This window comes from Lathyrus oleraceus, chromosome 2, assembly GCF_024323335.1.
Source record: "Lathyrus oleraceus cultivar Zhongwan6 chromosome 2, CAAS_Psat_ZW6_1.0, whole genome shotgun sequence".
Taxonomy (NCBI): domain Eukaryota; kingdom Viridiplantae; phylum Streptophyta; class Magnoliopsida; order Fabales; family Fabaceae; genus Lathyrus; species Lathyrus oleraceus.
Window position 1 is genome coordinate 489,414,399 of NC_066580.1, and position 72,089 is coordinate 489,486,487.

At 37.7% G+C, this 72,089-nt stretch overlaps 4 protein-coding genes across 5 annotated transcripts; 2 read left to right on the forward strand and 2 right to left on the reverse strand.

Moving 5' to 3' along the window:
• The first annotated feature begins 23,194 nt into the window (after positions 1–23,194).
• Positions 23,195–25,652, forward strand: LOC127120861 (pentatricopeptide repeat-containing protein At1g71420). The gene has a single exon (XM_051051440.1). It carries the CDS (start codon positions 23,281–23,283, stop codon positions 25,588–25,590), a length of 2,310 nt encoding a protein of 769 aa, XP_050907397.1. The 5' UTR covers positions 23,195–23,280; the 3' UTR covers positions 25,591–25,652.
• A 1,290-nt stretch (positions 25,653–26,942) lies between these two features.
• On the reverse strand, positions 26,943–29,801 carry LOC127120862 (protein PLANT CADMIUM RESISTANCE 10). Of its 2 annotated transcripts, XM_051051442.1 has the most exons (5): positions 29,711–29,801; positions 29,458–29,578; positions 28,942–29,137; positions 27,739–27,965; positions 26,943–27,312 (listed from the first exon to the last, which is right to left on the reverse strand). In XM_051051442.1, the coding sequence occupies exons 3-5, from the start codon at positions 29,111–29,113 to the stop codon at positions 27,157–27,159; spliced, it is 555 nt and encodes a 184-aa protein (XP_050907399.1). In that variant the 5' UTR covers positions 29,114–29,137; positions 29,458–29,578; positions 29,711–29,801; the 3' UTR covers positions 26,943–27,156. The 2 variants fall into 2 exon arrangements, with proteins under 2 accessions (XP_050907399.1, XP_050907398.1); XM_051051441.1 differs by lacking the exon at positions 29,711–29,801 and having other exon boundaries at positions 29,458–29,689.
• Positions 29,802–60,685: 30,884 nt separating this feature from the next.
• On the forward strand, positions 60,686–63,348 carry LOC127120863 (uncharacterized). Its single transcript, XM_051051443.1, has 5 exons — positions 60,686–61,195; positions 61,276–61,355; positions 62,292–62,367; positions 62,635–62,757; positions 62,881–63,348. The coding sequence occupies exons 1-5, from the start codon at positions 60,704–60,706 to the stop codon at positions 63,019–63,021; spliced, it is 912 nt and encodes a 303-aa protein (XP_050907400.1). The 5' UTR covers positions 60,686–60,703; the 3' UTR covers positions 63,022–63,348.
• A 1,192-nt stretch (positions 63,349–64,540) lies between these two features.
• On the reverse strand, positions 64,541–68,193 carry LOC127120865 (late embryogenesis abundant protein At5g17165). Its single transcript, XM_051051444.1, has 2 exons — positions 67,898–68,193; positions 64,541–65,138 (listed from the first exon to the last, which is right to left on the reverse strand). The coding sequence occupies exons 1-2, from the start codon at positions 68,002–68,004 to the stop codon at positions 64,850–64,852; spliced, it is 396 nt and encodes a 131-aa protein (XP_050907401.1). The 5' UTR covers positions 68,005–68,193; the 3' UTR covers positions 64,541–64,849.
• Positions 68,194–72,089: the final 3,896 nt, after the last annotated feature.

The window sequence follows — 72,089 nt, forward strand, 5'->3', positions numbered from 1 at the left end:
CAGCTGGGGATACTTGATCCTTGTCTGATGGTAGCAATATTCGACAGAGCCTGGCTGGGAGTGGAAGAGATGACTAGTCTGTCTGGTGATGTCAACCTCTTCTGAGGAATAGCTGGTTTATGCTGGGGAATAGAATTAGCGACAGATTCATTGGAAATCCTGGTTAGACCTTATCCACGATCCTAAAGTCTTTTAGTAACTGCTATTTCTATTTTATGCACGCATTTTGATAAACATTGATCATATTCAAATGCATATATCAATTCAAGTTAAATCAATGGACGTTTACGCAAACAAAACAGAGAAAGTAAAACAAAAGCATCTTTTTGGAAATGAAATGGTATTGATTTTGAAAGAGGGCCTATACATAGGCAATTTGAGTACAAGGAGACAGAAATCCTAGTAAGAGGAAATTGTCAGAAAAACAAAGAGAAAGCTATGCAGAAAAAGTCCTATCGATTCTAATTCCACCACTGTCATTATGTCTTCAAGCATCTCATCTCCTGCTGTCGGATAGAAGTGATTGGCTGGTTCAGTCCCTTGAACTTGGTTGAAGCAGACAGAGAACGGGGCATAGTCATACGCTTTTAATCCCTAATTTTTGCCTGGACCGCCTTTTCAGGTTTTCAGTCCACCGGGATACCCTTTTTTGCTCAAGCCGCCTTTTCAGGTTTTCGACTTGCCGGGTGTATGTCTTTATATGTTTATCCCTAATTTTTGCCCGAACCCTTTTGGTTCGCCGGGATGCCCTTACTTTTGCCTAGGTACGTCGACCTAGCGGGTCTCTTTTATGCGTAGTATTTTTTAACTATGTCAGCGTTCACAGGATGCGGGAACTCTTCGCCATCCATTGTAGCAAGCATCATGGCTCCACCAGAGAATACCTTCTTAACTACGAATGGCCCTTCGTGTGTGGGAGTCCATTTGCCCCTGGGATCACCTTGTGGTAGAATGATATGCTTGATAACTAAGTCGCCGATTCGGTACACTCGTCTCTTGACCTTTTTGTTGAATGCCTGGGTAATGCGCTTCTGATATATCTGCCCATGACATACAGCCGCAAGTCTCTTTTCATCAATCAGATTTATCGGATAGAGTCGAGTTTGAATCCATTCATCCTCACCTAAGCCTGCATCTTTCACAATTCTTAGAAAGGGAATCTGAACTTCCACTGGTAAAACGGCTTCCATTCCATAGACTAAAGAGAAAGGGGTTGCCCCTGTCGAAGTGCGGTAACCATGAAGAGCAAAAGGTAACATCTCATACCAGTCTTTGTATGTTCTTGATATTGTTAGCAGCCTCCACGGCGTCGTTCGTCTTTGGCCGGTACGGAGAAGAGTTATGGTGTTTTATGCAGAGTTCAGTTTAATACCATTATCAGTGATAACTCTTTCAGGAGACAGCAGGTTTCTCGAATGTATATTTGATAAGATCCATCTTAGAAATCAATAAAGCGGTATGGTTCAACATATACTGTCTTAGTCGGCGAGCAGCCCAAGCCAAAGCGCAGCAAGCTTTCTCGAGCTGTGAGTATCTTGTTTCACGGTCGGTATCTTTTGCTAAGGCAGTGTATGACATGCTCTTTTCGACCAGACTCGTCATGTTGCCCCAGCACACCCTATTGAATTTTCTAACACGGCCAAATACATCGTTAGAGGTCTTCCTTCAACTGGTAGCATCAGAATTGGAGGTTCTTGGAGATATTTCCTGATTTTGTTATTCATCATTCCATACCATCTCTTGATTTTTCCTTTTTAGTAATTTGAAGATGGGTTTGCAAGTAGCAGTCAAGTGTGGAATGAATCGGGCAATGCAATTCAAGTGCCCCAAGAAAACCTCTGACTTCTTTCTTGTCTATTTCAGTACCCAGATTTACAATTTCAATTGATTCCTCATGCGGCTGTATGGTCTTTTCTTCTTGTAGTACCAGTCTGGCAAGTTCTCCAGGGACTTCACAATCTTCCTCACTTCCATCCTAGGCTTGGTAGATCGGATTTTCAAAGTCATAATGAACAGTAGCAGAGTCATTACCAACAGGATCCAGAGTGGATATGGATCGGCAAATTGTTACGTGAGTGTGTGCAAAAAAAACATAGCTTTGTTTAAAAGAAGACAGGAAAGATAAAGAGCGCAATATTTGAATGCAAAAAGTCCATTGATTCATTGAATGTGAATATGCTTATGAAAATGACAAAACCCTTGAAAAATTAGCTATTGTGCCCCGGGCATAGACACAATGCTTTGAAACACTAAAATAGCAATAACAATTACTCCTGACTAAAGGAAATCGGGATAGTGTCTTCAGCCTTCCAATTATTGAGTCCGTCACCAATTGTTGGGTAGACCCAGCTATCCAGGTCGCAATCACTGTCGGCATCCTCTATAGCATTAAGAGTTTTGTCATGATTAGGCAGAGGAGCAGTGATGACCTTAGGAGTCTCAGGCGGATTCAATTCAAATTCTCCGGCGTCGATCATATCCTGAATTTTATTCTTCAACGACCAACAATCGTTCGTATTATGCCCGGGGCTATCGGAGTGATACGCACACCTGGCGTCGGGATTATAACTAGGAGAAGTAGTGTTGGGTTTTGCAGGAGGATCTCTAAGGGTAATTAAATTTGCTTTTAGCATACCCTGCAGTGTTTGTGCTAAAGTCATATTGATCCTCGTAAACTGCCTTCTTCCCGGGTTAATGTGCCTCACAGATTTCTTGTCTTTTTTCTTCTCGAGCAAGAGAGCCTTCAGTTCTTCCTGCCCCTTGGATAAGTTCAAGATCATCTCCTGGAGTTGAGCATTTTGAGTATGGAGATCCTTGACAGTTTGTTCGAGGTCCATTTTTCTGTTTGGAGGAAAACCGTGAGAACACTGATCCCTTAGAATATCTGTTATGCGATGTTATGTTATGCCATGCAATGTATGAAATGTTTTCAATGTTTGAAGTCCTTGAAATGGTTAGTACAATGCCATGATGTTATGATGTTGTGATGTTAAGTAAACAACAAGCACAAACAAGTCACACAACCATCATTCCTAGGTTTTAAGGCTTGCATGAGTTCCATAGGTAAGTACCCTCCCCACTGAAGTTTGGTTGGTTCAACCTGTCCTAGAATAGTAACCGGGTTCTAGAAGGATCTCAAATCATCGACCTTCCTTTAAGTCCACTTCAGTGCAACACCAAGTGGTTGACCGAAGCTTCCCTAAAGTCCAATCTCAAAGAGTGTAGTATCGAGTATCAACCAACCCCAGTCGGAACCGAAGTCAGTTATCTCACTACTTTCTAATGGCTAGGATGAGTCAATTAGGGTTCTAAAGGTCTGGTTAATGCTTTGATGACACCGCGCGGAAGCCAAATTTTTCCTCAAGTGAACATGAGGAACATCAGGACAACCAAAGTGTCACATTAACCGTAGCCATCATTTTAACCATTCCAGTATACGCCGGATAGTCGCGATGATCTATTGCTACTTACCTAAGGTACACTAGATCCGGGTGTAGGATCTTTCACTCAAGAATACCCAAGCAATCCCTTAAAAGTAAATCAGACAATTTTAAATAAGTGATCTTGTTTTTTAAGGTAACCTCTCTTGTAATCGTCCCCAGCAGAGTCGCCAGTTCTGTCATACGGTGAACTGACTTGGGGTGTTTTGCTTTTTATCGCAATGTCGCGGATAGCAAGAGTCGCCACCGACTTTTCTTTTATCCAATAAGGAAAGGAGGAAAAGAACAGGAAAGACCTCAATAGATTTTGGGTTCGGGAGGTACATTATACAAAGGGAAGGTGTTAGCACCCTTTGTATCCATGGTTATCCATGGGCTCTTAATTGCTGGATCACTTATATTTTTGTCTGAAAAGTGTCGGTGAATTGCTTAAAAAATGTTTGAAAGAGAGTTTAACTTTGTAATGATTCTCGTATGAATGTATACAAAGTATTTATCTCATTTGATTTTGAAAATGGTTTAGAAAAATATAACTCGGTAATGATTCTAGTATGAATGTATACCAAGTGGTGATTTTCTAGGATTTGTAAAGTGTAAAGTGTGAGGGGTGGAAAATGTTTTAGGTTATGATCCAGTAATTGAGAGTTATACCTTCCTGAGGTCGTTATGAACGTTTCCTATCCTTATGAGGGTAAAACTGTCCTTACTATTGAGAAGTAAGTAATTTTATCCTTTGGATGTAAAAGGGTCATCGTAGGGTCATCGATAGGTCATTGAAGGCAACAGTTGTAAGGATACCTTAGCATTCGAAGGGACGATCATCATTTAACCGTAGGCTACACCGAAGGGTCATCGAGGGACAAAATCGTATTTTCGAAGGCAACATCCGAGGGACCATGATTTATTTTATGATGATTTAACCGAAGGGTCTTTGCTAAGTGTATCCCCACATTCGCGGGACATGACCGTAACACCGTAATATCGTAAGGCACAAGAGAGGTCCAAGATCACTTATTTAAAGGTCATATTTTAAAGTCAATTAAGTAATTAAGTCCATACTAAAATCAATACATTAAAATTAATACATTAAAATTAATACATTAAAATTAATACATTAAAATTAACACATTAAAATTAATTAGGCCACTTAGGGTGAGTCTCCACAAGGGTATCCCACAAATAAAGTGGAAGACCTAAACGACGATCTTTTTCTAGGACATCTGAACCTTTGCAAAATTCAACAAACGGGTTAGCATACCAAAATCCGGGTGCAATCGAGGATTACACCGCAAAAGAAAGCACAGCAGCATGAATGTCAGGCAAAACAGTGCATAATTAACATAGAATAGATCAGATACGCATAGGACATAACAAACAAAATATTAGCGACTGTCCCGTTCGCCTCTGCCTCGCCTAGCGAGGGCCTAGCGAATACTCGCTACATGCTCGCTTAGCGATGTGCTAGCGAGCGGCTGCGGGTTTTGAATTTCAGAACAGTATGACTTCAACCTGCGGCATGGCTTATGGCATCCAACACATAATTATATGGTTCAGCATTCACAATATTCAGGCACACTTAAATTCACATGCAAAACCTCAAATATGTTTATGAATTCAATTATAATATCACATACAAGTTAAGAACATAAAGCGGTATCACATGCAAATTAAGAAAATAAAGCGATAATAGTAATGCAAACCTGTTTGCAATCGAATTGCAACCTTGAATTGGCGAGCCGGATTGAGTTGGGCAGTGGTAGCTTCGGAGCGGAGGAGCGGCCTTCAGGGTTTCTAAAGTAGCCTCCAGGGTTTTTGTGCCGGGGTTTTCGTCTGTCTCCCTCTGTTTTTCGTCCACTCTCTTCATTACTGAAGTGCTGGTATTTATAATGCTCTTTTTCATGACCTAATGGGCTCAGAATGAAGCCCGAAATTTTTTGTTGTCTGTCAGCTTCGCTAGGCGAGCTGGTAGCGAACGCGTAGCGAACGTTCGCTAGGCGAGCGTGTAGCGAACAGGCCAGTTTGGGCCATTTTCTGGATTGGGCCATTCGTGAGTTGGGCCTTTGTTCCTTTAAGATCAGTGTCATAAAAATGAGTCGGAATGCCTTGAAAAATGTCTTGAAATATTAATGGGCAAATTTTGGGGTATGACAGCTGCCCCTGTTCAATATTCTTGAACCGAGAGAGTTGGGATGGCAAGTATGTCGTTCGTGGTCTGGAGGTGAAAGATTATTGAACACTTAGAATGCCCCAAAAATTTGCACTTGTCAATTTGTCTTGATGGAGATAGGAAGTTTGATGATGAGAGCTTCAGATTGTGTCGTACGTTAGACGATATCTGAAGACATGGGTGTCATACCGGGTCATACGGTAGACCGGATAGTGAGTCATCCATTATGCTATCGACTTTGCTGGGGAGTCAGAGTGTGTTATACGCTGCTGGGGATAAGGGATCAGATGGATCACACGCTAGACCGTATCTGAATACCAGAGTGAGTTGTTCATTGGACGGATGACTTCGCTGAGGATGAAAGATCAGAATGGATCGTACGCTAGATCGTCTCTGAGTTGCGGAACGAAACCTCCATTAAGCGGGCGATTTCGCTGGGGATGGAAGATCAGACCGGATCGTATGCTAGATCGTATCTGAGTTGAAGATCCAAATGGGTCTTATGCTAGACCGTATTGGAGTTGCAGGATGAGTCGTCCGTTAGGCTGTGTCTGATGATGAAAGGGGGTAGTCGTACGCTAGACTACACTTCAGAAATGTACCGTACACTAGGTAGCATCTGAGCAGATGAAGGTCTAACTGGGTCGTACATTAAACCGTATCTGAGCAGAATGAGCCGTCCATTAGGCTGAATTTGATGATAGAAGGGGGTAGTCGTATGCTAGACTACCCTTCAGAAATGTACCGTACACTAGGTAGCATCTGAGGAGATGAAGGTCTAACTTGGTCGTACATTAGACTGTATTCGAGCAGCATCTGGTCTAACTTGGTCGCACATTAGACTGTATTCGAGCAGCATCTGGTCTAACTTGGTCGTACATTAGACTGTATTCGAGCAGCATCTGGTCTAACTTGGTCGCACATTAGACTGTATTCGAGCAGCATCTGGTCTAACTTGGTCGTACATTAGACTGTATTCGAGCAGCATCTGGTCTAACTTGGTCGTACATTAGACTGTATTTGAGCAGCATCTGAGGACTTAACGGTCTAACTTGGTCGTACATTAGACTGTATTTGGGCAGAATCCGAGGACTTAACGGTCTAACTTGGTCGTACATTAGACTGTCACTGAGCAGAATCTAGTCTAACTTGGTCGTACATTAGACTGTATCTGGGCAGAATCCGAGGACTTGACGGTCTAACCTGGTCGTACATTAGACTGTCACTGAGCAGAATCTGGTCTAACTTGGTCGTACATTAGACTGTATCTGGGCAGAATCCGAGGACTTGACGGTCTAACTTGGTCGTACATTAGACTGTCACTGAGCAGAATCTGGTCTAACTTGGTCGTACATTAGACTGTATCTGGGCAGAATCCGAGGACTTGACGGTCTAACTTGGTCGTACATTAGACTGTTACTGAGCAGAATCTGGTCTAACTTGGTCGTACATTAGACTGTATCTGGGCAGAATCCGAGGACTTGACGGTCTAACTTGGTCGTACATTAGACTGTCACTGAGCAGAATCTGGTCTAACTTGGTCGTACATTAGACTGTATCTGGGCAGAATCCGAGGACTTGACGGTCTAACTTGGTCGTACATTAGACTGTTACTGAGCAGAATCTGAGGACTTGAAGGTCTAACTTGGTCGTACATTAGACTGTATTTGCAGAATCTGACTTGAAGGTCTAACTTGGTCGTACATTAGACTGTAGTTGCTGACTGGAACGTCTAACTTGGTCGTACATTAGACTGTATTTGATGACTGGAAGGTCTAACTTGGTCGTACATTAGACTGTAGTTTCTGACTGGAACGTCTAACTTGGTCGTACATTAGACTGTATTTGATGACTGGAAGGTCTAGATGGATCGTACGCTAGATCGTATCTGAGTTGTTGAAGGTCAGAATGGATCGTACGCTAGATCGTATCTGAGTTGTTGAAGGTCAGAATGGATCGTACGCTAGATCGTATCTGAGTTGTTGAAGGTCAGAATGGATCGTACGCTAGATCGTATCTGAGTTATTGAAGGTCAGAATGGATCGTACGCTAGATCGTATCTGAGTTATTGAAGGTCAGAATGGATCGTACGCTAGATCGTATCTGAGTTGTTGAAGGTCAGAATGGATCGTACGTTAGATCGCATCTGAGTTGGAAGAGTCAGAATGGATCGTACGTTAGATCGCATCTGAGTTGGAAGAGTCATATGTTGAGCTGAATCAGAGTGAACCGTACGTTAGGCTGTATCTGATAGTATTTGTATATGTTGTATTTGCGATAAATGTCTGGGATGAACTCATAGACGCCATCGTTATGAGGATGTCAGAATGAATGTTGACATGGAGTTTATCTGAAAGATGTAGTCGAATTCTGGTTGTAATTGATAAAGCTGCCCGTCTGAATGGACCTTTGTTTTGATTGTATCAAGAGGATAATTAACCTGAAAAATAAAGTTAGCTTCATGCCATGTCATGATGCATGAGATGCAAATGTTGTATGCATGCGAACATGGTATGCGTGTGCATGCTATGAAACGATGTAATGTATATGATGCAGAATGAAATAAATGTGAACACTGTATGCAGGTATATGTTATGAAATGAATGAATTATGCGTCGGGGGACTCTACTGGGGGAAATAAATCTCAGTCTTCTGGTCGGGGATATTTGTGTTGATGACCCTGTCTCAGCTGGGGATACTTGATCCTTGTCTGATGGTAGCAATATTCGACAGAGCCTGGCTGGGAGTGGAAGAGATGACTAGTCTGTCTGGTGATGTCAACCTCTTCTGAGGAATAGCTGGTTTATGCTGGGGAATAGAATTAGCGACAGATTCATTGGAAATCCTGGTTAGACCTTATCCACGATCCTAAAGTCTTTTAGTAACTGCTATTTCTATTTTATGCACGCATTTTGATAAACATTGATCATATTCAAATGCATATATCAATTCAAGTTAAATCAATGGACGTTTACGCAAACAAAACAGAGAAAGTAAAACAAAAGCATCTTTTTGGAAATGAAATGGTATTGATTTTGAAAGAGGGCCTATACATAGGCAATTTGAGTACAAGGAGACAGAAATCCTAGTAAGAGGAAATTGTCAGGAAAACAAAGAGAAAGCTATGCAGAAAAAGTCCTATCGATTCTAATTCCACCACTGTCATTATGTCTTCAAGCATCTCATCTCCTGCTGTCGGATAGAAGTGATTGGCTGGTTCAGTCCCTTGAACTTGGTTGAAGCAGACAGAGAACGGGGCATAGTCATACGCTTTTAATCCCTAATTTTTGCCTGGACCGCCTTTTCAGGTTTTCAGTCCACCGGGATACCCTTTTTTTGCTCAAGCCGCCTTTTCAGGTTTTCGACTTGCCGGGTGTATGTCTTTATATGTTTATCCCTAATTTTTGCCCGAACCCTTTTGGTTCGCCGGGATGCCCTTACTTTTGCCTAGGTACGTCGACCTAGCGGGTCTCTTTTATGCGTAGTATTTTTTAACTATGTCAGCGTTCACAGGATGCGGGAACTCTTCGCCATCCATTGTAGCAAGCATCATGGCTCCACCAGAGAATACCTTCTTAACTACGAATGGCCCTTCGTGTGTGGGAGTCCATTTGCCCCTGGGATCACCTTGTGGTAGAATGATATGCTTGATAACTAAGTCGCCGATTCGGTACACTCGTCTCTTGACCTTTTTGTTGAATGCCTGGGTAATGCGCTTCTGATATATCTGCCCATGACATACAGCCGCAAGTCTCTTTTCATCAATCAGATTTATCGGATAGAGTCGAGTTTGAATCCATTCATCCTCACCTAAGCCTGCATCTTTCATAATTCTTAGAAAGGGAATCTGAACTTCCACTGGTAAAACGGCTTCCATTCCATAGACTAAAGAGAAAGGGGTTGCCCCTGTCGAAGTGCGGTAACCATGAAGAGCAAAAGGTAACATCTCATACCAGTCTTTGTATGTTCTTGATATTGTTAGCAGCCTCCACGGCGTCGTTCGTCTTTGGCCGGTACGGAGAAGAGTTATGGTGTTTTATGCAGAGTTCAGTTTAATACCATTATCAGTGATAACTCTTTCAGGAGACAGCAGGTTTCTAGAATGTATATTTGATAAGATCCATCTTAGAAATCAATAAAGCGGTATGGTTCAACATATACTGTCTTAGTCGGCGAGCAGCCCAAGCCAAAGCGCAGCAAGCTTTCTCGAGCTGTGAGTATCTTGTTTCACGGTCGGTACCTTTTGCTAAGGCAGTGTATGACATGCTCTTTTCGACCAGACTCGTCATGTTGCCCCAGCACACCCTATTGAATTTTCTAACACGGCCAAATACATCGTTAGAGGTCTTCCTTCAACTGGTAGCATCAGAATTGGAGGTTCTTGGAGATATTTCCTGATTTTGTTATTCATCATTCCATACCATCTCTTGATTTTTCCTTTTTAGTAATTTGAAGATGGGTTTGCAAGTAGCAGTCAAGTGTGGAATGAATCGGGCAATGCAATTCAAGTGCCCCAAGAAAACCTCTGACTTCTTTCTTGTCTATTTCAGTACCCAGATTTACAATTTCAATTGATTCCTCATGCGGCTGTATGGTCTTTTCTTCTTGTAGTACCAGTCTGGCAAGTTCTCCAGGGACTTCACAATCTTCCTCACTTCCATCCTAGGCTTGGTAGATCGGATTTTCAAAGTCATAATGAACAGTAGCAGAGTCATTACCAACAGGATCCAGAGTGGATATGGATCGGCAAATTGTTACGTGAGTGTGTGCAAAAAAAACATAGCTTTGTTTAAAAGAAGACAGGAAAGATAAAGAGCGCAATATTTGAATGCAAAAAGTCCATTGATTCATTGAATGTGAATATGCTTATGAAAATGACAAAACCCTTGAAAAATTAGCTATTGTGCCCCGGGCATAGACACAATGCTTTGAAACACTAAAATAGCAATAACAATTACTCCTGACTAAAGGAAATCGGGATAGTGTCTTCAGCCTTCCAATTATTGAGTCCGTCACCAATTGTTGGGTAGACCCAGCTATCCAGGTCGCAATCACTGTCGGCATCCTCTATAGCATTAAGAGTTTTGTCATGATTAGGCAGAGGAGCAGTGATGACCTTAGGAGTCTCAGGCGGATTCAATTCAAATTCTCCGGCGTCGATCATATCCTGAATTTTATTCTTCAACGACCAACAATCGTTCGTATTATGCCCGGGGCTATCGGAGTGATACGCACACCTGGCGTCGGGATTATAACTAGGAGAAGTAGTGTTGGGTTTTGCAGGAGGATCTCTAAGGGTAATTAAATTTGCTTTTAGCATACCCTGCAGTGTTTGTGCTAAAGTCATATTGATCCTCGTAAACTGCCTTCTTCCCGGGTTAATGTGCCTCACAGATTTCTTGTCTTTTTTCTTCTCGAGCAAGAGAGCCTTCAGTTCTTCCTGCCCCTTGGATAAGTTCAAGATCATCTCCTGGAGTTGATCATTTTGAGTATGGAGATCCTTGACAGTTTGTTCGAGGTCCATTTTTCTGTTTGGAGGAAAACCGTGAGAACACTGATCCCTTAGAATATCTGTTATGCGATGTTATGTTATGCCATGCAATGTATGAAATGTTTTCAATGTTTGAAGTCCTTGAAATGGTTAGTACAATGCCATGATGTTATGATGTTATGATGTTAAGTAAACAACAAGCACAAACAAGTCACACAACCATCATTCCTAGGTTTTAAGGCTTGCATGAGTTCCATAGGTAAGTACCCTCCCCACTGAAGTTTGGTTGGTTCAACCTGTCCTAGAATAGTAACCGGGTTCTAGAAGGATCTCAAATCATCGACCTTCCTTTAAGTCCACTTCAGTGCAACACCAAGTGGTTGACCGAAGCTTCCCTAAAGTCCAATCTCAAAGAGTGTAGTATCAAGTATCAACCAACCCCAGTCGGAACCGAAGTCAGTTATCTCACTACTTTCTAATGGCTAGGATGAGTCAATTAGGGTTCTAAAGGTCTGGTTAATGCTTTGATGACACCGCGCGGAAGCCAAATTTTTCCTCAAGTGAACATGAGGAACATCAGGACAACCAAAGTGTCACATTAACCGTAGCCATCATTTTAACCATTCCAGTATACGCCGGATAGTCGCGATGATCTATTGCTACTTACCTAAGGTACACTAGATCCGGGTGTAGGATCTTTCACTCAAGAATACCCAAGCAATCCCTTAAAAGTAAATCAGACAATTTTAAATAAGTGATCTTGTTTTTTAAGGTAACCTCTCTTGTAATCGTCCCCAGCAGAGTCGCCAGTTCTGTCATACGGTGAACTGACTTGGGGTGTTTTGCTTTTTATCGCAATGTCGCGGATAGCAAGAGTCGCCACCGACTTTTCTTTTATCCAATAAGGAAAGGAGGAAAAGAACAGGAAAGACCTCAATAGATTTTGGGTTCGGGAGGTACATTATACAAAGGGAAGGTATTAGCACCCTTTGTATCCATGGTTATCCATGGGCTCTTAATTGCTGGATCACTTATATTTTTGTCTGAAAAGTGTCGGTGAATTGCTTAAAAAATGTTTGAAAGAGAGTTTAACTTTGTAATGATTCTCGTATGAATGTATACAAAGTATTTATCTCATTTGATTTTGAAAATGGTTTAGAAAAATATAACTCGGTAATGATTCTAGTATGAATGTATACCAAGTGGTGATTTTCTAGGATTTGTAAAGTGTAAAGTGTGAGGGGTGGAAAATGTTTTAGGTTATGATCCAGTAATTGAGAGTTATACCTTCCTGAGGTCGTTATGAACGTTTCCTATCCTTATGAGGGTAAAACTGTCCTTACTATTGAGAAGTAAGTAATTTTATCCTTTGGATGTAAAAGGGTCATCGTAGGGTCATCGATAGGTCATTGAAGGCAACAGTTGTAAGGATACCTTAGCATTCGAAGGGACGATCATCATTTAACCGTAGGCTACACCGAAGGGTCATCGAGGGACAAAATCGTATTTTCGAAGGCAACATCCGAGGGACCATGATTTATTTTATGATGATTTAACCGAAGGGTCTTTGCTAAGTGTATCCCCACATTCGCGGGACATGACCGTAACACCGTAATATCGTAAGGCACAAGAGAGGTCCAAGATCACTTATTTAAAGGTCATATTTTAAAGTCAATTAAGTAATTAAGTCCATACTAAAATCAATACATTAAAATTAATACATTAAAATTAATACATTAAAATTAATACATTAAAATTAATACATTAAAATTAACACATTAAAATTAATTAGGCCACTTAGGGTGAGTCTCCACAAGGGTATCCCACAAATAAAGTGGAAGACCTAAACGACGATCTTTTTCTAGGACATCTGAACCTTTGCAAAATTCAACAAACGGGTTAGCATACCAAAATCCGGGTGCAATCGAGGATTACACCGCAAAAGAAAGCACAGCAGCATGAATGTCAGGCAAAACAGTGCATAATTAACATAGAATAGATCAGATACGCATAGGACATAACAAACAAAATATTAGCGACTGTCCCGTTCGCCTCTGCCTCGCCTAGCGAGGGCCTAGCGAATACTCGCTACATGCTCGCTTAGCGATGTGCTAGCGAGCGGCTGCGGGTTTTGAATTTCAGAACAGTATGACTTCAACCTGCGGCATGGCTTATGGCATCCAACACATAATTATATGGTTCAGCATTCACAATATTCAGGCACACTTAAATTCACATGCAAAACCTCAAATATGTTTATGAATTCAATTATAATATCACATACAAGTTAAGAACATAAAGCGGTATCACATGCAAATTAAGAAAATAAAGCGATAATAGTAATGCAAACCTGTTTGCAATCGAATTGCAACCTTGAATTGGCGAGCCGGATTGAGTTGGGCAGTGGTAGCTTCGGAGCGGAGGAGCGGCCTTCAGGGTTTCTAAAGTAGCCTCCAGGGTTTTTGTGCCGGGGTTTTCGTCTGTCTCCCTCTGTTTTTCGTCCACTCTCTTCATTACTGAAGTGCTGGTATTTATAATGCTCTTTTTCATGACCTAATGGGCTCAGAATGAAGCCCGAAATTTTTTGTTGTCTGTCAGCTTCGCTAGGCGAGCTGGTAGCGAACGCGTAGCGAACGTTCGCTAGGCGAGCGTGTAGCGAACGTAACGTTCGCTAGGCGAGCGTGTAGCGAACAGGCCAGTTTGGGCCATTTTCTGGATTGGGCCATTCGTGAGCTGGGCCTTTGTTCCTTTAAGATCAGTGTCATAAAAATGAGTCGGAATGCCTTGAAATATGTCTTGAAATATTAATGGGCAAATTTTGGGGTATGACATCGTGTGCTCGCAATGTTATCCCTTTTGAAGTTGCCAGTGGGTCTTTTCACCGTTTGCTAGTGATTTGTTCCCCGGATCATTGATTGTTTATCAATGTATCCCCAGATAGTCCCTGTGAATAATTGTCGGATGCTTGCAATTCATTCCCAGCGGATCGCCTTTCATTTACCCGTTTGCTCGGTAATGATTGTTGCTTCTTTGATTGGTCATCATTATATACCTGGTTGGTATCCCGATGCCTTTCTTTTCGGTCGATTTATCCTTTGTTAACCCTTATACCGGTTGTGGATAATCTTCCATGCGAGTGTGTTATCCACGTTCTGACGGTAATGGATAATATATCTCATGCACTCTTCTGTCGAAGCCTTTTGTGTTTCCCTAGTCGAGTAAGATTCGTTTTTCCCTTTGCGGAGTCGAATATTTGTTGTTGGATGATTGCCGGATGCTTGCAATTTATCCCTTTGAGTTGTCTTTCGGTTACCCGGATGCTTGGTATCGATTGTCCCTCTCTTTGGTTAGTCACCTATTATATACTTCGGTATCTCTGGTGTCTTTTCCTTTTCGAGTATATTGTTCACAGTCTACCGGTAATGAATAATATGTCTCTTTCGCTCTTTGGTTGGAATCATTTGTGGATCTTCCCCGATAGAGTAAGATTCGTATTCTTTGTAGAATCGAATATCCGTCCTTTAACCAGTTTGTGTTTTGGATGATGAGTGTTTTGGCATACATACCAATTCACGTTTTCGGTAGATCACCTATTATATACTTCGGTATCCCTGGTGTGTCTTACCATGCGAGTTTATTATCTACGTTCTGACGGTAATAGATGATATATCTCATGCGAGTATTCTATCCACGTTCTGACGGTAATGGATATTATATCTCATGCGCTCTTTGGGTTTGTGTCCCCATTTGAGTAAGATTCATTTTTCCTGTTGTGGATTCGAACGTCCATCCTGCAAGTCGATTTGCTTTTTCAAGCCCTCCTTTCGGACGTTGAGTGTTTTGGCATATATACCAATTCACGTCTTTGGTAAGTCACCTATTATATACTCCGGTATCTCTGGTGTCTCTTCCTTTTCGAGTATATTATTCACGGTCTGCCGGTAATGAATAATATGTCTCATGCACTCTTGGGTCAATCTTCTGATTGTTTTCTCCGCAGAGTAAGATTCATATTCCTTGTGGAATTGAGTATCCATCCTATAAACAAGTCTGCTTTTCTAGCTTTTCTTCAGGATGATGAGTGTCTTGGCATATATACCAATTCACGTCTTTGGTTAATCACCTATTATATACTTCGGTATCCTTGGTGTTCCCTCCTTTCTGCTCCCTATTATGACCTTGGTCCCCTGCGGAGTCAGATTTTCCTGAGTTGATGTACCTTTTTCAGGTCTTTCTCAGATGTTTGGTTGATTGATATCTCTCACCCTTATGCCGGTCTTAGATATTCATTCTTCCTGAGTTTGTTGCCCTTATACCGGTAACATCTCATCTTTGGTTTCCCCTGGAAAGTTTTTTCCCTAGCGGGGTTGTGTTGCTATTTGTGTTGTTGTATTGGCGTTTTCCCCAGTACATGCATTGTGTGAGTTAGCTTGAGTCATTCCAATGGATTGTGTTCCCTGGAATTTCCTTCTCTCCCCAGTGTGAGTCCTTTCACTTCCTCAGTGAGGTCTCCAGTCTGATTTCTGTTATCCTAATCAGAGTCGTGTCTTGCGCACGTTATGTCAGTTTTGTTCCCCCAACTCGAAGTCGTGTCCTGCTCACGCATTCTTTTTCTTTTATTATCCCCAATAAGAATCCACATAAGAGTCCTGTTAGAGTCTCTGTTCCTGGTGAGTGTACTACTCCGATGGATCGTCTGTTCTTCTGTGTGAACTATATCCCCACAGAGTTTGTGTCTTTTACACGCATACATTTGCATCATGAGGTCTCTTAGGGACCAAAATTCGTCTCATTACTGTTATTTAAGCCCATTCTACCGCGTCGATATGAAGATTTCTAAACTTCACTTCTCCGGCTAGAATGACCTTAAATAGGGGCATCTGTAAGACCCCAATTTTTTCCCTAAGATCCCTCATGGCCTCAAGGCGTCATATCATGTCATATCATTGTCTCAAGGATCATTTGTGCACCTTTGCTTGCCTCCTAGTGGGTGGGTTACCTTGTGAGCGTGGTTTCTTGATCACCAAGCATGTATTGCATTTGTATGTCATTGCTTTTCATTTTGTTTACTAACCAAAGTACAAAAATATTGTCATCTAACCTTGTTTCTTGCAGATGAAGCAAACTAGGTCAAAATCAGTCAAAGGCAAGTCATTGAGCTAAATGGTGACCATTCTTGAAGAATTTGGGCACCATGATCATTCATAAGAGTTCATATGACTGGTGATATCATTTGGAATCAAGATCTCAATTGAAAAAGGCTTGAAATTCATCAGAACATGGCTCAGTCAACCAAAACCCTAGAAAAGTCAACTATGGTCAACTGTGGTCAACTGTGCATTTAATCAGGAATTGGAAGGTGTGAGATGTTTGGAAATGTCTCATTCATGTCCATATAAGCTTCATTTGACATTCCAAAGATCAAGATTGAAGGATTTGAAGTCAGACAAAAAGTTTCCCAAAATGGAAATGACCTGTAATTTTCACCTGCCCAAAATGGAAAGTTATGCTCCTCAAAATTACATCATGAACCAAGCTTCAAATCAAAATTTGTCCAACATGAAAGTTGAAGATCTTGTTCTTGCCTTTCCAAAAAGTCCAAGAACACCCAATTCCCATGTGTGGTTGACAAATTACGGTCAAATCATTTTCAGAAAATGCCTAAATTCAAAGTGCCATAACTTTCACATGGAATGGCCAAATTGGATGGTTCTTCTTTGAGAAAACCACATTTAACATGTAATATCCAAATCCATCATCACATTTTGCCAAAAGCCTTCACATAAAAAGGTCATTTTTCAAGTGTATCAATTAAAAAGCCAAGGGCAAAAAGGTCCAAATTTCAAAGTACAAGGAATTTTGACATGGGACCAATTCCAATAGCTCCCAAATATGATTTATGACTTGCTCAAGGTGGAAAAACACTGTTACATTGGTTCTAGTCATCCAAGGGCAAAAAGGCCAAAGTGCATTAAAAGCTCATTTTCACTAATCATCCAATTTTGTACTAATCATGATTAAAGAGTGGATTAAGGGCAAGTATAAGAGCTTAATTCTAACATAATTGAAAGGATGAATAATCATTTTTTCAGATCAAATCACAAAAAATCACAAATTCTCTCAAAAATTCTCCAAACTTCACATTCACTTTTTTCTTGAATTCATCAATAATTCTCCATTGTTTTGGCAAGTTCTTTGTGGATTCTTCATGTGCAGGTCTTGTATGATTTCTGTTTGAAGCATTTGGAGGAGAAAACCGCGCCAATTCCAACTGTCCAAGCTTTGAACTCCAATGGCAGTTGCAAGATTCACCAGGATCGTGCCTTGTTGAGCTGAATTTTCATCATCAATCATCTTCATAACCAATGTACTCTACCTGTTTCACACAATTGAAGCCAAACAAGCACTGAATCGCGAGCTGCATCATCAAGAGGTGAATTTTCAAACTCCTTAATTCTTGAAATCACCATGCGGTTTAGATAGGCCTTTGAACATAGAGTAGTTTGGCATTTGAATCATGCATTTTCATGGAGTAATCGTGTAGATATCTTGATTCAAAGTTTGTGTGACAAAACAATTCTTGAGTGGATCTCTTTATACATTAACTTATAGACAAAACCATGGCCATATTCGTGATCCTGAGTGAGAGACGGAGAGAATGGTATACGGTTTGTACGATTTGATGCAAAACTGTTCGTGATGAATTCTGGAATCAAGAACCTTGATGAACGTGATGAAGCTCGCGAGTTTTCTGGAAAAAAGGATGTTTGATCCGTTTCTGTGCCTTTCCAATTCGAAAATGAGTTTCCCGCCGGTTTCGTCCATTCACACGCCGCCACCACATTAATAAGACGCAACGTTTTAGGCCAGGCGTTGGATAATTACAAAAATGCCATCCGTAATTAATTAAATCCATTAATTCACTTAAATAAACATTTCAATAATTTAATAAAACTTCAAAAAATCATAGATTAATCATACTTAATCCAAATTGAGTGGGAATTTTTTTGTTGGATCCCAAATTTCCTCTAGTTTTTTTTTGGCATAGTAACTCAAGTTGTGCCTGGCGATTTTTTGGATTTGGCTTATTGATCTTTGTCATGTGTGCATTATATGTATGTTTCACCATATTGATCATAAAATAATCATGCATGCTCCAAATTGAATGAAATTTCACATGCTTGTTCTTGACTCTCTCCTGGAGATTTTGATGTATAGTTTGTAATTTTTGGATCCCTGGTCTGGTAGATATGATATAATCTTTTTGAGTGTGACCATATGTGTCACACTATGCTACGCTGTGTTCATGATTTAATTTTCCATGCTTACCATAGGCCTATGGCTCTGATTTTTTGCATGCGATACCTTGTATATGTCTAGTTTCACCATGATTTTTTGTGGATTTAATTGATCCATTTCCCATTTGATTGGGATTTTTGATTGCTGTTTAGCATTTTTAGGGTTTTGCTTGAGTAGTAAACTTCCATATCTTGTGAAGTGCTCATTTCTTATCATATGGAAGTGAAATTTGGTGGAGTGTTCCTTAACATGTTTAGCTTCAAATTGGCTTTGGTCTCATTCATTTCTCATTTGTTCTCACTGTTTTACAATTGGTTGAAGTTGACATTTGCTTTGTGACCTATTTTAGGTTGATTTGTGCATACCATGATTTGGTGAATTTAATTTCCCTACTTCCACTTGTCCAAATGGCATGAAAATTAATATGTAGCTCATTGAATATGTTCTGTTTAGGATAGAATTTTTGTGGAATTTATTGAGCTGTTTTGATATTTGTTTGGTTGTGATCATGCTGTTGACTCATATGTGGTTCATACTTGACTACTTTGACTTAGATTGTGCATAAAATGAAATTAGTGCATAGTTTTGATGTGAGGTCAATTAGGTTCTCTTTTTAATTGATAAATCTTGGTTATGATCATGTTTCACTTGCTGTTTTAAATTTTTTTCCCTCCTTTTGACCCTAGGCTTGTCCTAGTGGTCTTGTTACTCATGTTTGAGTTTGACTTTGACTTTTCAGGTTAAGAAGCAAAGTGCTTTAAAGGAATTAATGCAAGTTGATTGTTTCATTTGATATTATAAGCTAACTTGTTTTGTCTTGTAGGGTGCTTGGTTCACTTGAGCTTTGTGCTATGCACATTGCATTGTTTGATTGTACATTGTTGTTGGTTCTTATATTGTTGTTTTGATTTTGTGATTGGGATGCTGATTATATTTGATTGATTTCAGGTACCCTTAGTTGCTCAGTTCCTTTGAGAACTTGCATTGCTTTGCTTGTATAGAATTTGCATTGAGGTAGACTCTCTTGTCTCCATGTAGTCTGGAAGACCTGGCTTGTTATTTAGCCAGGCAACTGTCTGAAGTCCTCCTTAAGAGGCGATGTTTGTGATTGTTTACTTTGTCCCCAAGCAGGTAAAGACCTCATATGAGGCAATTGGTAGAATCCAAGAGATATGTAGCCTATCTCCTACTATTCTGTGAGTCTCTCACATTGCTCACACTACTTGTGTTTGATGCATGTTGAGTAAAACCCAAGATCCATCGAGTCTATACTTCGGGGAGAGAGTTCCATCTTTCTGAACTCCCCCACCTTCGGATATTCAATACTCTCCCTGACCAGGGATAAGAGTGATGAGACACACCCCTCATATCCTTTCATTTGCTTCACCTTATCCCCTCAATGGCAAGGTTAAGAGCGCCATTTACCCTATTCCAGTTGACTTTTAAAGTCCAACCTTTGATTGAGCCTAAATTGTGTGGTTATAGTGTGTGCTACTTGAACTTGTTTGATTGATTATTTGATTCATTTGAACATGATTGCTTACTTGCCATGGTGCATTCATCATTATTGATTGTTAATTCTTGTGTGATCATTATTGCATATCCTTGTGATCTATGTTTGTTTGCCCATTGAGGACAATTGTAAGTCCATGTTGATTGGCTTTTGTTCCCATGATATGGAAGGATAGAGTGTAAGACCTCATTGGTCACTCATATCTTCTTTGTTCTTGTTTGTTGTGTGAGAGGATGCAATTGTAAGTCCCTGTGATGTGGCATTTGTATTCCTATGACCATACTTTGGAGGTTGGTATAAGTCCAGATAGATTGGCATCCGACTTCCAAGTTTTGTTTTGTTTTAGGAGATTGGTGTAAACCCATTTATTGGTATCCGATATCCGCTTTTTGCTTTTGTGAGATTGGTATAAGACCATTGATGGCATCCGGTATCATTGTTTTGTTTTAGGAGATTGGTGTAAACCCATTTAGTGGTATCCGACATCCGCTTTTGTTTGTGAGATTGGTATAAGACCATTGATGGCATCCGGTATCACCTTGCTCTTATGTTGCTTACTCGATTTGTTGCCTCATTCCTAAGGACACACTTGAATCATCTTCTATATGATTTCAAGAGGTGAACCTTTCTAAGAAGTTTTACATTCCATCATCCATACCATCTTTGTCCTAAACTTTTCACACTTTGCTTTTCAAAAACTTTGACTTGTTGTGCAAACATTCTCATGTCTTTTCAAATTAGAAACTTGGACCTTAAGTCCTTGACTTTTCAACACTCCATTTCATAACACTTCTTTGAATCAATCTTAATCATACCTTGACCATATTTTTGTGAATAATCATAATCAATTAACTTCACCCATTCAATTGTTTTGGCTTTGTCCATTGTTAATATGTTTTCATACATTAGCCGTAGGTTTTAATTACCATAGTGGTTGATGTAATCCTTACCTTATCCTTAGTGAGTCGATTGTAAGTCTTCCATATTTATTATAGGGTTAACCCCTCACTAGTATGTTGAAGCCGTCCTCGCATGGTGGATTGTTGATATTGGTTGAGTTTTCTCCCATTGGTAATGAAAAGCCTTAGTGCTTGTGTTTTAAAATGAACTCACTAATTTTTGGAAATCTTTTAGCCGAACTACGGCGTTTTGATCCTTACCTTTGATGGAAGGTACGTAGGCAACGGGTTCATCCGTTCGAACACAAAAATAATTAACTTGTACATTCTTTTCTCATCATCCCATTCATGTTTGCACAATGTGTCAAAACAAATAAACATTTTTTATACAACAAGTGTGAAAAGGGCTCCCTAGGAGTACCTAGGACGTGATGGGTGCCTAACACCTTCCCATTGCGTAATTTACCCCTTATCCAGATTCTCTGATCTTTTTATTGGTTTTCTACGTGTAAAACTTCTTAGGTTTTTGTTCGCTTTTTAACCAATCCTTAGGATAAATAAAAGTGCGGTGGCGACTCGATTCATTGTATGCTTTGCTTATGGTTTAACCAATAAATCATATAGTGACGAATACACCGCTACAGCATCCCCAGAATTTTACAGTAGCAAAAGTCAGCAAACTCGCTAGGCGAGCATCCAGCGAAGGTGGTAGCGAGCACGCCCAGACTTGGTCAAAAGAGCAGCCAGCACTTACTCGCTAGGCGAGCCACTATCGAGCTCCCAGCGAACAATTTCAGTAGCAAAACCTCCTAAGCTCGCTGGAGCGAAGGTTGAAGCGTAGGCTTCGCCTAGCGAACATGTGAATTCTGGAGTTAGACATTTTCTGGGCGCAGGTGCCTCTGGTGCCTATTTTGGGGCTCGCTAGGCGAACCATTCTGCTCGCCTAGCGAGCATGACAGCTCAGATAGCAGTAGTATAAGTAGCAGGGGCTACTTTTTGGAACCATACTTTGTACTTTTACTTAGCATTTTCTTAGATATTTTCCAGCATTGCTCTAGAGATATTTTGTAACCTAGAAACCCATTTTTCTTCATCTCTTAACATTATTCTACAAAAAGAAGGTGGATTCCCATCCAATCTCGATTCTTCGACGTGGATGTTGATCAACCTTCAACCGAGACTTGTTGTGCAAGCCACCATGAATATGAGTGGCTAAGTTCTTCATTTTGTCAAGGTTAGATGTAGATGATCATTAACTTTGTGTGTAAATGGGATGATCTTCATTTGTAAACTCTTTAATGATGAATATATGGTGAAAACTTTGTTTTATCGATAACTCTTTGTGTTGGTTTATGATCGAGAGATGTTTACCAACTCTTTACCTAGGTTTTCATCCAATCTTGTTTGTTAGCTAGAGATAGTAATGAATGATTTTGTTCACCATAAAGTTGAACCGAAAAGTTGTCATTTTGATAGATTGTGTTAGAGATAAACAATGGATCAAAATGGGAAAACCCACAATGTGTGTTAGAGATAAACACATTGGGAGGACTTTGTGAAATAGTTTATCATCTAAAGGAGTTTATAAGTTTTGTTGATCGAACATATACATGCAAAGTGATCGTCGAACCCTAACTTTGACAATCTTTCTCAAATAGAAAAACCAAAACTTTTACCGCATTTTCTTACACTTTTATGCAAGCTACCGTGACTAAAACCTAAACCCCTTGTTACTACGAGTTAAGAATTAAAACAACTGTCGAACGACGGTGATATCTCACAATCCCTGTGGAGACGATAACAAAAACCCGACACCAAAACTACACTCAACAATGAGTTAGGCGTTAGCGTAACATAATTAATATATGGATTCAAATGAGATTATAAATATTGACATCCTTTATCTTGCAAATGATTAAATGAAGATTTTGTAAGGATGAGTTATTTGCAATATAAAATCATATTTTCTATTACACAATATTTTATTTCATTTAATCATTTACATGTATTAAAATTAATAACTTTATCTAATTATTTATACTAATTGTTGATGTATTTTCCATAATCATAAATGAAATTAGGTGTAAAAATTGACTTTTAAAAAAACATTTAAAATTTAATCTATAATGTGTCCTTATAAGCTTGATGAAATGTTAAAAGATTTAAAACACAATGTCTTCTATTAATATTCCACAACATAGCTAAACAAACTCTTGAGTAATTTTTCTATACATATTTTTCTTGCATCTATGAATCCTATGTGAATTAAGTTCTGATATATTATTTCTTTTTAATACAACATGCAAATTAAATTTATACAAGTGTGTATAAAGACATTTAGTTGATGTTGATAGTTGAATTTTTTTTTTACATTAACACTTTATAAGAACACAACTAGCATTTCAAAACCAAAACGTTCCATAACTATTAAGGTTTGTATAAACAGAGACAGACCAATAGTTACAAAAAAAATGAACCTATGCTTGAAGCATTTGCTATCTAAAAAGATTGTGCATTATGTATTCCCCAAACCTTGTACCATGTTACAGAATCTTTATTGCACTTCAACTGCACAACCAGAACAAGCACAAACCATAGCCAGAAACATAAACCCACAAATACACGCTCTCTCTTTACAAGGCAATCTTGAAGAAGCACTTTCACTTGTTTACACTCACCCTTCTCTTTCCCTACAAGACTATGCTTTTCTGTTCCATGCTTGTGCTCAGAAAAAATGGATCCAACAAGGCATGGCATTGCACCATTACATATTTAACAAACACCCCACAATTCAAAATGATCTTTTTCTCACTAATAATCTCTTGAACATGTACTGCAAGTGTGGCCATTTAGATTATGCTCACCGCCTGTTTGATCAAATGCCTAGAAGAAATTTTGTTTCTTGGACGGTTCTCATTTCTGGGTATGCTCAGTTTGGGTTGATCAGAGAGTGTTTTGCTTTATTCTCTGGCATGTTGGCTTGTTTTCGACCCAATGAATTTGCTTTTGCAAGTGTGCTTAGTGCTTGTGAGGAGGGCGATGTCAAATATGGTTTGCAGGTACATGCTGTTGCTTTGAAAATTTCGTTGGATTTCAATGTATATGTTGCAAATGCTCTTATTACAATGTATAGCAAGTGCTCTGTTGGTTTTGATGGAGGCTATGATCAAACTTTGGATGATGCGTGGACTGTGTTCAAGTCAATGGAGTATAGAAATCTTATATCTTGGAATTCAATGATTTCAGGTTTTCAGCTTCGCGGGCTTGGGGACAAAGCTATTGGTCTGTTTGCATATATGTACTGCAATGGAATTGGGTTTAACAGTGCCACATTACTTGGTGTTTTCTCTTCTTTAAGTCAATGCAGTAATACTTTAGATGACATCAACAACACACATCTGAGGAACTGTTTTCAATTGCATTGTCTCACTATTAAAAACGGTCTTATTTCAGAAGTTGAAGTGGTAACTGCATTGGTAAAATCTTATGCAAATCTAGGGAGTCACATTTCTGACTGTTATAGGCTCTTCCTCGATAGAAGTGGCCAACATGATATTGTGTCATGGACTGCTATTATTTCTGTGTTTGCAGAGTGCGACCCTGAGCAGGCTTTCCTTCTTCTCTGTCAACTTCACCGAGAGAATATTGTGTTGGACCGGCATACATTCTCAATCGCCTTAAAAGCTTGCGCCTACTTTGTGACTGAGCAAAATGCAACGGCAGTTCACTCACAAGTAATTAAACATGGGTTTCAGGATGACACAGTTGTTTCAAATGCCTTGGTACATGCTTATGGGAGGTCTGGCTCCTTAGCTTTGTGTGAACAAGTATTTGACGAAATGGGTCGTCATGATTTGGTTTCTTGGAATTCAATGCTCAAGTCTTATGCCATGCATGGTCGAGCTAAAGATGCGGTAGAGCTCTTCAAAAGAATGGATGTCCACCCAGATTCTGCAACCTTCGTTGCACTTCTTGCAGCATGCAGTCACGCTGGACTTGTTGAAGAAGGAGTGGAGATTTTCAACTCTATGACTGAAAGTCATGGTATTTCTCCTCAACTAGATCATTATGCCTGCATGGTTGACCTCTACGGACGAGCTGGGAAGATATTGGAGGCAGAGAAGTTGATAAATAAAATGCCAATGAAACCTGATTCTGTAATTTGGAGTTCATTACTTGGATCTTGCCGGAAGCACGGTGAGGCTGGCTTGGCCAAATTGGCAGCTGATAAGTTTAAAGAGTTAGACCCTAAAAACTCGTTGGCATATATACAAATGTCAAACATATACTCCTCTGGAGGTAGTTTTATTGAAGCTGGCCTTATGAGGAAGGAAATGAGAGACTCTAAAGTGAGAAAAAGACCTGGATTAAGCTGGGTTGAGGTTGGGAAGCAGGTTCATGAGTTCACATCTGGTGGCCAACATCATCCGAAAAGAGCAGCCATATTGAGCCGGCTCGAAACATTGATTGGACAGTTGAAAGAAATGGGCTATGCTCCAGAGATTAGCTCTGCATTGCATGACATTGAAGTGGAGCACATAGAAGACCAATTGTTTCATCACAGTGAGAAGATGGCATTGGTATTTGCTATAATGAATGAAGCAAATTTTCCTGGTGCTGGAAACGTCATTAAAATAATGAAGAATATCCGCATTTGTGTTGATTGTCATAACTTTATGAAATTAGCATCAAAACTGTTTCATAAGGAGATTGTTGTAAGAGATTCGAATCGCTTTCACCATTTCAAATATGGAACATGCTCTTGTAATGACTATTGGTAACATGCTCTTCATTTTTATTTTATCATAAAATATAGAATCAATGAAATGATAGTTCTACTCTAGTGTATTTTTCATCTTATCTCATTTCACTATTTCAATTTTAGTTGAATGTATTAACATGCCTTGGATCAAGTTGCTTTAGTTGAGGAAGCACACAAATTGTTAAATGGTGGAACAAAGAAGGATTTAAATTCTCTACCTTTCCATTCTCTAACTTTTGATTACTTTAGACATTTTTTGTAGATAGAGAAGTGAAAAAGAAAAGGATTTGAATATGGATAATCCAAATAATCGGTTAATTTTAACAGAGATGTAAGAGAGAGATAGAAAGTTAGAGTGCATTTTTCTCCACAAAGTCAGGGGATTTTGTTACAGCAAAAACATTGTATTATGATAGGTGCCGCACTTAGTGCCCAACAATGCTTAAACATAGTATGAATTTATGGGAAACTAAAAAATAGTTTTTTTTTTAATTTGAAAAATATTTATAAGATGAAATAGACTATAGTATATGCATATTATGGTTATTCCATATGTATTCCTAACTAAATAATTTCTCTAGTTTGGATTTAAGTGGCCTGTTTGAAGTTAACCCATATAATGATTATGATATTTATAACTTTTAAACCAATAGAATTAAAACTGAAAGTTTGGAATTTATATGTGAGTAGCTTCATTTACTCTATTAATGTTTAAAAGTGACATCAAAAGAGAAAATGATTAATCACAGAGAATGATGAAACGGGCTATGTAGCAAACAAATATGGGTGGAGTAGGTTGAGTATCACAAGACATTGCTTAAATAAGTTTAGTTTTTTAAGAAGTTCAAGGTTTAAAAATGATAAATTACTTGTCATAGATTTATTTTAGACATCATTAGAACCTATTTGATTCCATAATACCTAATATCACCAATTTTATTCATCAACTTAAAGTCTCTTTGCTCTATTTTTTTATAAATTTTTTAGAATCCGGCCTTACTAATGCAAGAGAAGCCATCACATTGTTCACTATCAGAACTCCGTTTAAAGCCAGAACAACCTTAAGAAGAGCACACTCAAGACTCAAGCCTTAGTCTCTCTGCTCTTGTCATTCACAAATTTAGAATTTACCAAAATATACCATGCATGCAAACAACCGCCACTATCGTCCTCCAAGAATGCATTGCAATCATCGATACCCTACCACGAAAGGCATATCTTCCATGTTGTAAAAACATAAATATCTAACATAAAGCCTGCTCCAGGAGAGGCAAAACACAAGGTAAAATTACAAGTTGGAATGACCAAGTAAGAGCAGTGATAAGTAGCTTCATTAGTCTTGAAGAAGGAAAATAGTGGGATAAATGACACTGAAGAAGTAAAATATGATTAGGCATTAAACATACTAAATTTTTATTTACAGCTGAGTGTTTTATATTCTTCTAGTTTATCTCCAAGTGAGAAAATGTGAGGATCAATCGTATAACTACATTGACTTGTAATGTGTAATGAACCACATGCTTCACCTAAGTTTGTAATCCTCAAACCATACAGTGTAAGGGATATGGAGAGCAGGGCTGTGGCATTACTGCATTGAATCTTGTTGCATTGTCTGAACTGTCGGAGCTGTAACTACTGTAGCTTCAGAATCCCCGGCTCTTTCGCGTATTTCACGGTACTCTTGACAAATGGCACACACATGGCAGCAAAAATGGGTAACGAAATCCCCACATGGTGCTTCCTTCATAAGACAAAAGAATATCATTATGCATCACATCATCATAAAGTTTCTTTACGTTGTTGTCATTACTAAAATTACACAAGTGACGTAAAGATTTTTTAGATCAGGTAATTCATACGAAGTGCTAGAATTTCTCTATTAAAGGCAAATACTTTAGGCAAAGGCCTGTTGAGAAGTGTTTCACAGTACCGGGAACGTTTTCAAGAGAAACATGCTTTCTTTCAAAGTCTGAACTTCCCTTGAACTACTTTTAAGGATTCTGATATGTTTATAAAGAGAAAGTCCTACAAGTATATTTCATTTTCCTATTAAAAATAACCCATTCCTATATCTTGAAAGCATGGACAACTATACTTAAAATCTTGAAACCAGCATTATCTAACCATGTTATAAAACTTGAGGTAAAGCTAGGTTGTAATATATTACCGGCAAATTATGCTTTGATCTTAAGGTCCCGCGGTAGCCACAAGCGTAACAAGAAACAAGGCATCCAGGTAATCCCCAAAACAGGCCGTCAGTTATTATGCAGCAGGCTGCATTAATAAGACTCCACAATATAAAATGGGTAACACATGATCCCACAAACGTGCCAGAACCCAGAAATTCTGCATTCTTCCCAAAGAGATAGCAAGGACAAAAACAACCTATACAACCTGCACAGATGCCGAAAGTTTGTAACCAGTCTTTTCAGTTGCAAGTGTATAAAATAATAACAAAACAAACTTGACTTTTTGCAACATATAGAAAAGCAAAAAACAAGTGTTTTTTGTACCATATAGAAAAGCAAGTTTAATAAACTGTCTTGACATAAATAAGTTCAACGAAAAATTCATTCAGTTAATCCGTGTATTGTTTAACAAACACAAGAAAAGGCTACAGTCAATCAAGGCAGTCAAAATATCCATCCTATTCACAAACTTCGAAGTCCACGGGTGATCCTGACCATTTTCCCAAGCTAATCATCCTAAAAATGGTATCTTGAGAGGTGTAACAACAGTATATCTTTCTTGATTTCATTGTCGGTCTATGGCAGCCAGTCCTCCATCCATTTTCAAGAGACTGATTCCATAACTCCAACCCGCAACCCACAACTTTAATTCTATTTTGTTTATGTTACGAAGATAGTTGGGATTCCTTGGGAACTTCAAAAGTAATGGAAGACTGTGTTTATAAGAGAGATAGACACGTAGAGAAGTTTGGTTGGACCGATTTATAGAATTATTTTCAAACACGGCTCCCGCCAAACTCCTCTGTCACTATCTCTCTCTCCCCAAACGAAGCCCTCAACTTCTTTTGAGAAATTGAGAGGATCCCGACCCTGCAATATAAGATTCCAACCAACGAACCTATTCACCCATCTATCTATCAATGCTAAGAAAAGTCTTCTGCTAAGAATTTCACACCTCAACAATAGCAGATACTACAACAACAGCCAAGTCTTATCCCACTAAGTGGGATCGGCTACATGGATCAAATTCTGCCATAATATTCTATTCAACTCGTAAATTTCTAGTAGCAGATACTATCTAACAAAATTAGGATTGAAAGAAGAACAAGTACTCAGACAAACAAGCATACATAGTCAAGAAGCACCTTGGTACTAAATGAGTGGGTAAGGAAGTAGCATACAGCTCTGCATATCATCGCAACAAGCACAGATTCCAGAAGACCATTGAGGCTGCATTTGATTCGACCCGTTGCTACTATCATCACCATGGTGCAGAGATACACTCATTGCATCTGAATCTGATTGCCCCAATGGAATGTAAGCTGGTGGCACATAACCACCTTGGTTCTTCATATTCTTATAATAATGGAATTGTTTCTACAAAACAAAAATCAATTCTTAGTTAAATTAATTCCTCTACAAGCAAGATTATCAAAACACAACAAAATCGTGAAAACCCTTAAAACCTAAAAAAAAATAACAATTTTAGCCAAACCAAGCTGAAACTAAAATCTTCATTATGTTCGTTAAAATCAAGATTATGAAGCACAATCTAGAAACCCTAAAATCTTTTTTAAAAAAAAGATTAAAAATGAAAATTAGGTAAAGCGTGAATTTGAATTATGATAAAAATATGTGAAAACAGATCTGGTAATTGGAGAATTATGATAAAAAAGAAAGAAAGTTAGTTAGTTTACCTTAAGTAATTAAGCTCTGAATGAATTCTTCTTCTTCTTCTTCAAGCGTTGCGTTGCGATAATCACTTTCTGGGTTTCTTGCTCCTTTATGCTTGGTTCTTTCTTTAATCAAATATTTTGCCTTTTCCCAAAAAAAAAAAAAACTATTTTTAGACAAGTTGTACCGACACACGGTTGCAATTTTAATTTTAGAGAGATGTTGTTAGAAGATGGATGAAAACATAATCAATAAATTGTTTACATTGAATAGTACCTTTTTTAAGTTAGATTGCCCCCCAATTTTTTTTAAAGAATTTAGGATCATTATCTTATGCAACACTCTTTACAAGTTTATTATGTAGATGATGGTTAATAGATTGCGTTTTTATTTAAATCAGATAGCTAAATTTTTCTAAAATAGTTTTTTTTTCCTCATAAAGGAACAATTGACAATATCATTATACTTCAAGAAACAATTAATTTTATGCATAAAATTTAAAAAAGAAAAAGAAATTGATAATGGTGTTTAGAATAGATTTTAAAAAGGCCTATGACCATATCAATTGGAATTTATTAGAACTTTGTTTGAAGCGAAACGAATTTCCTTCCATTACTATAAAGTTGATCTGCATTGTGTAACTACTTCTTCTATGTCCATTCTTTGGAATGGGATGAGGCTTTTGTTCCGACTAGAGGATTAAGGTGACCCCCTATATCACATTTATTTTTTGACGTTCTTCTTTTCGCGAAGGTTTTTAACTCCTAAACAGGGATCATTTGTGATATCTTGAATCATTTTGTCATGTTTTTTGACCTTAAAGTGAATGTTGCTAAATCAAATGTGTTCTTCTAAACTACCACTAAGAGGAGTAAAATAAATTTAATTGTCTCTAGCATAGGTATCAAGTAAACTCTTACTCTAGAGAAATACTTGGGTTTCTCTATGTTGCATGATCATCTTCAACGCACGAGACTTTGAGTTTCTAAAGGAGAAAATCAGTCAGAGGTTAACATCTTGACAACATAAATTGTTAAACAAGGTTGGTCGTTTGATTCTCGTTAGGTATGTCCTAAACTACATCCTAAATTATTATATGCAAGTGATTTGACTATCTCATCCAACTTGTGATTTTATTGATAGGATGGTTAAAAAAAATTTGTGGAAGATAATTCAAACTTTGGTGTGCATCTCGTTGGCTGGAATAAAATCATTAAGCCCAAAAAATTAGGTGGTCTTGAGATTCGGAAAACAAGAGAGGCAAATACTTCTACGTTGAGTAAGTTGGTTTGGGGTCTCCATCGGGATTGTGATTTTTTATAGGTTTAAGTTTTGAAACATGATTACATTAGTGAAGAAATGTTCTTTAATATGAAAAAGAAATTTGGATCAGTTACTTGGAATACAATTATGAAAGCTCTCTTTGATCTTAAAGATGATTTTGAATTTAGATTAAGGGATGAGAACTCCTATTTCTGATTTTCCAATTGGTCGGGGATATGGAAATTAGCGGAGTAGGTGCTCTATGTGGATATCCACGATTTGGAAAAGCGAGTGAAATGTGTTTACGTAAATGAGAATTGAAACTTTAATTCATTATATACTAATATTTCTCTAGGTGTTTGTGACTGCTAATGGCTTGAAAACGTGTGATATCACATGCAAGTATACATGTGTGTTTAAAGTAGCAAGTGATAGATTAGTAAGGATGTCGACCCCACAACGAGTGGAAAATAACTTAGGTTAATTTTGTAAAACTATATTTTTTCTAAATGAGCATGAGCACGATTAAAAATAATTTATGGTTGTCAAAGATTCAGCTTGATAGCAAATAATGTAAAGAACAATTTAAAGAGAGTAAATGAGTTCGGTAATGGAAGTATGTTGGACAATGATCCATTAATATAACTTGTCAGATGTGTGTGTACATGATATGTTATGTCGTTCCAAAAGAGATCAGAAAGTGATCTTATGGTGTATCTCAATAACATCATAAACATATGAAATAAACCAATGGGACAAATCACTAAGCCTCACTTGTGACTTTAGTGCATGTCTGGCTTTATTCTGAATATCCTCTATGATTGTAGCTCTTTAACTCTAAAGTAGCTAATCTAATGAATACCTCTATCCTACATCTTTTAATCACTTTTATCATGAAATTCACTTGTTGTTGGATCTCTCACAACAACATGCTCACATCCTTTCCTAACTTGATCATTCAAAGAAACATATTTGTAACAGTTTAACACATGATAAAACAAAGCACTAACAACACGCCATTTAACACAAACAACTAATTCATATTAAATTAACATTTCTTAACTTAAAGGTTTTAGCTCATACTGAGCTTAGTAGATACATCAATATTGTATATTGGTTCTTTAGCTAAGCATTCTTAAACACATAATGAAAAAGAAATGAAAATCTAAGAGTAACTTCTCTGTTTTTTTGCAACTGTTAATCACCAAGAAACAACCTCTGTCACGCCAGATACTAGTATCATACACTTAAGATGATGAGAATAAAAATCTCTCCACTTTGTTCAGCTAACTCTTCTCACTGATTTTTCTAAGTGTTTCATTCTCTAAAATGTTGAACCTATTTTCATTTCCTCTAAGAGGTCCTTTTATAGTCACATCCAACTAGGATTTTTATGTTGTCTTGGATTACGGGATTATGGATATTTTTGAATTCTGACCCAAAAGAATCAACATAATTCCCTCAAATTCTTTTATTTCGTACCAATGCATAGCCAGGTACAATCAACATGTGGGAGACAAAGTATCTTGTGGCAGGCTAGTGGCGCAGGAAATCAGGTGACAGTGTTGTCCTTTATAGGAGGGACACAAACATGGCGTTGTAGTGGGTATAACGTGGTGCATAATTTTGTCCTCTATCTCCTTGATCTTATCCCTATGCATATTTGATTCAAACACCCTTCATTCTACAAATTGTTTCCACGTAAGCCCTGCAACTATGAATGTCGACTCTCTGTATCTCCCATTGTATCCTTTGTTACACCCTGCTCTATTCTCAAAGTTGGATTTTAAAGCGCTATCTTGAACTATCATGTTAGGCCTCATCAGAAGCTAACTCTACACAAGTAACAAATGCATAAAAACTAACAAAAGAGAGCGCATATTGTACTCTTTGTGAACTACTTAAAAACAACAAAATGAAATAAATTAAGTTATTAATTATCTGAAATAAAAATATAAATTCAAGTATTAAGTTTTATAATAACTCGCAAATGGTGATTTATCACACCCCCAAACTTAAATCATTACCTAATCTCGGGTGATGCAAAATATATTTTTAGAAAAGATTTTTTTTACTTCCCTTCATCCCTTAATCTAACAACTCTTTTCTTATTCAACTCGGAATTCATCTAATGAGACTTCTTTCAAAAGTTCACACAAATAAGTCTTGTTATGATTTATCTTTGTTAGTGTGTGTGTCTGTGGTGGGTGGGTGGGTGGGTGGGGGGGGAGTCCTTGATGTTGTCTGTATGTCAAAACTCTTCAGTTAAGATAGTCAACCTATATCCTAGTTTGGTTATCTTATTCTATGGTCCAAGAATTCATTTTTCAGTTTTAGAAGGGGTAATTTGACTATTTTGCTCTCAACTTTTAGCTCATTTTAAATTTGAGGCTTCCACGTGCTTTTATTATTATTATTGATAAGTCTTGCTAGATGCTCCACTTTTTCACCTGACGGAATCTCACTTGTAATGAGTCAAACCTGTTACTAATAGTAAAGATATCCATTATTCCTTCAATTTCGGGCACAAGAATTTGTTCCTCTAGTTTCGGGCACAATAACTTATTTGAAGTGCTCATTAGTTTACTTCATTCTTTTTACACACTTTTACGTGTTTATTTATAAATGAAGTGTATTCTTTGTGCTAGCCTTAAACAATAATGTTTTCCTCCCCTAAATTAAATCCTACAATGACCCATATTCCATAATCTATAACAATTCAAACTCCTTAAGAGGCTAACTACTTTCCTGACTACTTCTGACGCAATATGGGTTATCCAAAAATTACAAGCAACTGCATTATTTATTACTAAGCCCTTGCTTCCAACATTTCCAGTAGTCTAGTTAGAAGTCTTATAAGCTCTTTAAAAATTATGCTATTTTTAGGGATGAAGTTTGTTATTTTCTTTTTGATTTTTGAATATTTTTAACACTAAATTAACAACAACACAGTAGCAACACAAAACAAAACATAAAATTTCATTCATTAAAAATTGAAATTAAACTGATAAAATTGAAATTGCAAAAATTTAACTTGCAGAACCCTAAAACTAAACTAAGAGATAGATGATAATGATTGCTTTTATTGGTAAACTGAAGTCATGAAGGAAACTACCACACCCCTAAACATAGAGTAAGGACAATGTTCTAACTATCATTTCGTGAGTTATGGCACACCATGACTCATCAACTGGAAGAGTTAAGGAAGAAATACCTGAAGGAGAATTACGGTCCAAAACGCAGCGGAAATTAAAATTTTCTCCTTTAGAGATCCTTACGAATGGTCATGATCAGTGATAGAATATTTACCTCTTATGACGATTGAAACCTTTGGTGCAGATCTCTTGTGACGATCAAAACCTTTGATGCAGATCCACGAAGCGATCACGAACGTTGAACGATGACAACGTCTCTACTCAGTCCACACGAACGGGTTCCTTCAATCTCAGTGCTAGCTGGTACGAATGAAGGCTTTGAGTGAGAGAGAGAGAGAGAGAGTGAGAAAACGAAAATAATGCAACCGCAATGAATGCTTCTGCACAAGGGTTCTATTTATAGAACCACTTGTGTGGGCTTCAAGCTAAAAGCCCACTTAAGTGTATTTTGGCCCATATCTTATAATATGCCCAAAATCACTTAAGCCCATGGTACCTTACCATATTTCGTATTCTACTCAAGTACACCGTACCTTACGATGTTCTATAATTCACTTAAGGGCACCGTACCTTACGGTATTCCTTAGTTACTCTATCTCTCATCAATCCGTCCTTTGTGTGTGACCCTGTAGGTTTTCGTGACGTTGGCAATTATATTAAATCACGCATTTAACATAATAAATAGTGAGCGGTATCTAGCAACACATCACTGCTACCCAAGACACGAAAATGTCATGTGATCTGACAAAACCTCCTGTGATAATAATTATGTGTATAATTACCCTTTTGCCCTTATGTCTATATTGAACACAAGGCATAGACCGTGTCATCCTTGTCCAGTTCAATATTGGGCCCATAGACATTTATCCTGTTATGCAGGATGGGCAAATTCCATCTAGGTCACTCATGTCCCTCATCATGCTTCGTGGAGTACCCATCAACTATCTTTATGGTTATCCAGTTACGGACAACGTTGGATCAGCAATAAAGCACTCAACTCTACATCTAGGGTCCATAGTGGTTTCAGGTCGAAGAGTGGTATACACCATTATCACCATGAGAATAACTTATGACACTTTTCATAACTTTCTATATAGTATTCTCATAGCGGGTCAATCCGGTATAAATATTACTCTTAATATTCATACCTATGTTTAAGACTTGATAACTCTTTATCCATGATCCATGAGATGTGATCATCAGTCTACAAACATAATAGTCTTAATGCTTTAATGTCATCCCACTTCACAATAAAGCTCGACTACGGATACTTTAAGAATAGTGTCCTTATGTTTAATGTGTTCTCATGATTAAGTCACACTTAATACATTAAACGGACTAGCTATTCTAGGGACTTTATTAAACAAACGTAATAAAGAAAATGCCTTTTATTATTAATAAATAATTTGATACAAGTACCAAAAAGTATTGGCCTCTAGGGCTTACACCAACAATCTCCCACTAGCACTAGAGCCAATCAGGCATACCCCTTATGCTCATTGATCTAGTATGGCCATCATGCTTCTGCTGCGCAAGAGGCTTTGTCAGTGGGTCAGCAATATTGTCAAGTGTAGGTACTCTGCATATTTTCACATCTCCTCTATCTATTATCTCTCGAATGAGATGATAACGCCTAAGTATGTGTTTGGATCGTTGGTGAGATCTAGGCTCCTTGGCTTGTGCGATAGCACCATTGTTATCACAGTAGAGACCAATGGGATCCACAATGCTAGGAACTATGCCAAGTTCACTAATGAACTTTTTGATCCAAACAGCTTCCTTTGATGCACTTGAGGCAGCAATATACTCGGCCTCGGTTGTAGAATCAACAACTGTATCTTGCTTTGAACTTTTCCAGCTCACAGCGCCACCGTTTAAGCAAAACACATAACCAGATTGCGATCTAAAGTCATCCTTATCTGTCTGGAAGCTAGCATCGGTGTATCCAATTACATTCAACTCTTCCTGACCTCCATATATCAAGAATGAGTCCTTAGTCCTTCTTAAATACTTAAGGATATTCTTGACAACTACCCAGTGAGCATCACCAGGATCAGATTGGTACCTACTCGTTGCACTTAAAGCATACGAGACATCTGGTCGAGTACATAACATGGCATACATGATAGATCCTATTGCAGATGCATATGGAATCTTATTCATGCGATCCCTTTCTTCCTTAGTTAAAGGGGATTGTGTTTTTGATAGACACATGCCATGTTGCATAGGTATGAATCCTTTCTTGGAATCATGCATATTAAAGCGTCTCAACACTTTGTCTATGTATGTACTCTGACTTAGGCCAAGCAGTTTTTGTGATCTATCTCTATAGATTCTGATTCCTAATATATAGGCTGCTTCACCTAGGTCCTTCATAGAAAAGCATTTCCCCAACCAAGACTTTACTTGTTGTAGGGTAGGGATATCATTTCCAATGAGTAATATGTCATCTACATATAATACCAGGAAAACGATCATGCTCCCACTAACCTTCTTGTAGACACAAGGCTCATCTTCGTTCTTGATGAATCCATATTGTTTTACTGTTTCATCAAAACAAAGATTCCAGCTTCTGGAAGCTTGCTTCAATCCATAGATTGATCTTTGTAACTTACATATCTTATGGGCTTCCTCTGGTATGTCAAATCCTTCAGGCTGTGTCATGTACACATCCTCAAGAAGATTTCCATTAAGGAAAGCAGTTTTGACATCCATCTGCCATATTTCATAATCATGATATGCAGCGATAGCAAGTAAAATCCGAACAGATTTAAGCATTGCAACTGGTGAAAAGGTTTCATCATAGTCAATCCCATGAATTTGTTTATATCCTTTTGCAACCAGTCTTGCCCTATAGGTATTTACCTTACCATCCATGTCAGTCTTCTTTTTGAAGACCCACTTGCATCCTATAGGGTTAACTCCTACAGGAGGCTCTACCAAGGTCCAAACTTGGTTTGTGTACATGGAATCCATTTCAGATTTCATGGCTTCTAGCCACTTCTCAGACTCGGGACCAGTTATGGCCTCTTGGTAGGTCACAGGCTCATCTTGATCCATGAGTAATACATCACCTTGATCAGTTATGAGATATCCATATCTCTCAGGTAGTTGACGTATCCTGCTTGACCTACGCTGGTTTTGTTCTACTTGAGCAGGTTGCTCTTCCACAACTTCTTGTGTTCCCTGCTCTAATTCCTCCATAGGTGTATCTATGCTTTGTGATTCTTGAATTTCTTCAAGCTCTACTTTCCTCCCACTGGTTCCTTTGGAAATAAAATCCTTTTCTAGGAAAACTCTAGTTCGAGCGACAAACACTTTGCCCTCAGAAGGATCATAGAAGTAATACCCTCTTGTTTCTTTAGGATACCCCACAAATAAGCATTTTTCATATTTGGGCTCAAGCTTAGTTGAAATTTGTCGTTTCACATAAACCTCGCAACCCCAAATCTTTATGTAAGACATATGTGGTTTCTTACCACTCCATATCTCATATGGTGTCTTCTCAACCTTTTTGGATGGAACACGGTTAAGTGTGTAAGCTGCTGTCAATAGTGCATGTCCCCAAAAGGAGTTTGGAAGATCGGCGTGACTCATCATGGATCGGACCATGTCTAACAGGGTTCGAATTCTTCTCTCAGATACACCATTCCATTGGGGTGTTCCAGGAGGAGTAAGTTGGGATAGGATCCCACACTCTTTCAGATGGTCATCAAACTCTAGGCTTAAATACTCACCACCTCGATCTGATCGAAGAGTTTTAATATTCTTACCTAGTTGGTTTTGTACTTCATTCTTGAATTCCTTGAACTTTTCAAAGGACTCTGATTTGTGTTTTATTAAATACACATAACCATATCTACTGAAATCATCAGTGAATGTGATGAAGTACTGAAAACCTCCTCTAGCTGGTATGTTCAGTGGTCCACATACATCAGTATGTATGAGGGCCAAAAGATCATTAGCTCTTTCACCTTTTCCTGTGAATGGAGACTTTGTCATCTTTCCAATTAAACAAGATCTTCATGTCTCATATGATTCATAATCAAAAGAGTCTAAGAGTTCATCTTTATGGAGTTTGGAAATGCGTTTCTCATTTATGTGGCCTAATCGACAATGCCAAAGGTAAGTTGGATTTAACTCGTTAGGTTTCATCCTTTTAGTATTAATGTTATATATAGGCATTTCGAGATCAAGGACATACAGTCCATTGCTCATTTGTGCATTAGCATAGAATATATCATTCAAATAAATTGAGCAACAATTGTTCTTTATTATAAATGAAAAACCAAACTTGTCCAAACAAGAAATGGAAATAATATTCCTGCTAATTGCAGGTACATAATAACAGTTCTCTAACTGAATTATTAAACCACTAGGTAAAGTTAATACATAAGTTCCTACGGCTAAAGCAGCAACCTTTGCTCCATTGCCAACTCGTAGGTCAACTTCACCTTTTGCCAAATCTCTACTTCTTTTTAGCCCCTGCACATTTGTACAAATGTGAGAACCGCATCCAGTATCTAATACCCATGATGCAGAAGTAGATAAATTTATTTCAATAACAAAAATACCTGAAGTTGAAGTCTCTACTCCATTCTTCGTATCTTCCAGGTACTTTGGGCAGTTTCTCTTCCAATGTTCGTTCTTACCGCAATGGAAGCAGGTGCCTGCCTTTGCGATGCCTCCACTAGGCTTCAAAGCAGCAACAGTGGGTCTGGGTTTGGCAACTTCCTTGCCTTTCCCTTTATCACCCTGCTTGGTGGGCCTTTTGTTCTGTCTCTTTCCATTTCCGATCATCAGAATGGACTTCCCTTTTGTCTTCAGATTCTGCTTAGTTGTTCTTAACATGCCTAGCAGTTTAGGAAGATATTTGTCCATATCATTCATATTGAAATTTAGGACAAATTGACTGAATCTATCTGGCAACGATTGCAAGATCAAATCAGTCGCAAGTTCCTTTCCGAGGGGAAAACCCAACCGTTCAAGGTTCTCCACATACCCAATCATCTTGAGCACATGGGGACTTATAGGGGCTCCCTCAGCTAACTTGCTTTGAAAAAGGGCTTTTGAAACTTCAAACCTCTCATGCCTTGCTTGCTCTTGGTAGAGCATCTTCAAGTGTTCGATCATAGCGAACGCTGCCATGTTCTCATGTTGCTTTTGCAATTCTGAGTTCATGGTAGCTAGCATGAGACAAGCAGTTTCATTGGCATCATCGATATGCTTCTTATAAGCATCTCTTTCTGCCTTAGGTGCAGAACTAAGAGGTTCCTCTTCAGGAACAGGTGTCTCCAAGACATACAACTTTTTATCATGTTTGAGGACAATCCTCAGGTTTCGGTGCCAATCCAGGAAATTTGTCCCAGACAATTTTTCCTTGTCAAGGATTGATCGCAAGATGTTGTTAGAGGTGTTTGTTGTCATGGTAATCTACATAAGAATTAATGAAAATATAAGTATCAATAACATATTTAATTAGGCCTTTAATTAAATATGCTCCCACTATTTTACTCAAAACAAATGACCCTCATCATTTGATTCGGAAAATCCCGTTGGAAGATTTTCTAGTGGGTCGAGATCCATATTTCACTTTGTTCTAAGTCCGCGTAGGCGGATTACATAAAACTAGGTTATTTAGGTAGGAACTCCTTCCAATTGTATCTAATACAACTCTCGAAAATTTCAGTTGGGTGAATAACTCCTTATTCTAATCCATCATATGGATCATTTCCAACTCTTGCTTCTAAACATATATAATCTTATTATAATTTGTTTAGTTAAGTTTGACCCATTGTTTTAGCAGTTGGATATTACAATTATCCCATCGCACCTTACTAATATAGAACATGCACCTCGCGTAGGCGAAACCTACATTATCCGATACTAGTCTTGATGAGTGCTAAAACTTGGAAAGCATAAACTTAATATTTAATTTGAGGGAATTGTAATTGTTATGATCTCACCGGCTTATTTATCATATAAATAGTCTCTCACATGCATCAACATACATACACATGCATCAACATACATACATAATGAAACAGTTATGGCCCCTAGCGCAATTGTTCTCCCAAGCCAATGAGAGAACCTAAGCTAACCTAATAACGATCTAAGCTTCTCCAAGCAAGATCTTCAAGGTTGTCCTCCTTTGATCTTCAAGGTTGTCCTCCTTTGATATTGAAATCTTCTCTTTCTTCATAACATTGTCTTCTTCTCTTTCTTCATAACATTGTCTTCTTCTCTTTCTTCATTACATTACAGAAGAAACTCGTTTTACATACGAGGGATTGAGATGAGAAAAGAAGTTACATTAAGAGATTAAAAGGAGAGGCACGACACGCAGGTCGTATAAAAAACCCAAAACAAAATAAAGGAAGACTAAGGCCATAACTGATCACCACAAGGCAATAATAATAAACATATTATTATTATTATTATTAATTTTAATTCCTTTAATTAATTAAACTAAATTAAATTTCGGCGACCGATCACACTACGCAGAGTTAGCCGGGGGAAAATTTTAATGAACAATTCATTTGAAATGGACATTGTTTTGTATCAACACAACCCTTGCGTAGTCACAAAACAGAAACCCCAAAATTTTGACTTGGTGAATGTGACGACCGTCACCCAGCCCATGACGAACGTCATGCCCAGCGTGTTACGACCGTCACAGGCCATGTTACGACCGTCATAGGGCCAAAAACAGAAACACCTACAATTTTGGATTTGTGAGTGTGACGACCGTCACAAAGCATGTGACGACCGTCACGGATCCAGTTTGTTACGCTTGTTACGCTCGTCACACGAACTTCACGCGGCCAAAATAACAGAACTTTGAAACAGTCTACAGACCTCTTCCAAAAGCCCTAAATTCACAGCTCCTTGACGGCACAACCCTTGCGCCGTCACCAACCCTAATGCGCCAATTTCAGACCGTCAAACAAACCTCGATTGTTGATTCAGTATGATTGATCAACAGGTCATTGCTTCACCATACTAATGTCGGATTCCGAAGCAAATGACCATTGATCGCTCAAAGGAAAACAATCATTTAGTGTTCGAATGAACGAAACAGAAACAGTATATCACATATACCGTGCTTTGCATTAGGATTACTTATATCATATATAAGTTTATCGGTCTCAATTGTGAAACCTATGGACGATCGATGTATCGCTGCTTCACCATACTAATGTCGGTTCCGAAGCATAGTCAACATCAATCATCCAACTCGTACACTCATGATGCCAAATTTAATTACTAGTTTAATTAATTGATTCACTCTGTCTTTTAATCATATTAATACAGAAAATAAACAGCTATCCGAGTCATGGTTTCGTAAGTGGCTCTGATACCACTGAAGGAGAATTGCGGTCCAAAACGCAGCGGAAATTAAAATTTTCTCCTTTAGAGATCCTTACGAATGGTCATGATCAGTGATAGAATATTTACCTCTTATGACGATTGAAACCTTTGGTGCAGATCTCTTGTGACGATCAAAACCTTTGATGCAGATCCACGAAGCGATCACGAACGTTGAACGATGACAACGTCTCTACTCAGTCCACACGAACGGGTTCCTTCAATCTCAGTGCTAGCTGGTACGAATGAAGGCTTTGAGTGAGAGAGAGAGAGAGAGAGTGAGAAAACGAAAATAATGCAACCGCAATGAATGCTTCTGCACAAGGGTTCTATTTATAGAACCACTTGTGTGGGCTTCAAGCTAAAAGGCCACTTAAGTGTATTTTGGCCCATATCTTATAATATGCCCAAAATCACTTAAGCCCATGGTACCTTACCATATTTCGTATTCTACTCAAGTACACCGTACCTTACGATGTTCTATAATTCACTTAAGGGCACCGTACCTTACGGTATTCCTTAGTTACTCTATCTCTCATCAATCCGTCCTTTGTGTGTGACCCTGTAGGTTTTCGTGACGTTGGCAATTATATTAAATCACGCATTTAACATAATAAACAGTGAGCGGTATCTAGCAACACATCACTGCTACCCAAGACACGAAAATGTCATGTGATCTGACAAAACCTCCTGTGATAATAATTATGTGTATAATTACCCTTTTGCCCTTATGTCTATATTGAACACAAGGCATAGACCGTGTCATCCTTGTCCAGTTCAATATTGGGCCCATAAACATTTATCCTGTTATGCAGGATGGGCAAATTCCATCTAGGTCACTCATGTCCCTCATCATGCTTCGTGGAGTACCCATCAACTGTCTTTATGGTTATCCAGTTACGGACAACGTTGGATCAGCAATAAAGCACTCAACTCTACATCTAGGGTCCATAGTGGTTTCAGGTCGAAGAGTGGTATACACCATTATCACCATGAGAATAACTTATGACACTTTTCATAACTTTCTATATAGTATTCTCATAGCGGGTCAATCCGGTATAAATATTACTCTTAATATTCATACCTATGTTTAAGACTTGATAACTCTTTATCCATGATCCATGAGATGTGATCATCAGTCTACAAACATAATAGTCTTAATGCTTTAATGTCATCCCACTTCACAATAAAGCTCGACTACGGATACTTTAAGAATAGTGTCCTTATGTTTAATGTGTTCTCATGATTAAGTCACACTTAATACATTAAACGGACTAGCTATTCTAGGGACTTTATTAAACAAACGTAATAAAGAAAATGCCTTTTATTATTAATAAATAATTTGATACAAGTACCAAAAGTATTGGCCTCTAGGGCTTACACCAACAATCTCCCACTAGCACTAGAGCCAATCAGGCATACCCCTTATGCTCATTGATCTAGTATGGCCATCATGCTTCTGCTGCGCAAGAGGCTTTGTCAGTGGGTCAGCAATATTGTCAAGTGTAGGTACTCTGCATATTTTCACATCTCCTCTATCTATTATCTCTCGAATGAGATGATAACGTCTAAGTATGTGTTTGGATCGTTGGTGAGATCTAGGCTCCTTGGCTTGTGCGATAGCACCATTGTTATCACAGTAGAGACCAATGGGATCCACAATGCTAGGAACTATGCCAAGTTCACTAATGAACTTTTTGATCCAAACAGCTTCCTTTGCTGCACTTGAGGCAGCAATATACTCGGCCTCGGTTGTAGAATCAACAACTGTATCTTGCTTTGAACTTTTCCAGCTCACAGCGCCACCGTTTAAGCAAAACACATAACCAGATTGCGATCTAAAGTCATCCTTATCTGTCTGGAAGCTAGCATCGGTGTATCCAATTACATTCAACTCTTCCTGACCTCCATATATCAAGAATGAGTCCTTAGTCCTTCTTAAATACTTAAGGATATTCTTGACAACTACCCAGTGAGCATCACCAGGATCAGATTGGTACCTACTCGTTGCACTTAAAGCATACGAGACATCTGGTCGAGTACATAACATGGCATACATGATAGATCCTATTGCAGATGCATATGGAATCTTATTCATGCGATCCCTTTCTTCCTTAGTTAAAGGGGATTGTGTTTTTGATAGACACATGCCATGTTGCATAGGTATGAATCCTTTCTTGGAATCATGCATATTAAAGCGTCTCAACACTTTGTCTATGTATGTACTCTGACTTAGGCCAAGCAGTTTTTGTGATCTATCTCTATAGATTCTGATTCCTAATATATAGGCTGCTTCACCTAGGTCCTTCATAGAAAAGCATTTCCCCAACCAAGACTTTACTTGTTGTAGGGTAGGGATATCATTTCCAATGAGTAATATGTCATCTACATATAATACCAGGAAAACGATCATGCTCCCACTAACCTTCTTGTAGACACAAGGCTCATCTTCGTTCTTGATGAATCCATATTGTTTTACTGTTTCATCAAAACAAAGATTCCAGCTTCTGGAAGCTTGCTTCAATCCATAGATTGATCTTTGTAACTTACATATCTTATGGGCTTCCTCTGGTATGTCAAATCCTTCAGGCTGTGTCATGTACACATCCTCAAGAAGATTTCCATTAAGGAAAGCAGTTTTGACATCCATCTGCCATATTTCATAATCATGATATGCAGCGATAGCAAGTAAAATCCGAACAGATTTAAGCATTGCAACTGGTGAAAAGGTTTCATCATAGTCAATCCCATGAATTTGTTTATATCCTTTTGCAACCAGTCTTGCCCTATAGGTATTTACCTTACCATCCATGTCAGTCTTCTTTTTGAAGACCCACTTGCATCCTATAGGGTTAACTCCTACAGGAGGCTCTACCAAGGTCCAAACTTGGTTTGTGTACATGGAATCCATTTCAGATTTCATGGCTTCTAGCCACTTCTCAGACTCGGGACCAGTTATGGCCTCTTGGTAGGTCACAGGCTCATCTTGATCCATGAGTAATACATCACCTTGATCAGTTATGAGATATCCATATCTCTCAGGTAGTTGACGTATCCTGCTTGACCTACGCTGGTTTTGTTCTACTTGAGCAGGTTTCTCTTCCACAACTTCTTGTGTTCCCTGCTCTAATTCCTCCATAGGTGTATCTATGCTTTGTGATTCTTGAATTTCTTCAAGCTCTACTTTCCTCCCACTGGTTCCTTTGGAAATAAAATCCTTTTCTAGGAAAACTCTAGTTCGAGCGACAAACACTTTGCCCTCAGAAGGATCATAGAAGTAATACCCTCTTGTTTCTTTAGGATACCCCACAAATAAGCATTTTTCATATTTGGGCTCAAGCTTAGTTGAAATTTGTCGTTTCACATAAACCTCGCAACCCCAAATCTTTATGTAAGACATATGTGGTTTCTTACCACTCCATATCTCATATGGTGTCTTCTCAACCTTTTTGGATGGAACACGGTTAAGTGTGTAAGCTGCTGTCAATAGTGCATGTCCCCAAAAGGAGTTTGGAAGATCGGCGTGACTCATCATGGATCGGACCATGTCTAACAGGGTTCGAATTCTTCTCTCAGATACACCATTCCATTGGGGTGTTCCAGGAGGAGTAAGTTGGGATAGGATCCCACACTCTTTCAGATGGTCATCAAACTCTAGGCTTAAATACTCACCACCTCGATCTGATCGAAGAGTTTTAATATTCTTACCTAGTTGGTTTTGTACTTCATTCTTGAATTCCTTGAACTTTTCAAAGGACTCTGATTTGTGTTTCATTAAATACACATAACCATATCTACTGAAATCATCAGTGAATGTGATGAAGTACTGAAAACCTCCTCTAGCTGGTATGTTCAGTGGTCCACATACATCAGTATGTATGAGGGCCAAAAGATCATTAGCTCTTTCACCTTTTCCTGTGAATGGAGACTTTGTCATCTTTCCAATTAAACAAGATCTTCATGTCTCATATGATTCATAATCAAAAGAGTCTAAGAGTTCATCTTTATGGAGTTTGGAAATGCGTTTCTCATTTATGTGGCCTAATCGACAATGCCAAAGGTAAGTTGGATTTAACTCGTTAGGTTTCATCCTTTTAGTATTAATGTTATATATAGGCATTTCGAGATCAAGGACATACAGTCCATTGCTCATTTGTGCATTAGCATAGAATATATCATTCAAATAAATTGAGCAACAATTGTTCTTTATTATAAATGAAAAACCAAACTTGTCCAAACAAGAAATGGAAATAATATTCCTGCTAATTGCAGGTACATAATAACAGTTCTCTAACTGAATTATTAAACCACTAGGTAAAGTTAATACATAAGTTCCTACGGCTAAAGCAGCAACCTTTGCTCCATTGCCAACTCGTAGGTCAACTTCACCTTTTGCCAAATCTCTACTTCTTTTTAGCCCCTGCACATTTGTACAAATGTGAGAACCGCATCCAGTATCTAATACCCATGATGCAGAAGTAGATAAATTTATTTCAATAACAAAAATACTTGAAGTTGAAGTCTCTACTCCATTCTTCGTATCTTCCAGGTACTTTGGGCAGTTTCTCTTCCAATGTTCGTTCTTACCGCAATGGAAGCAGGTGCCTGCCTTTGCGATGCCTCCACTAGGCTTCAAAGCAGCAACAGTGGGTCTGGGTTTGGCAACTTCCTTGCCTTTCCCTTTATCACCCTGCTTGGTGGGCCTTTTGTTCTGTCTCTTTCCATTTCCGATCATCAGAATGGACTTCCCTTTTGTCTTCAGATTCTGCTTAGTTGTTCTTAACATGCCTAGCAGTTTAGGAAGATATTTGTCCATATCATTCATATTGAAATTTAGGACAAATTGACTGAATCTATCTGGCAACGATTGCAAGATCAAATCAGTCGCAAGTTCCTTTCCGAGGGGAAAACCCAACCGTTCAAGGTTCTCCACATACCCAATCATCTTGAGCACATGGGGACTTATAGGGGCTCCCTCAGCTAACTTGCTTTGAAAAAGGGCTTTTGAAACTTCAAACCTCTCATGCCTTGCTTGCTCTTGGTAGAGCATCTTCAAGTGTTCGATCATAGCGAACGCTGCCATGTTCTCATGTTGCTTTTGCAATTCTGAGTTCATGGTAGCTAGCATGAGACAAGCAGTTTCATTGGCATCATCGATATGCTTCTTATAAGCATCTCTTTCTGCCTTAGGTGCAGAACTAAGAGGTTCCTCTTCAGGAACAGGTGTCTCCAAGACATACAACTTTTTATCATGTTTGAGGACAATCCTCAGGTTTCGGTGCCAATCCAGGAAATTTGTCCCAGACAATTTTTCCTTGTCAAGGATTGATCGCAAGATGTTGTTAGAGGTGTTTGTTGTCATGGTAATCTACATAAGAATTAATGAAAATATAAGTATCAATAACATATTTAATTAGGCCTTTAATTAAATATGCTCCCACTATTTTACTCAAAACAAATGACCCTCATCATTTGATTCGGAAAATCCCGTTGGAAGATTTTCTAGTGGGTCGAGATCCATATTTCACTTTGTTCTAAGTCCGCGTAGGCGGATTACATAAAACTAGGTTATTTAGGTAGGAACTCCTTCCAATTGTATCTAATACAACTCTCGAAAATTTCAGTTGGGTGAATAACTCCTTATTCTAATCCATCATATGGATCATTTCCAACTCTTGCTTCTAAACATATATAATCTTATTATAATTTGTTTAGTTAAGTTTGACCCATTGTTTTAGCAGTTGGATATTACAATTATCCCATCGCACCTTACTAATATAGAACATGCACCTCGCGTAGGCGAAACCTACATTATCCGATACTAGTCTTGATGAGTGCTAAAACTTGGAAAGCATAAACTTAATATTTAATTTGAGGGAATTGTAATTGTTATGATCTCACCGGCTTATTTATCATATAAATAGTCTCTCACATGCATCAACATACATACACATGCATCAACATACATACATAATGAAACAGTTATGGCCCCTAGCGCAATTGTTCTCCCAAGCCAATGAGAGAACCTAAGCTAACCTAATAACGATCTAAGCTTCTCCAAGCAAGATCTTCAAGGTTGTCCTCCTTTGATCTTCAAGGTTGTCCTCCTTTGATATTGAAATCTTCTCTTTCTTCATAACATTGTCTTCTTCTCTTTCTTCATAACATTGTCTTCTTCTCTTTCTTCATTACATTACAGAAGAAACTCGTTTTACATACGAGGGATTGAGATGAGAAAAGAAGTTACATTAAGAGATTAAAAGGAGAGGCACGACACGCAGGTCGTATAAAAAACCCAAAACAAAATAAAGGAAGACTAAGGCCATAACTGATCACCACAAGGCAATAATAATAAACATATTATTATTATTATTATTAATTTTAATTCCTTTAATTAATTAAACTAAATTAAATTTCGGCGACCGATCACACTACGCAGAGTTAGCCGGGGGAAAATTTTAATGAACAATTCATTTGAAATGGACATTGTTTTGTATCAACACAACCCTTGCGTAGTCACAAAACAGAAACCCCAAAATTTTGACTTGGTGAATGTGACGACCGTCACCCAGCCCATGACGAACGTCATGCCCAGCGTGTTACGACCGTCACAGGCCATGTTACGACCGTCATAGGGCCAAAAACAGAAACACCTACAATTTTGGATTTGTGAGTGTGACGACCGTCACAAAGCATGTGACGACCGTCACGGATCCAGTTTGTTACGCTTGTTACGCTCGTCACACGAACTTCACGCGGCCAAAATAACAGAACTTTGAAACAGTCTACAGACCTCTTCCAAAAGCCCTAAATTCACAGCTCCTTGACGGCACAACCCTTGCGCCGTCACCAACCCTAATGCGCCAATTTCAGACCGTCAAACAAACCTCGATTGTTGATTCAGTATGATTGATCAACAGGTCATTGCTTCACCATACTAATGTCGGATTCCGAAGCAAATGACCATTGATCGCTCAAAGGAAAACAATCATTTAGTGTTCGAATGAACGAAACAGAAACAGTATATCACATATACCGTGCTTTGCATTAGGATTACTTATATCATATATAAGTTTATCGGTCTCAATTGCGAAACCTATGGACGATCGATGTATCGCTGCTTCACCATACTAATGTCGGTTCCGAAGCATAGTCAACATCAATCATCCAACTCGTACACTCATGATGCCAAATTTAATTACTAGTTTAATTAATTGATTCACTCTGTCTTTTAATCATATTAATACAGAAAATAAACAGCTATCCGAGTCATGGTTTCGTAAGTGGCTCTGATACCACTGAAGGAGAATTGCGGTCCAAAACGCAGCGGAAATTAAAATTTTCTCCTTTAGAGATCCTTACGAATGGTCATGATCAGTGATAGAATATTTACCTCTTATGACGATTGAAACCTTTGGTGCAGATCTCTTGTGACGATCAAAACCTTTGATGCAGATCCACGAAGCGATCACGAACGTTGAACGATGACAACGTCTCTACTCAGTCCACACGAACGGGTTCCTTCAATCTCAGTGCTAGCTGGTACGAATGAAGGCTTTGAGTGAGAGAGAGAGAGAGAGAGTGAGAAAACGAAAATAATGCAACCGCAATGAATGCTTCTGCACAAGGGTTCTATTTATAGAACCACTTGTGTGGGCTTCAAGCTAAAAGGCCACTTAAGTGTATTTTGGCCCATATCTTATAATATGCCCAAAATCACTTAAGCCCATGGTACCTTACCATATTTCGTATTCTACTCAAGTACACCGTACCTTACGATGTTCTATAATTCACTTAAGGGCACCGTACCTTACGGTATTCCTTAGTTACTCTATCTCTCATCAATCCGTCCTTTGTGTGTGACCCTGTAGGTTTTCGTGACGTTGGCAATTATATTAAATCACGCATTTAACATAATAAACAGTGAGCGGTATCTAGCAACACATCACTGCTACCCAAGACACGAAAATGTCATGTGATCTGACAAAACCTCCTGTGATAATAATTATGTGTATAATTACCCTTTTGCCCTTATGTCTATATTGAACACAAGGCATAGACCGTGTCATCCTTGTCCAGTTCAATATTGGGCCCATAGACATTTATCCTGTTATGCAGGATGGGCAAATTCCATCTAGGTCACTCATGTCCCTCATCATGCTTCGTGGAGTACCCATCAACTGTCTTTATGGTTATCCAGTTACGGACAACGTTGGATCAGCAATAAAGCACTCAACTCTACATCTAGGGTCCATAGTGGTTTCAGGTCGAAGAGTGGTATACACCATTATCACCATGAGAATAACTTATGACACTTTTCATAACTTTCTATATAGTATTCTCATAGCGGGTCAATCCGGTATAAATATTACTCTTAATATTCATACCTATGTTTAAGACTTGATAACTCTTTATCCATGATCCATGAGATGTGATCATCAGTCTACAAACATAATAGTCTTAATGCTTTAATGTCATCCCACTTCACAATAAAGCTCGACTACGGATACTTTAAGAATAGTGTCCTTATGTTTAATGTGTTCTCATGATTAAGTCACACTTAATACATTAAACGGACTAGCTATTCTAGGGACTTTATTAAACAAACGTAATAAAGAAAATGCCTTTTATTATTAATAAATAATTTGATACAAGTACCAAAAAGTATTGGCCTCTAGGGCTTACACCAACAATCTCCCACTAGCACTAGAGCCAATCAGGCATACCCCTTATGCTCATTGATCTAGTATGGCCATCATGCTTCTGCTGCGCAAGAGGCTTTGTCAGTGGGTCAGCAATATTGTCAAGTGTAGGTACTCTGCATATTTTCACATCTCCTCTATCTATTATCTCTCGAATGAGATGATAACGTCTAAGTATGTGTTTGGATCGTTGGTGAGATCTAGGCTCCTTGGCTTGTGCGATAGCACCATTGTTATCACAGTAGAGACCAATGGGATCCACAATGCTAGGAACTATGCCAAGTTCACTAATGAACTTTTTGATCCAAACAGCTTCCTTTGCTGCACTTGAGGCAGCAATATACTCGGCCTCGGTTGTAGAATCAACAACTGTATCTTGCTTTGAACTTTTCCAGCTCACAGCGCCACCGTTTAAGCAAAACACATAACCAGATTGCGATCTAAAGTCATCCTTATCTGTCTGGAAGCTAGCATCGGTGTATCCAATTACATTCAACTCTTCCTGACCTCCATATATCAAGAATGAGTCCTTAGTCCTTCTTAAATACTTAAGGATATTCTTGACAACTACCCAGTGAGCATCACCAGGATCAGATTGGTACCTACTCGTTGCACTTAAAGCATACGAGACATCTGGTCGAGTACATAACATGGCATACATGATAGATCCTATTGCAGATGCATATGGAATCTTATTCATGCGATCCCTTTCTTCCTTAGTTAAAGGGGATTGTGTTTTTGATAGACACATGCCATGTTGCATAGGTATGAATCCTTTCTTGGAATCATGCATATTAAAGCGTCTCAACACTTTGTCTATGTATGTACTCTGACTTAGGCCAAGCAGTTTTTGTGATCTATCTCTATAGATTCTGATTCCTAATATATAGGCTGCTTCACCTAGGTCCTTCATAGAAAAGCATTTCCCCAACCAAGACTTTACTTGTTGTAGGGTAGGGATATCATTTCCAATGAGTAATATGTCATCTACATATAATACCAGGAAAACGATCATGCTCCCACTAACCTTCTTGTAGACACAAGGCTCATCTTCGTTCTTGATGAATCCATATTGTTTTACTGTTTCATCAAAACAAAGATTCCAGCTTCTGGAAGCTTGCTTCAATCCATAGATTGATCTTTGTAACTTACATATCTTATGGGCTTCCTCTGGTATGTCAAATCCTTCAGGCTGTGTCATGTACACATCCTCAAGAAGATTTCCATTAAGGAAAGCAGTTTTGACATCCATCTGCCATATTTCATAATCATGATATGCAGCGATAGCAAGTAAAATCCGAACAGATTTAAGCATTGCAACTGGTGAAAAGGTTTCATCATAGTCAATCCCATGAATTTGTTTATATCCTTTTGCAACCAGTCTTGCCCTATAGGTATTTACCTTACCATCCATGTCAGTCTTCTTTTTGAAGACCCACTTGCATCCTATAGGGTTAACTCCTACAGGAGGCTCTACCAAGGTCCAAACTTGGTTTGTGTACATGGAATCCATTTCAGATTTCATGGCTTCTAGCCACTTCTCAGACTCGGGACCAGTTATGGCCTCTTGGTAGGTCACAGGCTCATCTTGATCCATGAGTAATACATCACCTTGATCAGTTATGAGATATCCATATCTCTCAGGTAGTTGACGTATCCTGCTTGACCTACGCTGGTTTTGTTCTACTTGAGCAGGTTGCTCTTCCACAACTTCTTGTGTTCCCTGCTCTAATTCCTCCATAGGTGTATCTATGCTTTGTGATTCTTGAATTTCTTCAAGCTCTACTTTCCTCCCACTGGTTCCTTTGGAAATAAAATCCTTTTCTAGGAAAACTCTAGTTCGAGCGACAAACACTTTGCCCTCAGAAGGATCATAGAAGTAATACCCTCTTGTTTCTTTAGGATACCCCACAAATAAGCATTTTTCATATTTGGGCTCAAGCTTAGTTGAAATTTGTCGTTTCACATAAACCTCGCAACCCCAAATCTTTATGTAAGACATATGTGGTTTCTTACCACTCCATATCTCATATGGTGTCTTCTCAACCTTTTTGGATGGAACACGGTTAAGTGTGTAAGCTGCTGTCAATAGTGCATGTCCCCAAAAGGAGTTTGGAAGATCGGCGTGACTCATCATGGATCGGACCATGTCTAACAGGGTTCGAATTCTTCTCTCAGATACACCATTCCATTGGGGTGTTCCAGGAGGAGTAAGTTGGGATAGGATCCCACACTCTTTCAGATGGTCATCAAACTCTAGGCTTAAATACTCACCACCTCGATCTGATCGAAGAGTTTTAATATTCTTACCTAGTTGGTTTTGTACTTCATTCTTGAATTCCTTGAACTTTTCAAAGGACTCTGATTTGTGTTTCATTAAATACACATAACCATATCTACTGAAATCATCAGTGAATGTGATGAAGTACTGAAAACCTCCTCTAGCTGGTATGTTCAGTGGTCCACATACATCAGTATGTATGAGGGCCAAAAGATCATTAGCTCTTTCACCTTTTCCTGTGAATGGAGACTTTGTCATCTTTCCAATTAAACAAGATCTTCATGTCTCATATGATTCATAATCAAAAGAGTCTAAGAGTTCATCTTTATGGAGTTTGGAAATGCGTTTCTCATTTATGTGGCCTAATCGACAATGCCAAAGGTAAGTTGGATTTAACTCGTTAGGTTTCATCCTTTTAGTATTAATGTTATATATAGGCATTTCGAGATCAAGGACATACAGTCCATTGCTCATTTGTGCATTAGCATAGAATATATCATTCAAATAAATTGAGCAACAATTGTTCTTTATTATAAATGAAAAACCAAACTTGTCCAAACAAGAAATGGAAATAATATTCCTGCTAATTGCAGGTACATAATAACAGTTCTCTAACTGAATTATTAAACCACTAGGTAAAGTTAATACATAAGTTCCTACGGCTAAAGCAGCAACCTTTGCTCCATTGCCAACTCGTAGGTCAACTTCACCTTTTGCCAAATCTCTACTTCTTTTTAGCCCCTGCACATTTGTACAAATGTGAGAACCGCATCCAGTATCTAATACCCATGATGCAGAAGTAGATAAATTTATTTCAATAACAAAAATACTTGAAGTTGAAGTCTCTACTCCATTCTTCGTATCTTCCAGGTACTTTGGGCAGTTTCTCTTCCAATGTTCGTTCTTACCGCAATGGAAGCAGGTGCCTGCCTTTGCGATGCCTCCACTAGGCTTCAAAGCAGCAACAGTGGGTCTGGGTTTGGCAACTTCCTTGCCTTTCCCTTTATCACCCTGCTTGGTGGGCCTTTTGTTCTGTCTCTTTCCATTTCCGATCATCAGAATGGACTTCCCTTTTGTCTTCAGATTCTGCTTAGTTGTTCTTAACATGCCTAGCAGTTTAGGAAGATATTTGTCCATATCATTCATATTGAAATTTAGGACAAATTGACTGAATCTATCTGGCAACGATTGCAAGATCAAATCAGTCGCAAGTTCCTTTCCGAGGGGAAAACCCAACCCTTCAAGGTTCTCCACATACCCAATCATCTTGAGCACATGGGGACTTATAGGGGCTCCCTCAGCTAACTTGCTTTGAAAAAGGGCTTTTGAAACTTCAAACCTCTCATGCCTTGCTTGCTCTTGGTAGAGCATCTTCAAGTGTTCGATCATAGCGAACGCTGCCATGTTCTCATGTTGCTTTTGCAATTCTGAGTTCATGGTAGCTAGCATGAGACAAGCAGTTTCATTGGCATCATCGATATGCTTCTTATAAGCATCTCTTTCTGCCTTAGGTGCAGAACTAAGAGGTTCCTCTTCAGGAACAGGTGTCTCCAAGACATACAGCTTTTTATCATGTTTGAGGACAATCCTCAGGTTTCGGTGCCAATCCAGGAAATTTGTCCCAGACAATTTTTCCTTGTCAAGGATTGATCGCAAGATGTTGTTAGAGGTGTTTGTTGTCATGGTAATCTACATAAGAATTAATGAAAATATAAGTATCAATAACATATTTAATTAGGCCTTTAATTAAATATGCTCCCACTATTTTACTCAAAACAAATGACCCTCATCATTTGATTCGGAAAATCCCGTTGGAAGATTTTCTAGTGGGTCGAGATCCATATTTCACTTTGTTCTAAGTCCGCGTAGGCGGATTACATAAAACTAGGTTATTTAGGTAGGAACTCCTTCCAATTGTATCTAATACAACTCTCGAAAATTTCAGTTGGGTGAATAACTCCTTATTCTAATCCATCATATGGATCATTTCCAACTCTTGCTTCTAAACATATATAATCTTATTATAATTTGTTTAGTTAAGTTTGACCCATTGTTTTAGCAGTTGGATATTACAATTATCCCATCGCACCTTACTAATATAGAACATGCACCTCGCGTAGGCGAAACCTACATTATCCGATACTAGTCTTGATGAGTGCTAAAACTTGGAAAGCATAAACTTAATATTTAATTTGAGGGAATTGTAATTGTTATGATCTCACCGGCTTATTTATCATATAAATAGTCTCTCACATGCATCAACATACATACACATGCATCAACATACATACATAATGAAACAGTTATGGCCCCTAGCGCAATTGTTCTCCCAAGCCAATGAGAGAACCTAAGCTAACCTAATAACGATCTAAGCTTCTCCAAGCAAGATCTTCAAGGTTGTCCTCCTTTGATCTTCAAGGTTGTCCTCCTTTGATATTGAAATCTTCTCTTTCTTCATAACATTGTCTTCTTCTCTTTCTTCATAACATTGTCTTCTTCTCTTTCTTCATTACATTACAGAAGAAACTCGTTTTACATACGAGGGATTGAGATGAGAAAAGAAGTTACATTAAGAGATTAAAAGGAGAGGCACGACACGCAGGTCGTATAAAAAACCCAAAACAAAATAAAGGAAGACTAAGGCCATAACTGATCACCACAAGGCAATAATAATAAACATATTATTATTATTATTATTAATTTTAATTCCTTTAATTAATTAAACCAAATTAAATTTCGGCGACCGATCACACTACGCAGAGTTAGCCGGGGGAAAATTTTAATGAACAATTCATTTGAAATGGACATTGTTTTGTATCAACACAACCCTTGCGTAGTCACAAAACAGAAACCCCAAAATTTTGACTTGGTGAATGTGACGACCGTCACCCAGCCCATGACGAACGTCATGCCCAGCGTGTTACGACCGTCACAGGCCATGTTACGACCGTCATAGGGCCAAAAACAGAAACACCTACAATTTTGGATTTGTGAGTGTGACGACCGTCACAAAGCATGTGACGACCGTCACGGATCCAGTTTGTTACGCTTGTTACGCTCGTCACACGAACTTCACGCGGCCAAAATAACAGAACTTTGAAACAGTCTACAGACCTCTTCCAAAAGCCCTAAATTCACAGCTCCTTGACGGCACAACCCTTGCGCCGTCACCAACCCTAATGCGCCAATTTCAGACCGTCAAACAAACCTCGATTGTTGATTCAGTATGATTGATCAACAGGTCATTGCTTCACCATACTAATGTCGGATTCCGAAGCAAATGACCATTGATCACTCAAAGGAAAACAATCATTTAGTGTTCGAATGAACGAAACAGAAACAGTATATCACATATACCGTACTTTGCATTAGGATTACTTATATCATATATAAGTTTATCGGTCTCAATTGCGTAACCTATGGACGATCGATGTATCGCTGCTTCACCATACTAATGTCGGTTCCGAAGCATAGTCAACATCAATCATCCAACTCGTACACTCATGATGCCAAATTTAATTACTAGTTTAATTAATTGATTCACTCTGTCTTTTAATCATATTAATACAGAAAATAAACAGCTATCCGAGTCATGGTTTCGTAAGTGGCTCTGATACCACTGAAGGAGAATTGCGGTCCAAAACGCAGCGGAAATTAAAATTTTCTCCTTTAGAGATCCTTACGAATGGTCATGATCAGTGATAGAATATTTACCTCTTATGACGATTGAAACCTTTGGTGCAGATCTCTTGTGACGATCAAAACCTTTGATGCAGATCCACGAAGCGATCACGAACGTTGAACGATGACAACGTCTCTACTCAGTCCACACGAACGGGTTCCTTCAATCTCAGTGCTAGCTGGTACGAATGAAGGCTTTGAGTGAGAGAGAGAGAGAGAGTGAGAAAACGAAAATAATGCAACCGCAATGAATGCTTCTGCACAAGGGTTCTATTTATAGAACCACTTGTGTGGGCTTCAAGCTAAAAGGCCACTTAAGTGTATTTTGGCCCATATCTTATAATATGCCCAAAATCACTTAAGCCCATGGTACCTTACCATATTTCGTATTCTACTCAAGTACACCGTACCTTACGATGTTCTATAATTCACTTAAGGGCACCGTACCTTACGGTATTCCTTAGTTACTCTATCTCTCATCAATCCGTCCTTTGTGTGTGACCCTGTAGGTTTTCGTGACGTTGGCAATTATATTAAATCACGCATTTAACATAATAAACAGTGAGCGGTATCTAGCAACACATCACTGCTACCCAAGACACGAAAATGTCATGTGATCTGACAAAACCTCCTGTGATAATAATTATGTGTATAATTACCCTTTTGCCCTTATGTCTATATTGAACACAAGGCATAGACCGTGTCATCCTTGTCCAGTTCAATATTGGGCCCATAGACATTTATCCTGTTATGCAGGATGGGCAAATTCCATCTAGGTCACTCATGTCCCTCATCATGCTTCGTGGAGTACCCATCAACTGTCTTTATGGTTATCCAGTTACGGACAACGTTGGATCAGCAATAAAGCACTCAACTCTACATCTAGGGTCCATAGTGGTTTCAGGTCGAAGAGTGGTATACACCATTATCACCATGAGAATAACTTATGACACTTTTCATAACTTTCTATATAGTATTCTCATAGCGGGTCAATCCGGTATAAATATTACTCTTAATATTCATACCTATGTTTAAGACTTGATAACTCTTTATCCATGATCCATGAGATGTGATCATCAGTCTACAAACATAATAGTCTTAATGCTTTAATGTCATCCCACTTCACAATAAAGCTCGACTACGGATACTTTAAGAATAGTGTCCTTATGTTTAATGTGTTCTCATGATTAAGTCACACTTAATACATTAAACGGACTAGCTATTCTAGGGACTTTATTAAACAAACGTAATAAAGAAAATGCCTTTTATTATTAATAAATAATTTGATACAAGTACCAAACTAAGAGATAGATGATAATGATTGCTTTTATTGGTAAACTGAAGTCATGAAGGAAACTACCACACCCCTAAACATAGAGTAAGGACAATGTTCTAACTATCATTTCGTGAGTTATGGCACACCATGACTCATCAACTGGAAGAGTTAAGGAAGAAATACCAACTAGGCATTAAGTTTGTTGCTCTTCCTGGTGGCTTTGTCCTCGTCATACTTCTTCCTTTTCTTTCTATCATCTTTCTTCACTTCACCTTTGTCTCGTTCCTTAGTCTTCCCTTTCACCTTCTTAGAAACCTCACTAACAGCTTCTGTCATGACAACAGTAGTTGATTCTTTTGTTTCTATTGGGCTCTTCAGCTTGGTTGGGCTTTTCTCCTTGGAAACTTTAGTGATATCATACATGTGGCTCCATGTGTTGTTGTTTTCTTGGTTTTCACTCTCCGTCATATTTCCTTTTTAATTCATATTCAATATTTCCATACACACACACACACACACACACACACACACACACACACACACATATATATATATATATATATATATATATATATATATATATATATTTCTTTTTGATGCAACTAAACACTTCCCTTTCTCATAACTAGTCACAACCATGACACAACTCTTTAAAAAAACGTTAGTTTTCACCAATCCTCCATATTATCATCTAAAAATAAAATAAACAAAGACTGGAATTTATTAAGTTGGGCTCACTCTCATGGTGTTGTGTCACCCAGAGTACATAAAACATTAGAAGCTCAAATGCTCATTTAACAAAAAGAAATAATGTTTTTATGCAAAACCAAAATGTTATTTTTGACACGCTCCCTAAAGACAGTGCTAACAAATTGGGGGCTTGAAAGCGTGTGATGTCACATGCAATTATACATGTATGTCTAAAGTAGCAAGTGATAAATTATGAAGGATGTCGAACGCATAGGGAGTGGAAAATAACTTAGATTGATTTTGTAAAGCTATCTTTTGTAAATGAGCATGAGCACGTAAAAATAATTTATGGTTGTCACAAGTTCAGTTTGGCAGCAAACAATGTCAATAACAGTTTAAAGAGAGTAATTGAGTTCAATAATGGAGAGTATGCTGGGCAATGATCCATTAATATAATTTGCCAGATGTGTGTGTATAAGATACATTATGTCGTGCCATAAAAGGTGAAACATATACAATAAAGCAAAGGGACAAATCTCTAAGCCTCACTTGTAACTTTAGTGCATGCCTGATTTTATTCGAATATCATCTATGATTATAGTTCTTTATCTATGAAGTAGTTAATATAGTGAATATCTCTATCCTACTATTTTTAATCACTTTTACCATGAAATCCACTTGTTGTTGGATCTCTCACAACAACAAGCTTGCATCTTTTCCTAAGTTGATCATTCAAAGAAACAAATTTATAACAGTTTAACATAAGATAAAACAAAGCACTAAAAACACATTATTTAACACAAATGACTAATTCATATTAACTTCACATTAATGAATATAAAAGGTTTTAGCTCATACTGAGCTTAGTACATACATCAATATTGGTTCCTAAGCTAAGCATTCTTAAACACATAATGAAAAAGAAATGAAAACCTGAGAGTAACTTCTTCATCTGCTTGCAACTATTAATCAGCAAGAGATGACCTCTGTCACACCAGATACTGGTAGCATAGACTTAAGATGATGAGAAGAAAAATCTACCCACTTTGTTTAGCTCACTCTTTTCACTAATTTTCTCTAAGTGTTTCATTCTCTAAAATGCTGAACCTCTTTTATTTTCCTCCAAGAGGTCATTTTATAGTCACATCCAACTAGGGTTTTTGTGTTGTCTTGGATCATTGGCTTATAGATATTTGTAAATTCTGGTCCAAAGGAATCAACATAATTCCCTCCAATTCTTCCATTTTGTACCAATGCAGAGTCATATACAATCACCATGTAGGAGAAAAAGTATCTTGTGACAGGTTAGTGGCACAGGAAATCAGGTGGCAATAATGTCCTTTGCAGGAGGAATACGGACACGACACTAGAGTGGGTGTAGTATGGTACAAAGTTTTATCCTCTAGTGCCTTGATCTTATCCCTTTTCATATTTGATCCAAACACCCTCATTCTACATATTATTTCCACATAAGCCATACAACTATGAATGCTCACTTTATGTATATCCCATTGTATCATTTGTTATGCCCCTTCCCTCTTCTCAAAGTTGGATGTTAAAACGCCATCTCGAACTGTCGTGCCAAGCATGATCAAAAGCTAACTCTACACAAGTAACAAATGCATAAAAACTAACAAAAAAAGCATCTATTGTACTCTTTGTGAACTACTAAAAAAGAGCAAAATGAAATAAATTAAGATATTAATCATCTAAAATAAAAAGATAAATTCAAGTGTTAAGTTTTATAATAATTCATAAATGGTGAGTTATCAACTGCCTGAAAATACTCCCCATTTATTTGAATTCTATGGTGCCTAATTGGTTAACCGAAAGGAAATTTATATGGTATCTATACTGCTCAAAAGATGGTCATAATTGGCTGCAAAGGTACATACATACACGTATTTCTCTTCTATCTTATTGTTTCATTTCATTATTGTATGACTGTGTTACTGCGTGCGTCACAAAATTTTGATCTTTATGAAAAAACTTTTACCTATTAAGAAAGAGTTTAATGATGATGCTATCGCATTGTAAAAAAGTTTCTATACTATTTTTATACTGTCATTCAATAAAAAAATATCATTTTATTATGTCATACAAGCAGGGACGGATCCAGACATTATATATTAGTGTGGCTAAACATAAAAGAAACTAAAAACTATTTTTTTGTTCAAATCCATTAATTTTTTTGTTTGTGTTTTTTCATCTTTAAATATAAAAAATCAAAATAAATTAAAATTAAAATACCAATATGAAAAAAAAAAAGAAAAAAAAAAGCTAACTTGGTCATACACGTCATAAAAATAAAATAAAAAAATAAACAGTCTTGTCAAAAGTTATGATGATTGTGTATTCTTATGTATCGTAATTTTTCTGTGCTGCGAATATTCTAGACGAATTATAATTCTCTTTAAATTGATGACCGAGGACTATTATGATTGACTTGGAATATATATATATATATATATATATATATATATATATATATATATATATATATATATATATATATATATATATATATATATATAAAGTTTAACATAATGTAACATATAAAAAATGGAAATTTTTGGTGTGACTAAAGTCACATTTAGCTTAAATGTGGATCCGTCCATACGTATAAATAATTTTAATTTTTATATTTAACATGATATATGATATGATAAAAAAAAATTACACTGTTATGAATCACCCATTTTCTTATTAAAAAAATTGTGTGAGTTGAAGTCTGAATTTTAAAATAATTGAAAATGAGGGTGGAAAAAGTTAAGTTATAAAAAAAAAAGTAAAACTGTTATTGTTTGCCTTAGGCAGAGTAAGGATTAAATTCTCTTCTTTCTTCGTATCCGTATGATACATGTGGTATACAGTACACTGTATACAACTAATCGTATATCTGTATTCTACATTTGGTTCCCGAGAACAAATTTTCGGTGCCGTTTGTCTCTCCCTATTTTGACTCTCTTCAATGAAATTGAACTCAACTCAGATACAATAATCATCACCATGAATACAGTTCCTTCTTCTACTATGATCCTTCTTCATTCACGCTTTTGTTTCAAATTCAATAAACCATTTCTTAACAATTCACATCACTCCTTCCAAATTCTTGAACTCAAACGCAACTTCAAATCCAAAAGCGATTATAGAAAAAGTTGCTGCAAAGCGGTCTTCTCCGACGACGCTCCTTTCGCCGCCGCAATCGGCGCTTGTATGCTCACTTCTTTGGTTTTTCCGATACCTGTTGCCACTGAAGAAGAGGAAGAATCTGCTATCACTTCAACGGATACTAGATTGGCAGTTATGGGAATAATGAGTTTCATTCCGTACTTCAATTGGCTCGTAAGTAAATTCCCTTTCGCAATTTCTCGTTCTCGTTTAACCATTCTCTTGCTGAAATTGATTTGATTAATTGATTATAGAGTTGGATTTTTGCGTGGATTGATACTGGAAATCGACGTTATGCTATTTACTCGCTTGTTTATTTGGCTCCTTATCTCAGGTATTTGCATTTCTTGTTCAGTTTGTTCAGTTTCTCTTCTATTTGAGTTGTTTCTATAATATTGTTTGTGATTTGAGTTAGTTGCACTTTTATTGTTATTACATGCTGATTTGAACTTGTGATTTGATTTCATTACTGTTGTGTTCTGTTTGTGTTGGTATCAGAAACTGAATTTGTCTTCTTATTTGGTTCATGAATCCTTTTTAACATGAGATGCAAACTTGTATTTGTTGATGGAAATAGATTATATCTGCAGTCACTTTCGACTCCAGTCACTAAGACAAAACTAACCAAACAAGAGGGAGTGGCTGATAATGGCTTAAAAGCCTTTATGCAGGACTCTGTAATCTTGATTTGACAATTATGTTGTGAGCCGTAATGAATTGTGCATATACCCCTTTTCTATGTGACTGTAAGATTTTTTTTACTGCATATAGTCTCTCTGAGCTGTTCATTTATGTGCGAAAGAAGCCATTTGCGAGTTTTATGTTGCTACATTCCATATAAGTTCAAATTTTTAATCATGTTCCTTCACCGAGTGGTTGACAGACCCTTTCCTGTGTCTAAACCATTAGTTGCTTGAGGGTTTAGCTTCCCAAATTAGGGCTGCTATTTTTCTGGGAGGCAAGTTTGTACCTCTTTTTTCTTCTTTCAGGTTGTCGCCGCTTCCGGTCTCAGGTCTTTTTCTAAGGGTAGAGTAGGGTAGGGTACGTTTTTTTTGGCTCTGTTGTTGCCCGGGTTTTGTCAGTTGGGCGGCTTTTGTGTTTTTACCGCATTGGGTTGGGTTTTAGAGCACACCTGGTGCTTTATGTTACCCTTTTGATTTAGGGATATGTTAAGCTTCTTCTTGCTTTTACCCAAACAGCATTTTAATTTAATATATGTTAATAAATGGGTTGTATTTTAGTATGATGGGATTTATTGATTCGTTGTCAGGTCAAATCTATCAATTTCGCCCGAGGAAAGCTGGCTGCCTATTGCTAGCATTCTCTTCTGCATTGTTCACATTCAGGTTTAAGCTTAGCTTAGCTTATCCCACTGCTTTTATTGTTGTTACATTTTCCTTACTATGCTCATTTGCAACTATTGTTTTTCGATTTTTGAACTTTGATTAGCAAATATATTGCTTATCTGACAAAAAACAAAGACTTTCCAATTGCTTGATCATGAGGCTTGAAAATATCAAGTGTCATGCTGTTTGTCGAAGACAAATCCTTTTGAAGTGACACTTTTTATTGTGTTTGAACTTTTGGTAATGATAGATTAACTTACATTGCAGCTGGAAGCAAGCATAAAAAACGGAGATATCCAAGGGTTTCAACTATTTAGTAATATTATGGATCAGCAATCATCTGGTACAAAGAAGAAAGGCCGTTTGAATCGGTATCAAGATATGTCTAAGGTACTTTCCTCACCGCTAAAATAAAGCCGTGCATTATGTCCTAATGTAAATTAATATGTGTATTTCTGTTGAAAAGTTATATTTATGGATCTCAATTCTCAAATGTTGTAAATTGTGATTTAGGGAAGCAAGAATGAAAAGAAAAACCTACCATCTGCCGAATCAAGAGACATCGGGGGTTGGGAAGATTCTGAGAGGCCTTTAGAATACAAGCAACGCTTGAATGACAGCATAGACGACGACGAAAAGAGGAGCAAGCACTAAACTAGAAGATACATGCATTTTCAGATCATCAAACATCAACTGAAGATGAAAATTCACACAAGTTTCATGCCTGATGTTAGTACTGCATGTAAAGCCGTTCGGTTAGTTTTTAATAAAGTATAGGTCTTTATCTGAATGTTGTTATGTTATGATCATAGGTTCTTTTCACGGTTGCCTTATAGTTAATCAGTTTTGTTGAACTAGTCAGTGGAAGAGCTTCACTAGTTATTTTGCTGAGCCCAAAGTCAATAAGTGATTATGTAGGATTGAAATTAGAAACCGCTGAAACACAAGGTATATGGTATTGTTAATGTTGGTTCATTTAAATTATGCCTGTGTTATAATCAACTCATTCAATCACCTTCGTCATCACCTACCAACAGACAACACTGTTAGACCGACCATTTAGTTGCTTCCACACCTTTTTGATCACCTCCCTTAAATGGTGATAGCTCAAGTGGCTTTGACAGGCTTCAACGGGGCCCATTAGCACCATCAAGAAGCTCAAGGAGACACGCCTCACCCCTGTAAGGGGCTAAGATACACTTTGCTAACAATTATGTGACTTTTCTCTTTTATTGAGATTTGTGTTGAAGTGAGTGTTTCATAAGATCATACTTTAAAGGGTAGAGAAAGTTTCGGTCAACACAATGCTAGAGAAAGTTTCTCTGAATATATATTACTAGTTCTTTAGCCAACTTTTTGGAATTTTGAAGAAGGATAAGAATTAAGGTAAACAGAACAAAAATGAATGAATCAAATCAATTATACCACCAAGTGAAATGTGCTTTCCTTTCCAACTAGACAACCTCCTCATATTTGTCAACATTGGTTTTCAAGTAAAAAGTTTCTATGGATTCCCCCCCACCGAAATTTCCAGAAATGATCCAATGCTACATATATTTGATCCATGGTTTTCAATTTTTTTCTTCCAGATCTTATTTTTTCCATAGCATACAATATAAATATTAAAAATTAATAAAAATAATTTAGTCTCAACTATTTTATTCATAGAACCCCAAAAACGTGAAATGTTACTTAACCGATGGTCTCTAGTTTAAACTAAAATCAACAATATTATATAGCATTAAAAATTCAGAGATTTGACAAATATAATTCTTAGTCTTCAAAAATAAGTTCCACATATATTAGCCCAATTCTGGAAAATAATTTTTAGAAAATTAACAATTTCTTAAAAATAATTCTAAGTCACGATGTATTGTTCCGATTATGCATTTTTATATAAATATTTATTATAAAATACATTCGCTACCACATTTAAACCATTTGAAAAACTCCAAAATGGTGTTGGTGGTATAGTATTAGATTATAAAATATATAAGTGCGTAATACTGACACTTGTAGATTTTAGTTTTGGGTAAAGAAAGTTCTGTGAGTTTGAATAGTTTACAACTGCACGATGCAACGACAGATTGGGTTAAGGGTACAATAACCATAGTGTTGGGATTCTCACTATTGTATGTTACCAATAAGAAGAAAATTTTAAGCGACCACACCATAAGCACAACATTTACCATAGGTCTAACATTAAAGCTGCATAAAAGCAAAAGCAAAAACAAGCTTACATGCATATGAACGCAGTTCATGTCTAGCTATGTACTAGTATAATAAAAGGTGTCTTAGGTCCAAACTCTTGAAAGAGCATCAACCTGCAGTGCAGTCTTTGCACACTGACACTATGAAGTTCAGCACAAAAATACACAAGCTAGAATAACCACACACTTGGCCGGTAACAAGTACTGCCCTGCCCTTATTTATTAGTGTATAGACACACGCATATACATATATTATCTTCTAAAGGCAAGTATTAAGGATGGGAGTGGGGCTTCTCCAAGTCCTCAAGGCTGATGGGGCGAAACCAAGCCTTCTCCTCAAGCACTGAGCCTCCTGCAGCAACGGCAGCAGTTGCATCCGCAGTGGAGGCTGAATGGAAGCCAGCAGTGACTTGCTCGCCTGGGGGCCCAAATACACCAGTCTGTGGGTGTGGAGCCCAGTATTTGGTGGATTGAGTTGCCTGGATCACATCATCAGGGACTGGCCCGGAGTGACTGTGATCATCAACGTTCTTGTCGTACAATGAACTGTATGCTGCCCTCCTGTATTCCAGTCAAATAAAAGGAACATAACTAATTAGATATTAATTGCCATAGACTAAATTGTAGTATCATTGAAACATTTTTAGAGTTCTGTAAAAAACTACTCCATCTTTCCCAATTTTGTTAAGATATACTCTCCTTTCCTGGGTGACTAAGAGATCAAATCATAAACAATAGCGACTGGATATGAATGAGTGATCCACATGGATGGTTAGTTGTCAAAGCAAAGATTAGTGATCCACATGGATGGTTAGTTGTCAAAGCAAAGATTAGTGATCACGTGATGGATATATTCGACTTTAGTGCGGTTTGAACTACCAACCGATCCACCTACTTTTTGTAATTTATGTATTATTATGCCCACATTTTCCACGCCCTCATCTTCTGGGTCGTAACCAAAAATATAAAATACTAGTGGTATATTTCATATAAAGTTTTTAAACAAATAAATCTATCTAAATATTTCTCCGGAATTTTTTATATTATAAAATATACAATTTTGTATATTATACCAATTTTTAAAAACAAACTCACTTAAAAAAAATCTTAATAAAATAAGGATAAGTCAAATTTAGCTCCCATGCCCTAAATTGACATTATGCACACAGATGTACCTATAAGAAAAGATAACATAGACATATGCGTCTTAAACGAGACCTTATCTATATGTGCGCAACTTACTAGAAAATAACGGACAAAATTTAGACCGCTACACTATAGCACATTGACCACACTATGCCTACTGGACAACCCCATCGTGACGACCTTATCCCCACCGCCCATATATATTATCACTGAAACTAGAAAAAAAATATTTAAAATAGTTTACAGCCATAACATAATTGTTATTTAAGTATATGAATTTTCACTAAGAGTTTCTAACTTGGACAGGTTGTTATGCACCGAAAAAATACATATAGAACTTAATAGATAATAAATGATAAAACTTTTTAGAATACAGTACCATGCGAGGGTAATAAAAAGTCCTGTATTACTTAAAGAAATAATAAATCCAAAAAAGAAGATGAAATAATAGTATAATTTTATGGAAAGCATGGAACACGCGTTGTATATGCAAACAAACAAAAACGTATACTAACTCTCCTGTTATTCGATCCATGTGCATAAGTGATTTTAATTTTAATACTATATCCTAATAATTCACTTATTCCATGCACATTGGCAAACAATGTATATGGCACTATTGACGAACATAATGCCTCTATTAAAGTTAGGCATTCAAACATTAATTGATCAATTTTAAAACACATATACCAGAAGAATAAGTATCAATTTTAAAACACATAAGCCATTCATAAACATAAAATGTTTATAAGTAAATAATATGCATAAACAAGATAGCAACAAAGGAAATATCTTGGACCCACAAAGCATAGATCTTATCCCTAATTTACACGTTGACAAAACTCTCGATACAAGCCAAATAAATAGGAAAAGAGCGGCTATTTCGTATTGGTTAACCAAAAGATTTTTGTTGACTAAGGAAAACCCAAAAATTGACGTTTATCTTTGTTAACTAAACCGACTACAAATAAAATAATGCCAGTAAATATTTTTTTAAGAAATTATTATTGATAAACCAAAATATTTTTTAAGAAATTGAAGCTATCTTCAGATCTATCAGAAAAAGTTGAATTTAACTTAATTTAATACGCCAAGCTTTTTTTAATTATATTTAAAATAGTAATAAGAAAAGCATTGCCTTGAGTACAATACAACAAGTTGAGAGGGTACAAATCTGGGGACATAAATATTGAAAGGGACATGGTAGTGGGTTGAGGAGGTGGATGGATGAGTAGCAAAAAAGATACCCTAATCGCTCTCTTTCCTCTCCGACAAAGGAAGGTTGTAGGGACGATATTTGCCGTTGTCAAATCAAACTTTGGCGTATATTATCGTAAAGATAAAAAGCAATCAATGAACTCAACATGCCTTAATTTTTATTATTACTTTTTCATTTTACATTTTGCTTAATCCAAATGATGACAACAAGTTATTGGAAAATTTTCATAACCATACACAGACGGCACTGGAGAATGAAGTTAATTCCTATGCAGGAAACTCCAAGTTTGAAGGAAATTAACATTAATTATTCATAAAAAGTGAAATGGATCCAAAATCAGAAAGGCAATGCTACACTAGTTCATGATGTCAGCAAAGAAAAGTTAAAGAGGAATCAGATAAAGCTTAGGATAAAAAGATTGCAGATAAAGAAGAAAAAATTCAGTGGAAGAAATCCAGTGAAACGAAAAACAAATTAACAGAATCTTGTTTTCAACGTTCAACCTAAGCCTAATTTTTTTCCAGCAAAAAAAATAAAAATAAATATAAAGATTAACTCAAAATTAAAAGAATATTTCTAGAAATTCTATAATCCACGACTCAATTTCACTGCTCGGAAAAATTTCCCCGTAGAAATCAACAAAAATCGAAATATTAAAACAACGATAATGATCTCCGAAAATCATAACCTACTCGCAAATCGCAATAAATAATCAACCGTACGAAAACAAACAACTCCAAATATGAAAAATCTCGAGTAGTTACAATTACAAACCGAACAGATCACAAAACTTGTTCATAAATTAGCAAAACAGAACTTAGAGTTCAATTAATAGTACTACTTATTATAGTATAAATCAAGTAAAATAAGAGAAATCAAACAAATAAAATTTACAAAAACAGAGTAAAGTACTAAAACTGAAGAACAAAAATGAAACGATGATGAAAAATTATACCTAGATGCGATTGGTAGAGGAGAAGGTGCAGAGTTGGAGTTCCAGATCTGGTTGAAAACTCGCTTCCCGAAGCCAGTGATCGATCGGCTACTCGAATTGGCTGCCATACAATGCAACAAACAAAGAGAGTAAAAAAGGAGTAGTAGCTGAAATGAAAATGTGATTTGTTGTTGTTGTTGGTGAGTGGTTTGTGAAATGGATATATATTTATACACAAAAATAGGAAGAGTGGAAAGGTAGAGACACTTCTATCTTTGAAATAGTGAAATGGAAAGATGCTGTGAAATTCTCCGTTTGGTTTTCTTCGTACCTAACACGTAGTACGATTAGAGAAACTAACAGTCGTCGCTAACGTTGCGTTTATTTGTTGACGGACTCCGTTAGTTATAATAACAGATAGATAATCCATAATCTGCCAATGGTTTTCTTGGGTAATGTAATTACAAGTACTTTTTAAACTCAACTAATTCCGTCTCTTGAATTAATGGATAATTGACCAATTAGGGTGGATAAAAATATTTTCTAATTTAATTTAAACCATTTTACATCGATTTTTTTTCTAATAATTTGATTTATATATACAAAATATCATTTATTGAATTGTACTCAATTATAAGATATGTACAAAATTTAATTTAAAGGATATTCAATTACTAAAATGATAAAAGATAATAAATAATTACGACAATTAAAGAAAGAAGGTGTTAGATGCAATAAGAATTCAATAGAAAACAATTAATAGCACCGAGAATGACTTTATTTCTTGAAAAATGTTGTGAAATAAATAGGAAAGAAAATAAACATGCAGTAACAAACTACACCCCACTTATAGCTAGAAATAAGGAAACAAACTTGACTCAATCAATTCAACAAACTATCCTAAAAACTAGGACTCTTATTTGACTAAAGACTTATCATTTCTTCCCTTGAACTAGACCGCATTTGCAGCTAGTTAACATGTGATAGTTCACGCATTCCAAGCCTCCTTCTTAGCTCCCGAAATAGCTACAATTTGAGCAGTTTGGTGAAAATTTCGGTTATCTGCTGCCTTGTACCACAAAACTAAAGCTGCAAAACTCCATCATTCACTAACTCTCGTAAGAAATGGTAGCGCACATCAATGTGCTTGCTTCTGCCGTGCATCACCGGATTCCTCGCCAACTTAATTGTTGAGCTATTGTCACAAAAGATGACAGTACTCTCACTGCCTATGTAGTCAATCTTCTTTAGCACCCGTTGCATCCATATTGCTTGACAACTACTTCCTGCAGCTGCAATGCATTCAACTTCGGTTGTGCTTAGTGTTACGATCAATTGCTTTCGAGAAGACCAAGTCACAACTGTTCCACTTAGCATAAAAACGTAGCCTGAGGTGCTTGTTCTATCTTCCACTGATCCGACATAATCGCTGTCAGTAAAACCAATCAACTCATGACTTCCTTCCCTTCTGTAAAGAATGCCAAACATTGTTGTACCTTGCAAGTAACGTAGAATTCTCTTGGCTGACGAATGATGAACTTCTGTAGGCCTTGACATATACCTACTTAATAAGCTTACTGAATACATTATATCCGGTCTCGTAGTGGTCAAGTACATCATGCTCCCAATCAACTGCTTGAAGAATGAACCATCCATCTCAATACCATTTTCATCTTTGGAGATTTTGAATCCTAGAACCATTGGATTTTCAACGGAATTGCTATGCTCCATTCCAAAACGCCTCAACACTTCTATCACGTACTTCGCCTGACTGATGAATATACCACCATCAAACTGAACTACCTCAATACCAAGAAAATACTTCATCTTACCCAAGTTCGTCATATCAAATTCCTTCATCATGGACTCTTTGAATTCAACCATCATATTCTCATCATCTCCTATATAAATTAAATCATCAACATACAAGATAATGATTAAATGTTTACCTTGTTTGTTGACTTTGGTAAACAAAGTTTGCTCGCTGTCCTCCTTCCCAAAACCTTCCTTTCTGAAATATGATTCAATCCGACTGAACCATACTCGTGGTGCCTGCTTGAGTCCGCACAAAGCTTTGTTGAGCTTGTACACCTTATGTTCCTCATTCTTTATTTCATAACCTCTTGTCTACTCCACGTACACATTCTCAGTTAACTTCCCGTGAAGGAAAACTGATTTCACGTCCAACTGATATGCCTTTGATTCTTCGGTTACCCCTAAAAGAACACAACAATGGCTTTTATCCTCAAGCTTTGTTCTCCAAGCATCTGGTACATGAGCATGTGCTATACAACCAAAGACTCTCAAGTGCTCGACTGAAGGTTTCACCCCACACCAAGCTTCTTCTGGCGTCATTTCTTTCACCGATGATGTAGGGCATCTATTAAGAACATAAAATGCCCAATTCACTGCTTTTGCCTAGAGTTTTCTTGGAACATTCTTCTCAACCAATAAGCTCCTCACCATATTCATCACGATCCTGTTTTTCCGCTCAACAACTCCATTCTGCTGCGGTGTATATGCAGTAGTTAATTACCTCTTAATCCCATTCATTTCACAATATTCTTTGAACTCATTTGATGTGAATTCACCCCCACGATCTGTTCTGAGACATTTAATGGGCAAACCAGTTTATTTTTTGACAAGAGCTTTAAATAACTTAAAGTAAGTGAATGGATTCGACTTAAAAGCAAGAAAATACACCCATGCCTTCCTACTATAGTCATTAATGAAGCAAATAAAATACCTCTTGGTGCCCTTTGAAACTGGAGATATTGGGCCGCAAATATCAGCGTGAACGAGCTCCAACTTTGATGATGACCGAATCTTCGATGCTATAAATGAGCCACATCTTGAGTGATTACTTGAAGACACTCTTCATCTCTTTCCTGTTTGACTGATCGAGTGTTCGATAGCAACACAAACATTTGATTGGCAGCCATGGTGGTTTTGAAAATCAATCCCTTTGTGTGATAAATCTTGCATATATTTGACTGCATCAGTAGAGCCAAACCCCTTTCTTGCAGCTGCCTAACAATGAAAAGGTTATTCTTCAACCCCGGTACATAATACACATCCCGTATAAGGTGATTCACTCCTTTTACGGTCAATCGAACACTCCCCTTTCCAACAACATGCATGCTTCCATAATTCCCCAATCTTACCACCTTGTTGAACCCCTTTTCTAAATCACAGAAGAGAGATGAATCACCACACATGTGATTGCTACATCCAGAGTCAATAAACCATACATCGTCTCGATCACCTCCAAGCGTATCGGTATATGTCATTAGCACCATCTCTTCCGACTCATCCAAATTTGCATAATTTGCTTGGCACTCATACTGAAAGTGTCCAAGCTTATGACATTTATAACACTCAACCGTATCTTTGCTCTAGTGTAGGCGACCCCTGCCTCTACCTTGTCCTCGGCTTCCTTTGAAAGCAACTTTTCCTCGTCCTCTTCCACCATAGCCTTCATGTGTCACTTTCAAAGCATGTTCTTCTCCTCCATCTCCTTTGAATTTTTGCTAATGAACGAGAAGAGAACTTTGCAAGGCATCCACAGAGAGTTGATCTATGTCATTGGCTTCCTCAATGGAACAAACAATGTAGTTCCTTTTATCAGTAAATGTTCTCAAAATCTTCTCAACGATCTTGACATCACTCACATCTTCCCCATAATTCCTCATGTCATTTGCAACTGTCATTACTCGACCAAAGTAATCATTTATCGATTCTCCCTGCTTCATTGCCAGAACCTTAAAGTCCCCGCATAGATGATTGAGCTGAGCTCTCTTCACTCGAACATTACCTTGACACTTCATCTTCATGGAATCCCATAGCTGTTTGGATGTCTCCTTCTGCGTAATCGTCTTCAGAATTGACTTGTCAAGTGACTGAAATAAGTAATTCTTAGCTTTCAAATCCTTCAGCTTCATCTCCTTTAGGTTCTGTTTTTGCGTCGGCGTCATCCCATCCATACTCGTAAGCTGGTTGTAGCCCGATTCGACAACAACCCAGTACTCCTTGGATCGGAGAAGATTCTCCATGATCATGCTCCAATGATCGTAGTCACCGTCGAACTTTGGAATGGACGCTGAAACAAAGTTTGTTTCTGAACCCATCTTTCTCAAGTCACGCTCTGATGCCAGATTGTTAGATGCAATAAGAATTCAATAGAAAACAACTAACAGTACTGTGAATGACTTGT

Bases quoted from the DNA above. Each gene is read 5' to 3' on its own strand.
- LOC127120861 (XM_051051440.1), top strand. From the start codon at position 23,281: ATGAACCTATGCTTGAAGCATTTGCTATCTAAAAAGATTGTGCATTAT.
- LOC127120862 (XM_051051442.1), bottom strand. From the start codon at position 29,113: ATGAAGAACCAAGGTGGTTATGTGCCACCAGCTTACATTCCATTGGGG. The intron at 27,966-28,941 runs GTATGCTACTTC...GCATCTGTGCAG, and splicing joins TTGCGATGATATGCAGAGCT to GTTGTATAGGTTGTTTTTGT. The intron at 27,313-27,738 runs GTAATATATTAC...TGTCTTATGAAG, and splicing joins GATCAAAGCATAATTTGCCG to GAAGCACCATGTGGGGATTT.
- LOC127120863 (XM_051051443.1), top strand. From the start codon at position 60,704: ATGATACATGTGGTATACAGTACACTGTATACAACTAATCGTATATCT. The intron at 62,368-62,634 runs GTTTAAGCTTAG...CTTACATTGCAG, and splicing joins TCTGCATTGTTCACATTCAG to CTGGAAGCAAGCATAAAAAA. The intron at 62,758-62,880 runs GTACTTTCCTCA...ATTGTGATTTAG, and splicing joins GGTATCAAGATATGTCTAAG to GGAAGCAAGAATGAAAAGAA.
- LOC127120865 (XM_051051444.1), bottom strand. From the start codon at position 68,004: ATGGCAGCCAATTCGAGTAGCCGATCGATCACTGGCTTCGGGAAGCGA. The intron at 65,139-67,897 runs GTATAATTTTTC...ACTGGAATACAG, and splicing joins CCTCTACCAATCGCATCTAG to GAGGGCAGCATACAGTTCAT.